The 72,089-nt window shown below is 39.6% G+C and overlaps 1 long non-coding RNA gene across 1 annotated transcript; it reads right to left on the reverse strand.

Annotated features, from left to right (window-relative positions):
• Nucleotides 1–51,933: 51,933 nt before the first annotated feature.
• Nucleotides 51,934–56,480, reverse strand: LOC122457730. The gene is made up of 4 exons (XR_006277405.1): nucleotides 56,318–56,480; nucleotides 55,619–55,760; nucleotides 54,430–54,434; nucleotides 51,934–53,872 (listed from the first exon to the last, which is right to left on the reverse strand). It is a non-coding gene; the product is annotated as an uncharacterized LOC122457730 (long non-coding RNA).
• Nucleotides 56,481–72,089: the final 15,609 nt, after the last annotated feature.

Below are 72,089 nucleotides of genomic sequence, written 5' to 3' on the forward strand. Positions count from 1 at the left end.
TGGTCAGAGGACTGGGTGGTTCAACATATTACAAAAAAGATGATCTTTGATTTTTCCCCCAGCCGAATAGTGGTGGCAGTCAGGTGGTTTTGTATTGTTTATTTTCTGTTCAGTACATGTTCCAGGAGTAGATAACAGGATTCCCAATGCGGTCTTGATTTCAGGACAGCACATTTTGGGAGTTCATCCTCTTGCCAGGAAAGATCCACCGCTGATGCCCAACCAACTGCAGAGCCTTGGCTCCTGACAGCTGGCTGACTAAAATCGAGAAGATGTACCCCAAGGACACTCAGAACATATATAGACTGTGTTGTACAGAATTCATAAAATGTAGAGCTGATGAAGGGCTCCAGCATTTGTGGCCCATTCCTAACATCAAATGGAGAGAATTAAGTGTCACTGATGCACTGCAGACTAGCTCCCTCCACTATGTCAAGTCAACACCCTGCTCTGTACCTCTTGGTGTAAGCTAGCCTGTTTCCCAGACCCACATGGAGAATTCATAGTATGGAAACTCATGGAGTGGAGTGACGCTCCAGAGGTGACAACACAATAGGCACCCTATAACCATAGAAATACTTATAGGGTTATTAAATGCTCTATCCCGGATATGCAGTTGTGGGATGGTGGCCATTTTATCTAAGGCAGCATTTGTTGTGTTCTCCTTTGGTGCCTGTCAGGTAAGTGAACTGGTGACTCAGGCAACTGCAGACTGTTCCAGATGAACAATTGAATTATCAGACATCATTTTCACGCAGTACAATGTGACTGCACTTAAGGTACTCAAAACAGACCAGACTGGGAGAGGTTCATCAGAGGTGTTATGGGAATGTGTTGATGAATGTCTGTGCTCCTTAAAGGGCACTCAAAGCTTTGAGCCATATGGAACCAGGAGCCAGGCACTCTGATTATACAGAGGGAAGACAGCTTCCTGACAAGATACCAGTTTGCTTGAATAACGGGAAAAAAAAGTTTTACTGCTGTCTCAACCTGGTTCACTTTGGCACACATTTTTTCAGGATTGGGGCAGGAACAGCAACAGTGGTGGAGGGTTTCGATTTTAAAGGTTGAGGCTAGAAGGCACTGGAAATCAAAGTGTTCCAGGATTCACGTCCGCCCCAGGGAAAAGTTTGCTCGCACTGGCAACAAGTACAACTAACCCTGTCTGTTTCTAATTCCAGTGTATATCCAAAGCATAGCAGATGTTTGTATATGTGGGGAAACCATAGTGCATTTGGTCCATAAAAAGATGGCCAGGTCAGTAGGTGGATCACAGCTGGGATTCAAGGCCAAAGCTGTACACATTCAATGGTTCAGCAGGAGAGGCATGCTGTGGGATCAGCTCGTGCCTCTTCTTGCTCGTGGACAAAACACCACACCCACCTCAAGTCACCTTGGGAAAAGCGATCTTGGGGCTTGGAGTGGATTAAGTTTAAGATTTAGAATACAGAATGATGTGGAATTGATCGCACAGTTGTGGCTGACCCTCAGTTGTTTGGTCAGAGACACTTACAGGATGAGTTTGGCAGCAGACCATAGAGCCAGCTCTCATCAACAAGGAAAGCAAAGAAGTGTCAACTGTGGGTTTTGAGAATTTGGGGGTGAGTAGAGAAGATAATACTCAACAACATGTGATACAATGGCTCTTTAGGGAGGATGAAGTTCATCTGCCAGATGCTGGGGTTATTTGGCATTGTGACATTAGGAATTAGATCATGTAGGAGATGGGTGCCAGTCATAGTGTGTAGATGGCAGATGGGGTGGGGTGAGAGGGTGTCCATTCTAATTCCTGTGCTCCCAGTGGCCTGTATCCAGTGAGCATAAAGGCTAAAAGAGCCAACTGCTAGAGGTAAATGTGGGACAGGGTTGCACAGTTGGACCTTGCACTCTTGGGGAGAAGGAGCTTGATATGTCTTTGTTCACTGAAGTTCCCCTTACCCAGCCTTGTGGCCTCTGTCATTCCACCTCCATTTATAGGGGGTGGTGGAAAGGGCAGTCAGGCAGGGTCTGCTGGGAGTTATTTGATTCTAGTCAAAGCCCGTAACTCACACTGGAACCAATTAAATGTCTGTGTGAGTAATTTGATGAGGTTCAACAAGAACAAATGCAGAGTCCTGCACTTAGGAAGGAAGAATCCCATGCACCGCTACAGGATGGGGACCTACTGGCTAAGCAGCAGTTCTGCAGAAAAGGACCTGGGGATTACAGTGAATGAGAAGCTGGATGAAAGTCTGCAATGTGCCCTTCTTGCCAAGAAGTCCCATGGCATATTGGTTGGTATAAGTAGGAGCATTGCCAGCAGATCGAGGGACGTGATCATTCCCCTCTATTTGGCATTGGTGAGGCCTCATCTGGAGTACTGTGCCCAGTTTTGGGCCTCACAATACAAGAAGGATTTGAAAAAAAAATGGAAAGAGTCCAGCAGATGGCAACAAAAATTATTAGGGGGCTGGAGCACACGACTTATGAGGAGAGGCTGAGGGAACTGGGATTCTTTAGTCTGCAGAAGAGAAGAATGAGGGGGGATTTGATAGCTGCTTTCAACAACTTGAAAGGGGGTTCCAAAGAGGATGGATCTAGACTGTTCTCAGTGGTAGCAGATGACAGAACAAGAAGCAATGGTCTCAAGTTGCAGTGGGGGAGGTTTAGGTTGGATATTAGGAAAAACTATTTCACTAGGAAGGTGGTGAAGCACTGGAAGGGTTACCTAAGGAGATGGTGGAATCTCCTTCTTTAGATTTTTTAAGGTCAGGTTTGACAAAGCCCTGGCTGGGATGACTTAGTTGGAGATTGGTCCTGCTTTGAGCTGGGGATTGACTAGATGACCTCCTGAGGTCCCTTCCAACCCTGATATTCTGTGATTCTATGATAGTCTGTGTGTACTAGCAGTTGGGTATAGCATGATATGCATTTGACATGTTGCAGAAGGAATTAGTTACTTTTACATCAGGTTGAATATTTCTTGTTGCCTGAGCTTTCTCACTAAACCTGTGATCACTCACATTCACTTCAGTGGGACTAAACACTGGTCACTGAGTAGGACAAGCAGTGAATGATTGGCAGGCACAGTGGATGGATTTAAAGGGTAGACTTCAACTTTATTTATTATATCTTGAGGAGGAGCACTATCCTGACCCCCCACCCCTCCAATTTGTCTAGGTTCCTCTGTAGCCTATCCCTACCCTCAAGCATATCTACCACTCCTCCCAGTTTAGTCTCATCTTCAAACTTGCTGAGGGTGCAATCCATGTAATCCTCCAGATCATTAATGAAGAATTTGAACAAAATCTGCCCCAGGACTTACCCTTGGGGCACTCCACTTGATATCACCTGCCAACTAGACATGGAGCCACTACCTGTTGAGTCCGATGATCTAGCCAGCTTTCTATCCACCTTATAATCCATTCATCCAGCCCACACTTCGACAACTTGCTGGCTGAGCTGACCCTTATTACTCAGTCCATTTGCACTATATTGGAAATGCCATCCCATTAGAAGAGGAAAGAGATTTATCTCAATCCTTTTAACAAAATATAATCACGTCATTTTTGATCATGTGAAGAATGGAATTATTGTCTAGGATAGAAATAAGAAAATGTTTTGATTGTAACAAGTTGCTGGGGATATTCAGAGCTGTAAGCCACTGAGTTACCTCCCTACCTCAGCAAGAGTGAGTTTTGCTGACGTTTAGACTGTGGCTCAGCTCCCTGCCACACCAATTTACCTTTCTCACCAGAAAACTCCTCAGGACGCTTCCTGCCCAAACCTCACCTCGAAGGTAACAATCAGTGAACTCCAGCCCCCAAGCTCCGTAGAGATATTTGTCTAAAATGCACAGTTTCTATGACTGTGAGCTCACTTGAGATATCAAGTTCACTGTTCAGTTAAAGAGTCACAGCTTATCAGTTTAGCTGGGGTAAATATACCCTTCCCTTCCAACGCAGCACTGAATTGATCTATAGTAAAAGTAAAACTATATTATATAGGAAAGCACGGATTAAGTGATAATCAAGTAGAGATGGTTACAAGCAAATAAAGTGAAAGCACACATCTGAAAGACAAACTTAATCTAGCAAGGTACAGTTTTTGTTCAAGATGTTTTTTCTTATCCACAGTCTTCCTTCCAGACTTTTACTGGCCAAGACCCATCACAGAAATCAAGACACTTGGTTTTTTTCGTCTCTTAGGGTGAAGGATATAAGGTCTGTTCCTTATATTCAAAAATGGACGTCTGCCTTCCAACTCAGGAAAATCCCCTTGGGATTCAGCCTCCTGTGTCTCTCGGAGGTGCATGAGCCATGTGAATTCTCTATCTTCCAAGTACAGGCTTAGAATAACCCCTGCTGGTTTAGCTTAATAGCTTTGTTTACAATGAATATGTGAACTGAGGTAAAACCATGTTCTTTTGTCTGGGACAGACCTGTTTATCACCTATAACTAAAGTAGGCTGTCTGGTCTTAACATGTTTTAGAAACACTAGACAGAGAATTTATAGCTTCACATAACATTTTTACAATGATATTAATAGTCAGTGTGTTGCTATCTTTCATATTATGCTTCAAAAGACATGTTATGTATAAATATTATTGCAGTGGGATGTGAATATGGAGGTGCCGGGTCATATGGACAAAACAAAAATCTTAAGAACATTTGCCCAAATACTGAACCAAACTGGAATGAAATCTTTTGATTTTGAAACAAGTTTGGTTATTCCCCTCCCCCATGCTTCTGTACAGTTTATTTTTTTTTCTCATCCCCATCACCACAAACAGATATGGTATTTTTAGTAGAACAACTACCCTCTGGTATTTGCAGCCTAACTGGAATAATGAAATAAACAAAATTAAATGTATGGTTTCATAGGTTTTCCAAACAGATTTTTAAATCAAATATGTTCATCCAGGATGCATATCTGAAATCTAGGGTAGCTCCTTTGATTCAATGGAGTTACCTCTGGGATTAAATTTGGTCCCTTAGAAGTGACCAGAAAAGGAAGTTAGGCTTGATATCTTCTTTAGATATCAGGAACTCCAGTTTCCCAAAAAAACTTGTTTGCTTTTTTCACTGCAGAAGTAGAAAATTAGTATTTATTTTTCTTCTGAGGACTCATTGAAGTCTCAGATGAGTACAGTGAGCTCTCTCAGTTCTTAATTGCTTAGGAAGATGTGCGTCTTCAGCAAACAGATATTTCCTTCCAACTGTTATCAGACATTGGAGTTAAATGAGAATTTAAAAAGTTTTAAGCAGTCTGAATAAAAATCAGTTCCCTTTTCAAATAATCAAATGTCACTTAGGATTGTGAGATTACAGATACAAGTTATTATTTCTCTAGTCATCCCTAGTCTTTCATGAAAAGTAATTTTCATTAATTTTCTGAATTTCTAGTGCTGACAGAAGTAAAAGTAGTGAGACCCATCTTAAGACCTTCTTTGTGCATCATAAAGCAGCAATAAAGGGGGCAATCCCATTTTTCTTTTCCTTGAAGGTCACTAATAAATTAAGGAAACTTCTCCAAGCTTCTGAATTTCACTGTCACTGTTATTTTGGTTTGTGATGTGCCAAAGGCAGCTAATGCCTCAGTTTCTTTCCTGGTACATTATCCAGTATGATAATGCTACACATCAGTAAAAATAGAGAGGTATGCTATTAATAATCCAGCAGGAGATAAGCATCTCTCTTTTGTTTGAATCATTTTTTATGAAGTAAAAAAAAAAACTAGCCTACAATGTACTGTTAATAATGGAGTAGCATAAAATGGATATGTGGACTGAAAACAGAGTCAGATCTACTTTACCTTCTTCCACAGAGACTGAATATTTAATTAGCAACTTTAAAAAAAAAGTCAGCAATTTTCACCTACATTAAAAGACAGATAGAAGACCAGAAATAGGGAGAAGGAAAAATCCCCTTTAAGAACAGGTACTTTGAAGGCTGTTGCCAAAAAGCTCTAGGTTTTCTCTCTTTTTAATTTTGTATACATTTAAATAGCTTGTAGGTCATTGCATTAACTGCTCGTGTTGGGCTGGAGTACAGGATTCATGTGGCCTGTGAGTTTTCACCATGGTTACACAGTGGGGCACTAAATAGATACAAGGGCCTTTGACAACACTAACCCTAGATCCGGCAGTCCCCTATGGGCCTTAACAGTCCCGAGCGTCTGTGTTGGAGGGATTCAAGAGAGGCTCCAGCATATTGGCACAGAGGATCTCTGGGCATTGAAGAGAGCCAATATATTTATGGAGTAGGTAGATGGGGGGGCACGGGTTTCATGCAATAGTGTGCCACTTGTGCAACATGAATGCAATCCATTAGGCCCAAGACAGGTGGAATGGTGCTATATTTTAGAACTCCTGCCTGAGGTGCTGCTGAAGGCCGAGCATTGTTTCTTGGTCCACAAACCACTCCTCTCCAATCTTTTGACTTTTAATGCATGACCCAGCAATCAATGGTGGGCTGCATGGAGACCATCTCCTCCCATGTCCATTGGGCTTACACCTACTTGTGCCATAACTAGCTTGTCAGGGAGTAGGCACCTATGACAGATCATACAATTAGGAAAATAATTTGCTGGCAAATCCCCAAACCAAATCTACCTGCAAGTTTCTATACTTCTGCTTGATCATGCTCTGCTTATACCCAACCGCCCTCTTTAAAAGTCCCATTTCATGCTCATTTACCTCTTGCACCTCACAATAAGCACCATTATGTAGGGGGGGTTACATGTGTGAAAGCCTCCCAAATTTTGGTCCTTAAGTTCTCAGTGCTTCAGTTTGCCCACCTATTATCAATGTAGTGACAACTTACCTACCTTACCTGGGTATTGTGAGCCTTGATATTTGGAAAGCAGTTAGATCTTCTGGTTACTACATCAGCTCAAATACACTCATTATACAATACAGAACACGTTGCCAGTATGAAATTCCAGAATGGACCAGATTCACCAGCTTTACCACACACTGCTCTGCCCATGGAAAACAGCTGTAAACCCATCTTAACTGAATTGTTAAGATGACTACATGGTTGTTTTGTGCTTCCTGAGCACCACAAAACAGCTGGAAACTACTGACAAATCTGGTCCTATGTTTATTTATTCAGGTGGTGTAGGAGTAATTTTCAGAGCATATGCAATTGCTTACTGGTGGAGGAGGGGGGAGTGTTTTATACTTTCCACTTAGATTTTATGCAGCATAACATTTTAAGAAAGTATAATAGTACTAGCAGAAAGTGTTTCAAATTAGACACATGCAGCGAACTAAGCCAAACACTTTTCTTTTTTAATTTAAAATTGTTTTCTCATAGAGTAAGTAATATTTTTATCCTTGAAGAGCTTTTCTTTCTTTCATTTGTGGGCGGACCAGATGGGTCTCACAGGTCATTCACAGTTATAAAAGACTCGCACAGAAGAGGACCCTCTTCAGAGGTGAGATATCCTTTATTCTTCACTAGAAAACAAAAATTATTTGCTTGAATGGAAACCTTTTGTATTCTGGTGTAATTGCTGATATCAGTGGGATGTCCTGGAAAATGAGATGCTCTGTCTCAAGGAGTTGCAACTTACTCTGTGCATAAAATCTAAAATAAATTGGAGCAGACCTCACAGTATCATGCAGAGAAGAGATGCAAGGAATACAGCTGAGAAATCACAAAAAAAAAGTCAAGTGATAACAAGTGGACAAGATAAGCCTAATCCCACTGCAAAGTAACTTTGTCTGGTTATGTAAGGTTTTATTTTATTTTTAAAGATTTTTCCTTGGCCATTATATTTTTATAACGCTTCTCAGGACTAGTTGCTGCTGGAACACCAGCAATTAGGAAAGTTGATCAAAGATTTTTTCCCCTTCTGTAACAACATTTTTCTTAATTAGCTTTATAGAATCAAGTAAAGTTTTACTATCATCTGCTATTTTAGTCAGAATGAAATTGGGCAGAGGGCAAGCACAAGGACTATGTACTGAATAAAATTCTTTTAAGATCTTTTGTGAGAATACAGGCATTGTGCTGGCTGTCTGTAAAGGAGAGAATTTCTTCCCAAATATGGAGGAATCAGCCAAGGGACCAGAGAAACAAGACTGGTACAATAAAAAACAAAAACAAACAAAAAACCCCACCAACCACCACCAAACCTGAGATGAATAGGATCCATGAAAAGTTATAGCAAAGTTAAGCAACATACCATATTGTTAGAACCAAACCCTCCAGTTAGTCCTTACTCTGCCAAAACTTCCATTTGGTGAAAGAACATGTGATAAATGAAGTTATCAAAACACGGGAATACCAAGGAAATCCATGGTCTCCAGCTCACCAGGATGAAAAGCCACCCCTTCCCTATCAGTCATACAGGTCCTTTCGGAATTACGTTACTATTGACCTCAGTCCCTGCACATGTACAAATTCCCCCCACTCAGAGATGTTCAAAAAAAGTATGCTGCTCGCAGCAGCTCTTTCTCTAATATGCAGGGGCCCGTCCTGCTTCTTCCGAGATTTGCTACTTGCCAATGCACACCACAGCTGTAGTGTATTGACCACATACTTCTCATGCACTATGGCTTCTCTTGTCATTAGAACTGGAAGGTGCATTCTACATACAGAAGCACCACTGTCCATCTCCATTTGGTTGGGGGAATGTCTGTGCAACTTCCATTATTTTGGAAGTGTCATTGTGTTATAGTAGACTTTGGTTAGGATACTATTGCTATAAACTTTTCACTTCCATTTAGTTCTCAACATTTTCATAAAGAAACAAGCAATCTCTGGGTAAGATCCAAACCCCACTGAAGTCCAAGGAAGTCTTACCATAAACTGCAGTGAACTTTGGATCAGGCCATGCGTGCATGGAACTAGTTTAAAGTATCATTTGCAATATAAATCAAGAGTAATTTGGAAGCACAATTAATAGATTTTTAGGCCAGAAGCAACCACGGCAAATGTCTGACTTTTTGGTGTCGAACTATACCCAGTAATTCTGGCATCAAGCCCAATGGTTGAACTAGAGCAGGGATCAGCAACCTTTGGCCCACAGCCCACCAGGGTAAGCCCCCTGGCAGGTTGGGCCGGTTTGTTTACCTGCCATGTCCGCAGGCTTGGCCGATCGCATCTCCCACTGGAATTGGTTCACTGCTCCAGGCCAATGGGGGCTGCTTGAAGCAGTGCAGGCTGAGGGATGTGCTGGCCACTGCTTCCCACAGCCCCCATTGGTCCGGAACGGGGGATCACAGCCAGTAGGGGCAGCGATCGGCCGAACCTGCAGACGCGGCAGGTAAACAAACCAGCCCAGCCACCCAGGGGGCTTACCCTGGTGGGCCATGTGCCAAAGGTTGCCAATACCTGAACTAGAGCATATATTTTTGAAAAGAGGTCCTGTTTAGATTTAAAGATTTCATACGATAGAGAACCCACCACATGAATTGATAAATTATTCTCACTGCTAACAAAATTGCACCTTATTTCTAGCTTTAATTTGTCTAGCTTCAACTTTGAACCACTGGAATTTGTTATGCCTTTGTTGCTAAATTAAAGAGCCCTCTACTCTCAAACACCTTTATTCTGTGAAGGTATTTAAAAAAGCATGACTGAGTCACCTTTTAATTTTCTTATTTATAAACATAAATGGATTACAGGGGAAAATGGGTCATCCTTGTACAAGGAACAAGAGGCACTTTTTCAAATATATTCCTCCAGCAGTTCTGATGGAAGTCTTATTGTCTTATCCTCCCATTAAAACACAGCACACAAACTCCTCTGAATGATCCTGGAACCACGTAGACCAGACAGAGGAGAATTCGGACATGAAGTTTTGTTAATTTTTCTGATTAATCAGACTATCTGCCATGAGAAACTATTTTAGTTTTCAGAGTAGCAGCCGTGTTAGTCTATGTTCTCAAAAAGAAAAGGAGTACTTGTGGCACCTTAGAGACTAACAAATTTATTTGAGCATAAGCTTTCGAGAGCTACAGCTCACTTCATCGGATGCGTTGCATCTGATGAAGTGAGCTGTAGCTCATGAAAGCTTATGCTCAAATAAATTTGTTAGTCTCTAAGGTGCCACAAGTACTCCTTTTCTTTTAGTTTTAACACTTGTTGGTTGAGTATATTGAAAATAACATTTTTACATAAATCCATAGTCTGGTAGTACAGTAACTCCTCACTTAAAGTCATTCCGGTTAACGTTGTTACATTGCCTATCAATTAGGGAACATGCTCGTTTAAAGTTGGACAATGCTCCCTTATAACATTGTTTGACAGCCGCCAGCTTTGTCCACTGCTTGCAGGAAGAGCAGCCTGTTGGAACTAATGGTGGGGGCTTGGAACCAGGGTGGACCAGCAGCCCCCACCCCCCATCAGCTTCCCACTCCCCTAAGTTCCCTGTGCGGCAGCCGCCCAGCCGGCTACCAATTGCCAGCAGTTCAGCTGTCCCTCCCACCACTGCCATGTGTTGCTCCTGCCCTCTGCCTTGGAACTGCTCCCCAGAACCTCCTGCTTGCTGTGCAAGGAGTGGGGAGGGAGGGGTGCTAATGTCAAGGTGTCTCCCTTCCCTCCCCTTTACCTCATCCACAAAGCCGGGGGGGGGGGGGCACAACAGGGCTCAGGATGGAGGGAGCTTGCTGGCAGCAGCAGCAGCTGTCTCAACTCGCTCATCTACTTTAACAGGCAGTGTACTTAAAGGGGCGTCAGCATTCTTAAAGGGGCAATGAGTCTCTCTCTCTCTCTCTCTCACACACACACACACACACACAAACACACAGGGTGTGCATCTCTCTGCCATGCTGTCTCCCCTCCCTCCATTGTTGCTGCCTTGTAGAGCATGAGACTACATTAACAACAATGTGTTAACCCTTGAGGGCTCAGCCAAGTGCTAGATCATCATTTAGCAGTAAGGCATTCCCTAGGAAATATCCTACCCTCTTACTCCACCACTTCAACCAAGCTTCACAATCATCATTGCTGGTGTGTATAGTATTAAACTGTTTAAAACATATATTTGTGTGTGTGTGTGTGTGTGTGTGTGTGTGTGTGTGTGTGTGTGTGTGTGTGTGTGTACACACACCCACACCCTTGTCTGGTGAAAAAAATTTCCCTGGAACCTAACCCCTGCCCCATTTACATTAATTTTATGGAAAAATTGGATTCGCTTATCATTTCGCTTAAAGTAGCATTTTTCAGGAACATAACTATAACGTTAAGCGAGCAGTTACTGTACTCAAAAAATCAAGCGTATAGCAGATGGGACATCGTCATAAGTCAGTTCAGCATTTCAGTACGAAAATGGTTCTTAAACATGAAGGAAATTGAAAGTCAGCTTCAACATAAATATTGTGTCAAAGAACCCTTCCTTGGAATGTAACATGATTATTAATTCAGACAGAAATAGTGCAGCTGGAACACACTGTGTCACAGAATTTTTCATTCAGCTGGAAAAGCACATTTTTGAAATTAGGTATATAGAGTCACTTAGGATATTTAAATTCCATGGTAATTAAAACTGCAGTTAATGCAATTAATACATTAGATGACAAGAAAAAAAATGTTCAGCTGAAGAGTTGTTTGTAGTTTAGATTCAGATCTTGAATATAAAGCAAGCTTTTCCAGCAGAGATAAGAACTTTTTTGTTTCTGATGAGAAACAATGTTTCTGATGAGAATGTATTCCAAGAAGTACAATACAATAAAGTCAAGTTAATACCATTGTTATTTTATGTTAGTGTTATGCAAAATTGATGCCAATTAGTCTTATTTTAAATGCCAATATAGATTTGCAAAGTGGTAGCTACTGTGATAACATTTTTTAATGTAACAATCATATTTATTCAGAACCAAGAATTATTGCAATAAATATTATTAACCACTGTGACAGAGTTCCTCCTCTGCCTTGATTGGGTCCTACACTTATTGGCAGATTTGCTTGCCTCAGAGATTCACAGAAACCCTCAGTTTGGCCATTTTTGCTAGTGGCTCAAACCTGTTGTTTACTCAGCTAACCTCATCACTGGTCAGCATGGGGAAAGGGAGGAGAACAATCCCCACAGTCTCTGCTGATCCACTTTGTGGGTCAGGGGATAGGCCAGGGACCTTCCCCTCTGGTGGGACCCATAGTCCAGGTTACCTCCTCTGTCTCAAATAGGGAGTTGAGGGGAAACGGGGGGAACCCGGGCCTGCCCTCTACTCTAGGTTCCAGCCCAGGGCCTGTGGATTGCAACTGTCTACAGTGTCTCTTGTAACAGCTGTATGACAGCTACAACTCCCTGGGCTACTTCCCCATGGCCTCCTCCCAACACCTTCTTTATCCTCACCACAGGATCTTCCTCCTTATGTCTGGTAATGCTTGTACTTCTCAGTCCTCCAGCAGTATGCCTTCTCACTCTCAGCTTCTTGCGCCTCTTGCTCCCCGCTCCTCAGACGTGTCTCACTAACTGAAGTGAGGTCCTTTTTAAAACTAGGTGCCCTGATTAGCCTGCCTGTCCTAATTGATTCTGGTAGCCTCCTAAATTACTCCAGATGTCCTAATTAGCCTGCCTTAACTGGTTCCAGCAACTTCCTGATTGTTCAGGAACAGCCCATGATCTTACTCAGGGAAAAGGAACCTGCTTAATCTGGGGCTAATATATCTATCTTCCATCATGCTCCTGTAGCGATCTGGTCTGACCCTGTCACACCACATACAAATACCATCTATATTTCAAAAGAAAACCAACCACTTAATCATAGAACAGCTAACAGGGTATTTTGAACATTATGTATTATTTGTGATAGCATAAATTTACCCAAAGGATTTATGACGGTGTTATAGAATTTCTGGTAGTATTTATTATGAGGAATATGAAAAATATTTTTAAGCTGAATGTTAAGACTTGAAGGTGTTTTTCAGATTCTGGTAAATTAGTAATTTGTTGTACAGTTATAATATGCAAAATAAATATGAAGGTTTAAAAAAAAAATGAACAACTTACGGTCCTGAAAGAGCTTTCCAGTATTATAGTTATCCAGTTTTTTTTAATCCAAATGAAACATGATGCTTTACAAATAGACTTTAGCCAGAGGCTAGGGTTACCTTGCTAGAAAGTCAGGTACAGGATAGATGAACTTGCAGCAACAAAGTTTTTTGTGGCTGCATTTTCCCGAGTAGATAGGCAGGGATACTCTCCAAAGGGCTTAGAGGAATGTGTGCATATCAACATGTACCAGAAATGGCATCCAAATATATTGTGATAATGAGAACTGTGGATATTCAAAGTCAAGACATTTTATTTATGCGCCTACCATTAAGAAGTCAAGTGTGAAATTTTTGGCCATATCCTTAGTGTATTACCAAAAATTTCAATTGAACAACATTGCCACATATTGCACTTTTGTTTGGCTGTAGTGAAAAGTAACATCAAAATGTTCACCATTGTTCTTTAAAAGACAAAAGTAAAATAACTGTCTATTTAAAAAAAATAGACAAAGCAATTTTCTAGATCTCTGGCCCAACTGACCAGCTTTACTGGAATACTGTAGTGGCCCATCAGGATCTCACTATTTTGTTACTTGAAACACCTCTAAATTAGATGTCATTTTATCAAATTGTAAACACAGTTAGGATTATAGATTTAACATGGGATGAAGCTGCTCTTAAACGTAACAAATATAAGGACTCAAAGGTTGTAAATCCACAGGCAAGGAGAACACTGTACTACCAGATACAATTGCTGAAACTTTCTTTGTAAGTAAGAAGAGACAGCTGCAATATGAAGAAGTTTCCATTCCTTGTTATTAACAAAAGGGAAAGTGATATGTTTGAGAAAAGCAAATGATAAGCCCTCACTCTTCGTAGAGACTCTTTGTTGTTTGTGTTTGTACAATGGTTAACTCTATGGGGTTCTGGTTCATGACTGGGTTCAGGACTGGTTCATGTATTAGGCACAACCACAATAAATTACCATCATCTAGTCTTTATTAGAACCTAGCACCAAATGGATAACAGTCATTGTCACCTTAATTCACCCTGGGTGAAGTGTGCCCATGGGCAGAGATGTCTTACCCAAGTCCCACTTATGCCCTCTTTAGAAGGCTTAAGAGGTGCATAGTTTTCATGCACAGGTTGAATTTCACCTTCAGTGGTTACATACCTTACAATTGTTATGTTGTACTGCCCTTCTGCCTTTTAGCTTGTATTGTATTCAGTGTTGCTAACCATGCACAGAGATAAAAAGGAACTTAGAGGCAGAGGGCTTTTATATTTTACATCCTGCTGTTTTGAATCTTTATATATCAGGAGTAGATGTCCTTGGCTGGGTAATTCAAATGTGCAGTGCTAGCAGCAACAATTTGGTCTGTGGGATAGCTGGGTTGGGGTCAATCCACATGATGGGAAACAAGGGAGGAAGACACTGAAATAAATCAGATTTGCCCCAAAGATAATATGCCTCCCCTTTGTGTAGGGTAATGGCTGAATACCTGGTCTGAATGTACCAGTGAGTCTCTTCATCCACTGTTTGCCTTAATCTGATGCAATTTAGTTATGAACTTGTTCCCCCACTTTTCAATCAAGTAAAGCTGGGGAGTAGTTATGCTAGGTATTGATACAAAATGTTGACTCACTCATTACAGCATCTAACTTGCCTTGTGTTATCCAAAATTCACATTTCTCTCTGTAGCAAAATGTTTTCATTCAGTTCAACAGATCATAATAATATTTTGAACTGGGTTGCACCAACCTGAAACAAAATATTTCATTTCAATTCCCCCCCCCCAGAGGAAAAAAAAGATTGGAAGCACATAGGGGAACTAGTATTTAAAACACACACACACACACACACACACACACACACACTTTTCCCATAGAAAATTTCTATTGTGCAGAAACTACAACATCTATCAAAAATCATGTTGATGAAAAATTCCCCACCAGTTATATTAGTCACTTTTAAAAACATGGTTTATGCTTCTGCCAGAAATAATTTATCATGAGTCAAAAGCAGACCAGAAATATTTATGAAGAGAAAATATGAGCATTCAAACATTTACACATTTCTTTCCATATTTGGATTTTCTACAGTGATCCGTATATACTTGAGTTACGGTAACTCACTTTTACATTTTGCCATTACTATTGACTTCCCATTTGACAATCTCTAATGGACAATCAAGATAAACTAAAGGATATTCAGTTGATTTGCATTAAATTAATTCACTCAATATTCTTTCAAAATCATTCTCCAGGAGCACAAGACAGAGGAAATATTATTTTCCTTAAAATATTGCCTGCACAAAATATAGAGATCACATACTATTCCTTGTCAGTCAGGGTGGTAGGTATGGTGTATTTGCTAGGCAAATGGTTTTCTGCCCACAGGGGAACAAAATAAAAATCTTTGGGTAGTGATAAAGGGAGACAGCTTATCAGAACAGTGGAATTTAACTCATGAGGCCAAGTCTTCAGCTAGTGTAAATCAGTACAACTGTATTGATTTCAGTGGAACTAGAGAGTGTCGCATCATTTGAGTGTCTGGTCCATGAAGCATCCAAAGCATTTCCAATGGGGGTGGGGTAGGGTGTAGGATTGAAACCTGAAAAAGGGAGCCTTGAAATTTGATTTGCAGATCCACCCAAGATCTAAAAACCACACATCCCAGAGACACAGGACAGCTGCAAAGGGTAGGAAGGACACAATATTGTCTTGACCAGCATTCACTCCAGAGCAGAAGTATGCCATGGGCAGAAGTTGTACCAAGGTCCATCACCCCAGTTCTCAGCTTTGCAGCTTCTGCAAACCTTCTTGATGAGGTGGTGCTCATTTTTCTTCCTGCCTCAACAGAACTGCTATCTGTGTCTCCTCCACACCATCCCCCAAACACAGGCATACATTGTCTTCTAGCTCTAAAATTCTTGAAAAATACTATACCCTCAGAACACTGATATGTGCCTGACACAGTAATGTCAGTATTTTGTGCATGTGTGCAGGGTTTTCCTTCATTTTAAGTGGTTCTAACTACAGACTTTGGAGCTGAGGGGAGTTAGAGAAGCATCCCCTCTTTCCTTCTGACTTCCTGAGATCTGCAGTAAGGGGAACCTCATTAAGATCTTTAAGAGGAAGTCCATCTCTTTCAAACCAGAGCTATAGGAGTATAGCTTTGCCTTGAAAAGTGAATGAATTCCTTGGTGACACTCATTACCCTCCACCAACACTCTGAAAGCTCTTAGCATTGCAGATGGAGGACAAAAACCAGAAACCACAAGTTTTTTTTAGTGGTTGAGTATGAAGGTGTTTTTTCATAGCTGGAGACCAAATCTTGACCTGCAATAAAACTGTCAGTTGGGAAGGAATCTCTTTCCTATTCTAAATACTATATTTGGGATTTCTCCCCCTTTCTAAAAATCTTCTACTCCTTACTAAGGGATTTAAAAAAACTAGCACCTGTTAGAATCATAGTTTCTGTAAGATCTATAAGTAGAGCTGGTTGGAAAATAGGTTTTTTACATCTGTGGACAGTGCAAAAACAAAGTGGAGTTACTCTTATTTGAACCCCATAAAAAGTGTGAGGGTGGAAAAGATTAGCAGTTGCTAAAGAGAAAAACAAAACCCCAAGTTCCCTCCTTTCAAGATGTCACAGGTCCAGTTGAGTGCCCCCTCAGACTGCTGTGAGGTAACCCAGCCACTAGATACTGTATGTTTTAAGCCTATGGAGTCTGAACAGAGCCTAGGCATGGTCCCTGTCTTGGGATCCCTAAGAACACTCTTTGGGTGCAGCTCTTCTATCTAGCATAGTCTGCCGAGAGGTTAGACCATACTGCCCAGCAGTCTAGCACTCAGAACCATTGATGACTCCCCCATGGATTCCCCAGCATCTCCTAGAATCCCACCAAGCTTGGCTACTCTGACTTTGGCCAATCTATCTCCTTCCCCTTTCCAGCCTAAAGATTCCTGTGCATTTCTGTGAGCAATCCCCGGTTTATATTGCCCCATTTCAACACCTGGCTGCTTTGTTTGGTCTTTGGTAACTTTTCACTGCTCCAAAACCCCTCCCTAAAGACCAGTTTGGCTGAGCTGATTTTCCAGTTTGGACACCCTTCTTGGCTCATTTACTGAGTGGTCAGTGCCCAGTCTTATTGACCCTGGTTTGGGGAAGACTTGACACAGCCCTCCCTCGGCCATGGTGGATTCCACATTTACATAGGGGCAATCACTGATACAGTAGTTCTCTTATCAACCAGAGTTCATATTATGAAGCTGTTAAATGTCACACACACATTCCCCAAACCACAAACATAATATTAAAAAAAATAATAATCAAGAACTATTTAAAAGAGCACATAAGAGGGTCCCTTTAAAATCTGTCTCCTAATAAAACCCCTCACTCTCTCATATCCTGAGGGACTGCCTTCAAACCACAGAGCACTTTTGGTAGGTGTTGTTCATGATTATAGCAAAAAAGAAGAATGAAAAAAGTCTTGTTTATTAAAATAAAAAGAGAGGAAGTAATGTGGAACGGAGAGATGCCCTACATAACACACAACTGGTACTGTTTGATAGCACAAGTTTTAAAAAAATGTTTTCAAGTTTGCTTCCCCAAGAGATGTCCTTGATATTGAGACGGTAGTAATTACTAAAGATGTGCTAGTCACAAGACACCTGCAATTTGAATCTTTTAGTAAGAGACTTGCAATGAAGAGGCCATTACCCACTTCTCTTTTTGAAAGAAAAGGAAAGGGAAGTTGTATCTTCTTGTAAGGTTTTAATAAGTGTCAAACCACCACCATTTAGCTTTACAAATATTCATTAGTATTAGATGTAGTCCAGTTTCCTGTCTGGGGATGAAGGCCAGCATCAGATAAAGGCACAAGAAGCCTGCAGTAGGCACATGTAGGGTAATTTGCTGTCTCATCCTACTCTATAACAGAAAACAATAACTGGATGGTGTTTATGCTCCAACTCCTCAAGAACTGGCACACGCTGCAAATGAATTTTAGTAGAACCTGAGAATTTGCATCAGTAGCCTTGGTACCCATGTGACTTGACATACAAAATAAAGAAAAAAATCCAACGATGTGGTCTTGGAAAAAATCTCTAATTTCAACATTTTGAATGAATCTCTATTTTCACCACAAAAACAGTTTCCTTTGTCAAAAAGCAAAATTAGTTTATGAAAATGGCAAAATTTCCAGCAGGAACAGATTCACACAAGTCGTCATAATGTTTACTAGGGTCACCATTTCCAAGCCCCTTCCATTCCCTTCAAAATATTGCATTTACTAGCAAGGCTGATGAAATTTTACCTTTGTTCAAGTTTCTGAAAGCATTTTTTGATGCTTGTGAAAAGTTTGTATTCATTTTCTCATGGGACACATGTAATTTCTCATAGATCTACTGAGAGGATTCATTTTCATTGCAGCAGGTTAAAAGTATGGTCATTTATACTGCATTATCAGAAGCTGAAATAGAGTTGATATGACAGTGATTGATACATGGATTCATATTGTGCTGTAGCTGATGTTATGAATAGAACTATGCAAGTAAAGGATCTTTTCATTTGCTGGAAATTCTGAAAAAAAAATTGTTTCAGGTTGGACAAAATATTTCATTTTTAGCATTTCTTCATATTTTTATATTTTGTAAAAATAAATGTGAGGAACTTTAGAAGCAAGTAGTTGTTTTGAATAAAATTCAAGATTCCCCTCCCAGAAAATGTCAAATGAAATATTTAAAAATTCTGAAAAAAATTGGACGGTAACTCCCCACTGAAACAGTTTAGTGAAATCAATATGAATTTGCAGACTGTTTCAGTGATAGAAAAATCTGCATTTTTTTGGTGAAAATTTGGTAATTTTTTTTTTCCAACTGTAGTTATGAAACATTTTATGATGGGGTGGAAGAGAGAGGTGCCAGAACCAGTATCGAAAAATCTGGCCCAAAGATACTGAGAGAAATAGAGGATAAGTGACCTGTAAAAAAAATGATGCAGTAAGTCAGTGTCAAAGTTGGGAACAAGAACCCAGTTTGGTGGACTCCCATTTCCTTGCTTTAAACACATTCTGCCTTTTCAAGTCAGTGAGTGAGTTTCTAAGTATACTCTCTCTCTGCTTCTACATCTAGCGATAAATATTCTAAGAAGTTTAGGGAGTCAGAGTGTTCATCTAGCTAGAAAATATCTTAATTACTATCTCTTCTCTGGAAACCATTAAAAACTTTATGTGAAACAGTCTTTCCATTAGTGTCCTTGGGAATTCAGATAAGCAAATCAAGAACAATCAGTGATGATCCCATATAAAGCCTCAGAGTTTCTAGAAGTCCTAGCACATTTGAACATCCAGATTCAGCACTTGACTTACTTGCATTTTTCCAAAATGGGGTTCCTCTTTAAGACTAGTTTTAATAGCTAGTGTATTGTAACATATGACACATAAACGGAGCAGAACTGCTTTCAGAGGCTTAGTTGCTAAACTACTAGCACCTCTGTATGACAAATCAGAATTTAGTGTAGGCAAACAGAAAAATATAAACTAAAAGAGGTTAACTTATCCTTTTGTCGATCTTTCTGTTTTAGATTTTGGATATTTACAATCTCCATAACCATATGATTAACACCAGTCTTAGAAGGTTACCAGGGATGTATTATACAATAATGTAATCTTGGATGAAAGCCTGTTTGAAAATGAACATGTTAGGACTCTTAGCTGTGAGAAAAGCTTTTCAGGCAAATCCATTGCAGGGCTAGAATGTGTAAGTTTTGTCAGACAACAGAAAAGTGGTGCCATCTCTGAACAAGAAAGAAGGTCTAAAACATCTTTCAAAGTCACAGTGTCTTACAGTAAACATTTTAACATCTCCTCTCCAATCCCACCTCTGATCTTCAGGCTGCAAGGACTCAATTACTGAACTACAGCTATCTTTGTTGTACATTTCCTTTTGCACCACCACCAAATTTAATGTTTATTCCAGTTCCCTTATTCTCTTGTGTTTATGGGGTTGTGGAAGAGATTTGGGAAAGTTTGCTAGCAATGAAGTCATTTGGCATTCTAAGATATAGGAAGAGATGTTGGTTAGAGACTTTTACTATTAATATAAGGATTTTTTTTTAAGAAATTTCTCTAAACCAAATAACCATATATGTTCCAAACAGCTTCTGCTGTAGTTATCACTATACCCACATATCACCCTTATGCCAGCTGCTTGAGAGTATTTCTCTATCTGCATATGTTGCTGCTACTTCACGGACACTAGTTCAACTTTCCATCCTGATGACTACTGGCTGTGGAGCAGTGGCCTTTAAGATCTAATTAAAGTATGTCAAATGAAATGTGATTGGAATATCCCCTCCACCCCACAATCTATCAACATGACACCTGACTTTAAACAGTAACGTCATAGAATCTGTTATAACAGCAACACATACTATGATGACAGAAGTAGCACACACAGGTTTAAAGTAGCTAAGCATTTCATGATATTGTTGCATTCATTGTGCTCTGAAAGACTCTTACAACTCTTCTTAACTGTGCTTATATTTGAATGCCTGGGGGTGGCATTTGGTGCTTGCTCCGAGGAGAGGCTTCGGTATACAATTTTACTCAAGAAGTGGGAATCTATTCAATGTGTCAGTCTTTAATACTAGGTCTACACTCCGGGACAATTGTCAAGGGGAACTTAAAAATAAATGAAGACTGACTGCACTTCACATCCCGAGGGGCAGATCCTCAGCTAGGGTACATTTTTACAGTTCAAGTAAATAATCATAGATCCATTGACTTCATATCAGCTGAGGATCGGCCCTTGAAAATTTTCAGGTGTCCTCCCCAAAGCCTAGACTGCCGGCTAGTTATTTATATATATTTGAATGGATCAGTGATCGATAGTCTGTTTTGAAAATATGCAGTATGAGATGTCCATTAGATTAGAGTTGTAAATGCTGTTTATGGGACTAGCATATTTGAAGGCAGAATTGTGACCTTCAAGGAAGATTCGTCTGAGTTAAGAAATAATTTTAAAACTTCCGAGATTTCCGAGTTGATGCTCAATGTTGTAAACATCACATTTCAAGTGTAGGGAAATGGACAGTGGTTTAGTATAACCTAACCAGGCAGTCATTCCCCAGCTCTGCTGCTAATTCTCCACACTTAGATGCATGGAGATGCAATAGACCAGAGTTCCATAACACACTTAAGGGTGCACTTCCTGTGTAGGTTCTCTAAATCCTGGCCCATCCATAGGAGAACTTCAGCTGAGACCCTCTGTGGCCACAGAGAAGAGGACATCTCTTTCCCAGAGTATGTGAACTTCCTGTCATTTGGCCATCTCTAAAAATTTTAACCAAGTCCAGTCATTGCATGAGGAAGAACTGAAAGCAGCTCCTTGTACCCACATATGGATATGAAAAGCAAGAGGTATGCAATCTGCAACACTCCCAAGAGGAATGAAGATATATTGATAGTATAGTGGTAATAGGATTTTAATCAAATAATTAAAATATGGGTCCAGGAGCTACTCAGTTTATTTACCTTTACTTCTAAATATGTTGTTTTTCCACATAGAGTGTTTCCTCTCTCAAAACCTCAAATATCAAATCCAATTAGTTTTAAACAGTCCTAAGGCCTGCTTCTATCTCCTATCCTTTTTAAAACAGGAAGTTTCTGTTCCAAGTCATGCCTGCTCAGAGAGACAGCATCCGGAGGGAACTTTTTCCGATTTGCTTCCTGCATACTAGTTTATTGAACTTTTATACGTTCTTTTTCTTTTACAGTAAAAAGAAACAAGTCACAAATAAATTTTTAAATAGTCTGTCTCAAAAAAACCCACAAGAAATGAGCTCCTTCCCCACTCACCAAGAAGTAGTGGTAACAGGATTTTAATCAAGAAGCTATTTACCTTTACCTCTAAATAGTTTAGTTTCCCACACTGAACATTTGAGAGAGGGACCACTCAACTATGCATTTATTAAAAGAATAAGCCAGCAAGTATAAGTTTAAGCAAAATGTGTCACTAATTTACTTCCAATTTCCATAACTAATGAAATGTAACCATGCAATGGTCAAATCAAGGTTACAATTTAACTCAAAAATCAATGGCTCAGTTTACCTAAGTGAGTACTTGAATCAACGTATAAGGTTAACAAGAATTACTTCAATACTTTTCCAGAAAGTTAAGGAAGAAAGCCTCTTTTTAAAAATAATTGACCTAAGAGTCTGCTAAGGACAGAAGCTAACTCTTGCCTTTATTTTAAGGAAGTAGAACTCTGAGAAGGATCTCTTCATGGCTTATTACACTGGTGTTCCACTAAAGTTTTTCTGAATATACAAATTGTTATACTATTTATTAATGTGGGAAGAGTAATAAGCAAAGTACAACATCTATGTTTTCTTGGCAGTTTAAAAACAAATGCAGAAATGCTTATTAAAATCAGGCATTTACTAGCTTTGGAATAACAGGTTTTTAACCGAAACTAATCTTACACCAATGAAATAGAGACTTGTGGTTTTTTAGCATTTACTTGGGGAAACTGTTACGCGCACGCACATGCACGCAGACTCTCTATATTGGAAAACTCAGACATCCCTGAAGTATATACAAAAGCATTCAGGTTTTCTTCTTCTTAGACCTAAGTTTTAAATGATGTAGCTAGGTATCCCTACTCTACACTCAGGAGCGTGAAAAATTCACACCCCTGAAAAATAGTTAAACCGACCTAAGCGCCAGTGCAGATGCCACTACCTCTATAGAAGAATCCTTCTGTCAACCCAGCTACAGCCTCTTGGGATGGATTTACTAAATCAATGGAAAAAACAATAACACCTTTCATCATTCTAGCAAGCATCTACACTATAGTAGTGGTACTGCAGCTACACCGCTGCTGCTCCAGCACTTTAGTATACTCATACCCTTAGAGTCTCTACCTCATCTGACTGGCTTTAGTTAAGAACTAATTCTACTGTTGCAAATAACCTGAGCTAATTTCTCTCTCAGTTGTAGCTGCAGGCTTGTCAGAGAGTCTTTCACTTCTTTGGAGGTTGGGTCCAGGGAAGGAAGTAACATAACTTCAGGTATTGTCATTGACGTGTGTGTGTGGGTGGGTGTGTGTGAGACCAACCAACCTTTTTTTCCTGCATGGTTAAAGTCTTTTTGTGGGGTTCAGAGTCCCCTTGCTCCACCTTGGGGACCACCCTTGTCCAATCAGAGATTCCAGGTTGTTGGCTATAGCTCATCATGGATCAATAATTTCATATCTCGACCTGAGGTTATTGCAGAAGATTCCAGTCTGAAGTGGAGATCTTTTGGAAACCTGTTGGTGACTACAACAGATGTCCTTTTTGTAACCAGGACATGCAAGATTCCCATGTAAGGAGAAGTTGGTAAGAAATTTCCACTTAGGACTGATACGAGTACCTTAATTGTTTAAATACAATTAATGGCTAGTTAGCATTATACATTTGCTTATTTCCTAGGGTGTGTGAGAGGCCTTACTCAAATAACCTTTTGCTTACATACCAAAAAAGCATGACTAAGAAATGCTTGAAGCAGCTAACAAACAAACACTTTGCCAACCAAAGTCATTCAGGCCTAAACTTGACTATGGTCTAGGTTTCTTACAGAAGAATCCTTGAGTATTTCCTCCCTGCCCAAGGCGTATTAAAAATGGTGTTAAAATTGTGAGAGAGTTTTCCTGGTCTTACTTGCAGCTAAGTGGCTCTATAGGAAAGCATGCCATCTGGGTCGAGCAGCAGGTCAGTCTACAAAATGCCAGCCTAAAGCAAGATGGAGTGAATTGTGCATCTCTGCCTTAGGGAGAAGTCCTCTCTGTTTTTTGGTTCTTATGTTGATAAGATTATGGATTCTAAGCAATAAAGTGCAACTTTCCATGAAGATTAAAACCATAAAATACTCTAATTTCTCTATTTATATGCCATGAACATAACATCCCCTGAAAGCATTTTACAGAAGTCATGTATTAGGATGTGGAGGGCATAACCTGAATATGGAGTTATCTGTCAATTTAAAGTAATATGGAGACAGCAGGCAGTGGTGAATGTTCATCTTTATCTCTATTTTTAAAATTCTACAAGTACAAAGTGATGAGAACATTGGGTATATGCTGGCATTCTAGAACAACGAGAGGCACAAATGTAGACCTTGCCATTGGCATGTAAAGATCCTGCAAATAGACTATTCATGCTCCCTTTCTATTCTTGATCTAGGAATTCCTGGAGTTTCCACTATTTTTTTTTCTGAAAGTCTTCTGGGACCCAAATTGGGGAAACTTATTTGAGAACACTTTTTCCTGCTGTGATTTTGGAGAGATTTAATTGGAAGTTCTCTGTAATGACGTGAGACATACAAAGTGAGTGAGATAATCTCTTTTATTGGGCCAACTAAAAGAAGTTGGTAAAAAAAAAACAACAAAAACCACACATTACCTCACCCACCTTATCTCTCTAATAATTTGGGATTGAAATAGCTACAACAACAGTACACACTGTAATAGCATTTTAAACACTAGCTTTCCCAAAAAGAAAACAAAGTTAAAGTAGACTGAGCTGACTTGCATCTTCAGCAATAGGTTTATTTTTTAATGGTGCTGAAGCTAGCAGAGCTTAGTAGCACTGAAGATGCTGTTGCACTAATAGTCCCCCCACACACACACCCCAATTGCATATGCTCAGCTAATTTAGTGCCCAAACTCCAATATTTTGGAGCCTACAGCAGGCACTGCAATGTGTTCTGCTGAGACTATGATATCAGATAAACAACACAATTTGAAAAGGCTTTTGGACTGTAGGCTTGTGGGGAAATAAGTCTAATTTCCTACTTGTTCTTCACCATACTGGTGGAAATATTAAGGGTCAGAGCACATAGAATCATAGGACTGGAAGGGACCTCGAGGTCATCTAGTCCAGTCCCCTGCACTCATGGCAGGACTAAGTATTACCTAGGCCATTCCTGACAGGTGTTTGTCTAACCTGCTCTTAAAAATCTTAAACGATGGTGATTCCACAGCCTCCCTGGGCAATTTATTTGAGTGCTTAACCACCCTGACAGTTAGGAAGTTTTTCCTAATGTCCAACCTAAACCGCCCTTGCTGCAATTTAAGCCCATTGCTTCTTGTCCTATCCTCAGAGGTTAAGAAAAACAATTCTTCTCCCTCCTCCTTGTAATAACCTTTTATGTCCTCTCTCAGTCTTTTCTTTTCTAGACTAAACAAACCCAATTTTTTCAATCTTCCTTCATAGGTCATGTTTTCTAGACCTTTAATAATTTTTGGTGCTCTTCTCTGGACCCTCTCCAATTTGTCCACATCTTTCCTGAAATGTGGTGCCCAGAACTGGACATAATACTCCAGTTGAGGCCTAATCAGCATGGAGTAGAGTGGAAGGATTACTTCTTGTGTCTTGCTTACAACAGTCCTGCTAATACATCACAGAATGATATTACCTTTTTTTGCAACAGTGTTACACTGTTGACTCATATTTATCTTGTGGTCCACTATGACCCCCAGATCCCTTTCCCTTTACACATATTTAGAAACTATAAGATAGTGTCTAGAGCCCAGTGAGAAAAAGGGGAATAGAGTGATTATTGATGGTAGAGAGGGGCATGACACCTAGATGTAAAACTATTGTTAGATGCTGATTAGAAGGGAGAGGTGAGTTGGTTTTTGAAGGGTAGTGGAGACTTGGTTTCCTAAAAATGTAGAAACATTTAGGAGGTGGGTAGGACATCTGATAATATGGTTCTATATAAAAATCTGGCTACCTCCAGTACTTTTTCAGTCTTTAGTATTGAATTCACTAGCATGTGTGTCTTGTCTTCACCGAAGTAAACATGAAAGCTACAGATCAATACCGCAAATGACATGATTACCATTTAATGATTACTGAACAATGAGAGAGTTTATCTGACTCAACATGCCTAAAATTGAAGGACATAACAAGAAACAAGTCATCAGATTGGCAGAAGTAATGAAAACAGATACTTCTAAAATAAAATGTAAACCTTGGCAAGAATTGCTAAGTAGCAAGACAGAAAGAATTTTTATTCTTCTCACAGAATGCAGAAAGTTGAGCCCCTTGGGTCTGTCCCTGTAAGGATGCTTTCCAATCCTTTAATCATTCTCATGGCTCTTCTTCAAACCCACTCCAATTTATAAACATCCTTTTTGAGCTCCTTGGGGCTACCAAGTCAATCTATTTAGCTTAACAAAGAGAAGCTTAAAGGGTGACTTGCTTACAGTCTAAGGGCTTGGCTACACTTGCAAGTTAGAGCACATTAAAGCAGCCTCGGGCGCCCTAACTCCTGAGGTGTCTACACTGGCAAGGTACGTAGAGCGTCTGGACTCTGCAACTGGAGCGGTCCTGGTAATCCACCTCCACGAGAAGCATAAAGCTTCGCTGCGCCCCGGCTGAAAAGCCCAGGCATCAGTGTGGACGAGGTGTTGCATTACTGCTCTGTGATTGTCCTCCAGAAATGTCCCATAATCCCCTGAAGTCAAATGGCCACTCTTCTCATTGTTTTGAAAGCTGCTGCAGGCATGCGGATATCCCCTTTCAAGGCTCTGTTTCTGACATCCGACATGCTTATCTGCTCCAGGACAAAGCAAACCATTAGTGTGGAATGCTGCTGTTGTGAGTGTGTGAGAGACGAGGGGGGGTGAGGGGGTCTGTTGCTGTCTGAACTTACAAGACAGCATGCTGACAGACTCTCAGCCCGCCAAAACACACCATCTCTCCCCCCACATACATACTCCATGTCACACTCCCCCCACATTTGAAAAGCACGTTGCAGCCACTTGCACACTGGGATAGCTATTACAATGCACTGGTCTTTGTGGCGTTGCAAGAGTTGCTAATGTGGCCATGTCAGTGCACTTGCAGCTGACAGTGTAAACACACGGCAGCGTTTTCCCTGCTGCAGTCTCCAAAGGCTGGTTTAACTCCCAGCACTCTACATCTGTAAGCGTAGCCATGCCCTAAATAATATACATTGCAAAGAAAGGTACAACATGACTCAGTGGCTGAAAGTTGAAGCTAGACAAATTCAGGTTGAAAGTAACGTAAATTAAAACAACAACACAAAGTAATTAAACCACTGGAATGATTACAGGTTGTGCTGGATTCTTCATCACTATGTTTAAAAATCAAGATAGTTTAGAAAACTATATGCTCTAGGAATTATTTTGGAGAAGTTCTATGCCCTGTGTTATACAGCTGGTCAGACTAGATTACCACAATGGTACCATCTGGTCTTAGAATCTATGAACTACTGCAGATAGCAGAATCTAGCCCTATATTATCTCAAGTCACTTTAAAGGTCTCTTTCAGGGACCGGAACAAACAAACAATACTCTATCATTTAATCTAGTGCTAAAGTATTTCACCTCATACCCACTGAACACATGCTTATCCTGTTTATATATTGCCCTAGTTCTTAAGAATGAAATCCTCTTGTGAACAACCTTCTATTTCTCTATATTGTATGAAAAGATTAAAAGGAGACAAAAATAAATAAGTTCAGTAGTGCAACAAGCATAACTACTTGATCATATAGCAAATAAAAGTGGGAGGGATTCCTTTTCCATAAGAGGATCGCTTTTCATTTAGCATCAAATCTCTTCATTTTGGTTGCAATGCTACTTTGTTCTTTCCACTCTCCCTCTGTAGTTGTGCATGTCACTCTGCTGTTTGGTTACATGTGCTTACCGCCCTCCAAATTTTGATGTCATCAACAAATCTGATCACAGTTAAAACTAACACCAAAGAAAGATCCCTGGTAAAGGAAGTACTTTAAGCAACTGCAGAGAAAGTTAGATATTTTAATAGACTCTTTTGACAGGATAAACTTTGAAAAACTCTAAGAGATAGTTCATCAGCTGGTATAAATTGATCTAAATCCATTAATGCAAATGGAACTGTGTTGACCTACATCTGCTGAGGATCTGACCTGAAGAGTCATAGACCAGGCTACAAGGAGTAGGAAGTATCACTGCTTGATAACTGACAGAACCAGTCATGAGCATTATCTAGAACTGCTTCCCAAACTTTGGTTTAAGAACTCTGAAAATTTCAGAATTTGCTCTGAGCCAACATTATTCTGTTTTTTTTTAAACTGATCATGTATTGCACTACTATTCTTATGATTATGAAGGTACATAGTATTTAGTTAAAACAATTACAAGTTATCAGGTGCTACCACTCAAATTTTCTTACACTTATGTAGCACGCTGCACATACGTCTCTCTGAGCACGCGATTAAAAAATATGAAAAAACAAAAAGAGACTAAGAAAAAAAATGTACTAATTTTAGATTTAAACCTAGCCTGAGACAGCAACTGAAGTGTCAGGGGAATTACTTCAATGAATGCACAGGGGCACTAAGATAGTACAGAATATACATGGAGCAATATCAGTAAACATTTCTGAGCTTCAAGAAAGGTTACAGCTCAGCCAATCCTACAGGTAAAGTACAAAAGCAAGAACATGCCCAGTTCTAGGCTCTGGTAATCTTTATGACTTCTGCCCAATCTGCATGGGTTGGGGTGGGGGATGGCAGACATGGGCCTGAACTAAAACCCCAGATCAAAACCACAACCACCCTAAACCAGGCGAAGTTTTCATCCTGATCCAAGCTCCACAGCTTAGGCCCATCTTTAATAAGAAACCTGAATACATATTTCATCCTCCATAGACTACAACCTAAAATTATCCTTGGGCTAGTGGTATGAAAGATTTCCAGTCTGATTAGTATGAATCTAAAGAGAGATCAGCACCAACCAAAATACCAAGCTCATGGCCCTGAGGAGCACTGAAGAAAGAAAGAAAACAATCAGGAAAGAAGGCCAAACAAATTCTGATTGAAACCACCCAACAACAAAAGCCCAGATTTATTTATACTGATCTAAGAAAAAAAATCACTGTTGAAATCATTCAGTCTTGCATAGAGCAGGGAAAGTCATGCAGCCCAGCACAAGGTCTCAGGGGGCTAGCTGAGAGCAAGGTGCAATCTTTTTCTTTCACTGGAAACTTCTTGTGAAGAATGAGTAGTATTGGAAAGCTAAGCAGCAGAACTGTGCTTTAATGAATGATGCTTTGCAGACACTAGTTTATTGCATCATGTATTAAACCCTTTTCAAGGCACACAGAGGTTAACACTTAAAAAAAAAGAGAGAGAGAATCTGCTGATTGGAGTCCCTCAATTTTTGGGTGCCCAACTTCAAACAGCTCATCTCTGACTTTCAGCAGTATTAAGCAGCTGCAGCGCCCATTGGCTTCCAGTGGAGTTGTGAACTTTTAGCACCTGAGCAAGTCAGGCACTAAGCATATCAACTTGGGGACCTATATATAGAAACAATTACACAGAATTAATAGACACTTCAAAAGTTACATGTTAGGGACTTCTCCAGTCAGTGGTAAAAGCTAGAAAAGAAGCCAGGAATCCTGACACCTGAGCCTATGCTCTGATCATTAGACCACATGCTAACCTCTAACATCCATGTCAGAAAGGTAGCCCACATAATCAGCATTGGAGTATTCATGAGTCTATGGTCTTGAACATCTGCAGGGCAGGATTTTCTTGTAGGGCAGGGCAAGAGGAAAGACAAATAGTGGAATTTGCAGGAGAGCTCAGCTTTGGCCTATCTTTACTCTCACTGAAGTCAGCAGTTCAACTCCTTGAACTTCAATGGAAAGTTAGGTGAAGGCTAAATACTACTCCACCCTAAGCATCTAGTCCAGGGATCAGCAACCTCTGGCACGCGGCCCACCAGGGAAATCCGCTGGCAGGCCGGGACAGTTTGTTTACCTGTAGCCCACAGGTTCGGACGATTGCAGCTCCCACTGGCCGTGGTTTGCTGTTCCAGGCCAATGGGGGCTGCAGGAAGCGGCGGCCAGCACATCCTTCAGCCCACGTGGCTTCTCACAGCCCCCATTGGCCTGGAACGGCGAACAGCAGCCAGTGGGAGCTGCAATAGTCTGAACCTGCAGACTCTGCAGGTAAACAAACCATCCTGGCCTGCCAGCGGATTTCCCTGATGGGTCACATGCCAAAGGTTGCCGATCCCTGATCTAGTCACTATTAGCCGAAGTAAGTTTTATGGAATCAATTTAAAAATACCCACTGGTATAGCATTATATCATGATTGTTTCAAATACATCCACATAAACTATGTTATTTGTTGTTAGTTTGTTTTTGGTAACAATGAAGCAGATTACAAATGGTGAAATCAAACAACTACTAATGATTACAATAGCAATGGTAATCAATAGCGACCATCTCATGCAAACTATGTTAGAATAAAAAAAGGTACAATTATGCAATGGCCTTATAGACTAAACGTTCTATAATGTGTACTGGGTCATCAGGTACACGTTAAATAATTAGCACCTTTCCAGATACAATAAATTGCATTTTCAATAAAAAAAGAGGAAGTAGGAGTTATTCAAGAATAAATAAAAATGCAAGCATTTCCATGATTAAAAAACTAGAATGACTTGATTTAACTGGGGGAAGAAGGGAGTCACAAAAGCTCTGCTATATACAGACATAGCTAGAGCACTACAAAATGGAAATTAAAATACGTCTTATTTCACTCCTTATACAGTTAACTGCAATGGCATTTGTTGCCATGAATGACAAATACTGTAAACATGCCATTTTATCTGAGATTTATTATGGGGGAAATAACTTAAGTAATTTATTTAATTTGATCGTCATGATAGCCAACAACATTTCAACAGGAAAGCCACTCTTCGAACTAATTCAAAATAAAGATTTTGAGACCTTAGAGCTGTCATTTCCCTCCTGTTGTGCCTTCCAGGAAAGAGCGAAAGAACCTTTCACAGGTTGTTTACTAAAGGCGTAATTTGATATTTAATAATGTGAAAGAATAAACTTCTGAGAGTTCAGCCCTTGGTTACTGGACCATATAAAAGCCACCCTGGTAGAGGTCCCAATGCCACCTTTGTGTCCCGAGATGCACTAGGAACCTACTGTTATTACTCTTCTGCCATCTTTGATGATCTCTCAGATGATACCAAATTCCCTTGTTTTAAGCCATTAGACAGCTGGTCTTTTGGTTGTCAGGTGTATTTTCAGCGTATGTAAAGAAGAACACAGTATTTTCTTTAGATTCATTTTAAATATGGATGTCTGTGGCTTCCATATAAAATAGAAGCCTTCTAAAGAGACTTAGCAAGCTAATTACACTAGGTTCACTTAAAGTTTGTTCTAGCTTTAGAGATATTTTTACTTCCAGCAATATTATCTTGAGGCAAAGTGGGGAATTCTGCTAGAACAAGCATTAACTCTAGAACCAAAATGAACTTATCAAGTGTGTCTCCTATAATCTATGGCTAATTTAAAAAAAACTAAAAAGAACAAAGAACTAAAGACCGAATGGTTTTGTGACAATTCTTTAATTCCTGGAGTGCTCTGCTCCCATCTATGACATCCATATTTTTTCTTTGGTTATATGCTTAGTGCATTGCCTTTTCTTTATCTTGTATTTTAACTGTGCACCAGAATTACCACATTTATATTGGGAGGGAAATAGGGAGAAGGATAGAGTTTAAGAATGTCAAGAAAATAAGATGGAGAAGATTTTTTTCCCCAGTTCCACTACAATCATGGGGAGAGTTTTCTTATATCATAAATATTCCCTAGCCCCAAAATGAGCTCATTTCTCCTCTCATACGAAAAAAAGAGAGGTAAACAAAAGACTTGTATCCAGTTTTGCCTACCATACTCAACATAATTAGCCTTTTTGAAGGGGAAAAACATTTTTATCCAGAGCCATCTGCTTGATTATATACCAGAGTAATAGATTGCAGAAACAGAAATATTTTTCAAATTCTGTCCCTTGTTCTTGGTCACCTCAAAAGGATGAAAGAGCAGTTATATTTCAGCTGGTATTAAGTTTCCATATTATTTTTTCCTTCTCCATTATGAAAAATAAAATTTCCCAGTGGAAATATTTTAGAACTGATCAGAAATTTTCAAACAAACCTGGAAGTATTTTTTTTTTTTAAATTATTTTTTTTTAAAGAAACAGGGGTTTTGTAATGACACACTTTCCTTTCCTCTCCTTAAAATTTAATATTTTCCCAATGAACCCTTAACATTTAGAAGTAGTAGTGAGAAAAGTTAATGGGAAAAAAAAATCAAGGTAAGCTATGGGGGCTGGAGTGGCCTACCTAGTGGGCGGAGCAGGACTTTGGTGATTTCAGTGGCAGTTTGGAGCAATGGGGAACGTAGATCCAGGAGTCAGATACTGGGGTGAGCATGAAGCCAGAATGAGGGATGAGGCGCCAAGCCAAGGGTCAGCAGCAGAGTCAGGATTGGGAGCAGGGCATGCAAATGCTGGAATGGACAAGGTCAAGACTTGAACAGGGACTGGAAGCAGGAGCAGAGGAAGCCAGCTGCTGGCATAGTTCTCCCTGAGCAGCTGCTGTGCTGTAAGGTACAAAGAGCAGGCTGCATGCTCTCCTCCTGCCCAATCAGGAAGCGCAGCCTTTTGGCCAAGGCTCATTGTGCCCAGCTGAGCTGGCTTGGTTGCCTAGTGACCTAGGCTGGGAGCCAGCTGTGCTCCTGACAATCAGTTTCCGGGAGGGGAAAGAGTGAAATACTTTTGGTTTTGTTTCCTTTTTCAGAAGCAAAATGGAAGGGAAAAGTTGGGGATAGGAGAAGAAGGAAAAGAAAAAACAACTGAGAATCTGAAGATTTTCATGACCAGTTTTGACTAAAGTAATTCTGTGCCGAAGCATTCAGAATGAAAATTCTCATTGTTTGCTAAGTCTCTTTATCAGTTTGATTAGTTCTAATATTTGATATTATTTATTGTTTGTATTGCAGTAAAGCCTTCCGCCCCAGTCAGAGGTCAGGTTCCACTTTGGTAGGCACTGTACACCTTTATAATAGAGATGGTCCCTGCCTCAGAAAACTCCACAGTTAAATACATGAGATAACTTGTTCTTCTGTCTATCAAACAGTGAGATAGTTAGGATAAGTAATAAATAGTGGTTATTTTTTCCCCTTTAGGCTACTCTTAATAAAAACCTTCTTTCTACTTGAAGAATGAAAGGAAAAAAAGTTTTTTTTTTAAAATAACATTTTCTTTCACAATATTTTCCCCTGCCCCCATTTCTTGTTTTGAGTAAGATATTTAAGTGAAGGGTTGGTTTATTCCCCCCTTCCTCCCCTACTTTTTTTCCACTTCCTTTACTCCCCACTAAGGTGGGGGAATGAGGTAAGGCAGGAGAGGGAAATAAATTCCATCAGAAAAAAAATTCTCTTTTTAAAACCAAAACCTTATTGATAAAACAAATGTTCACTTCAGGAGTTTCAACCAGCTCTATGGACTATATCAAAGTTCTCCAAGGTTTCCAGCTAATTCTTTTTTAATTGGAAACAGGTATGTGTTTAACTGAAACACTTACAAGATTAGCAATCCACATGTATATGTATATATATTTAATTTGCACTGACAAATTTGCATTATATGGACCAACTAATGATCTCATCTTTCCAAAAGTAGCTTGCAAGTTCTCCAATTCTATTTTAAGTGGCTGGTTTAAGAAATAATGGAGCGCTGGCCCAGTGTGACTGTCCAAAAATAAATAAAACAAAATCTGAACAAAAGGAAAAGATTTGTGACAACATTGGGAAAAGTATGCTATTCCCAGGTTTGTTTGGTTTCATGTTAATGTTCCTTGGAATACAAAGTAATGTATTTCTGTGTTGCTGTAGATGCTTTTATGGATTGGTTACAAAAATAACTAGTTAGAAAACATTCTATTCCCCCAATCCTATCTGATAACAGCAGGAAAATGTGTTTTTATATTGCTCCCAATTTGCTAGTGTTTCAGCTCTTCCAACCTATGATGACAGTATTGTGCTGTGATATACTGGCTGCTGCCTATTTGCTGCTACTACTGCTCACAGATGTAGAGAACTTAGATGGTTAGGTCACAGTCTGTTTCAATGAACCTGTGGGTGGGAGAAATGCATGCCTGGAGCATAACTGAAGAACTAGTGATGAACTGCCTATAACTTCCATGAAAGTGTTCCTGTTAGCCTGTGATAAACCCAAGCCTTAGGTCTGCAAGTGCTTGCAGAGGGAAGGGCAAGACACTGGGGAATCTGTTTGTTTTCACATTTATATAAAAATGCTTTATTATAACTATTACCAAGGAAGAAGGCAATATCACTTGGCAAGCCAGTTTATACTGCATGCTATCTGTTGTGTTTATACTTTATTCCTGAAAAGTACACTGTGCTGTGTGTAATTTGAAATGAGGAGAACAAATGAATACTTCACTGGATGCTGTCATGGGTATGCTCCATAGAGGGCACTGTATGTACATAATGCATCATACAAGGTGCTAATCATCTTCTGGGAGTGATGAAGCATATATTTGGATTGTATGGGATTCTGCCCCACCCAGGACAACAACATGTACATTGTTATGATAAATAACTGACCTACAAAATACTTCCGGTCTCTTGGAATAGCTACAACATCATCACTGAAATTCTACACGTTTGGTTTTCAAGAACTGCTATGACATACCAGATCATAAGTAATCAGAATCCTCAGTTAATGTAATGAATTCTTGTGATTCTGACAACAAACAGACCCAATCCCATCCTTCCTCCAAATACTTAGTTGAATAGTTTGTTGAAATATTAAGAAGGGTTAGTCAGTGAAGTCTGGAAAGGGCACTTGGAGGGGGAAAAAGGCCACCTGCTTAATTACATACAGAAATGGTCCCCCAAAGCTGCAGTGACCAAACATCATCTGTTTTATTCCTTTGGGGAAAAAAACGGTCTCAGCTGGATCTCTTGAAACCAAGCCATTGAGGTTGCATAAATGTAAGTAAAACAAGCTGTAAGTAAACACCATGTCATCTGATGTATACTGTACAAGGGACAAACTGTGGGGAAGAGACATTCATGGAAACCAAAACTGAATGTTATCCAGGACTTGTTGAGTCGATTATTGTACACAGAAAAAGTTTGAAATCTGGCACTGACACAGGGCAGTTAGTGATTCAGAATATCTTCAGAACATATAACGAGCCACTATCACAGGCTTATGGAGGAAGAAACATACAGTTGCCAAACCCAAATAAGCCTGTTGGTTACACGGTTGGTAAATGAGGGGGCTGCAGTGCAGAGACCCAGGCAAAGAGGGCATCAAAAGCACAGCTCTATCTGTAACCAGTACTAATCACTTTCATGCTCTAAATGTTCATTAACATTCTACCAAATAAATTAGCTGACAAGCATATTTCATGAAACAGAAATCTGAGTTGCAAAATATTCACAAAGACTAAATTTCAGATTTGTGATTACAAGTATCATCACTGGAAACCAGATACTAGAGAGATATGCTTGTGCAGTCAGGGAACAGCAACATATTATGGGACCCGTGTTTCCATTTAAAATAAGCTGAGAGTGAATTACAAATACTGGCTATATGAAACATTGCACAGAGCAGCCCATAGGCTGAAATATGTTCACAAACATTTGTCAAATCATTTTGAATAAACAAATCCATACAAGACAGTGGTCAAAGTAATTCCCAGAAAGGAAAAAAAATAATAAAAAAGAAAACCCCAACATAGCCCTACGTTCGTCGAATACATTAAATATTCAGTTCTAGTGAGAACTTATGATATTTTTGGTGTTATTATAATAGACAGCACGATAGATTATAATGTGAGAATTGAAAGACCATTCCAGTGCTTGGGGAATGATGACTTTAGCAGTTCAAGTCGCTGAGTAAATAATAAGCTCTGGCCAGTTAAGTTTGTTCACCATGGGTGTAATCTTCCCCAATAGAGAGGGCCCACAAAAGACACTGTGTGTAACTTAAGACCTACTTATGTCCCACTGAGTTTTGTCACATATAAACCCTATACTCTCAGTAAATCTGATCCATGATAAAAGGGATGGGGGAGCCCTTTCACATACAAGTAAAGACTACTCAGCTCTTGAGCTGTCAGGTCCAACTCTTAGGTTTAAGGAAAAGAATATCTATAGAAAGTATTCTCTTACCTCTCAGTTTCAGCAGTACAGCTACTACAGAAAAAGACAGTATCTTCCACCTTCTTGCTTTCCCCATCATCCCATTCTATCTGGCTCAGAATATCCAGTCACTAAATTGCCAATAATTAGTCTCTAATTACTATCAGATTTTCACTTGTTCCATTTGCAACTCCCTGGAATATTTACCTTGTTCAATTAGCATGATCTAATCCATACCCTACTAGCAAAGTAGCATCAGTCCTTCCTCTATAGAATGAGCCTTTTACCCGACAGTATCTCTAGTTTTGCCTCAACTGGTGAGAAAGCAGCACTAAAAAAATGTATGTACTTAAAATAAACAGGCAGAATGAGTATTGTATTTCCTTGTTGAGGCATATACATTATTTTTATTGTCTCCTTGGCAAGTTTTAGTTTTCATTTGTTTGCAATACACTGTCACATCAGTCTTATAATTTCATATTAAGTTTGGGGAGAGGAGGATAATTCTTTTGTAAGGTAATTGTGCTATCCCATTGTTAAAGATGGTTAACGGGGGTAAAACTTCCAAGCACACCCAAATTATGTAGTAGTCTAAGTCACTTGGACACGGGATAATTTTAGTCCTAGTCTCCATGATTTGAATAAGTGATGTTTAAAATGTAGTGAAGTTTTTATATCATATAGTAAATTTTGCAAATTTCATATTTAAAACATGAAGAAAATAACATCTAAATTGATTTTAAACAAGTTGAATTATATAAAGTCAGGCAGTAAGTATATGAGTTTAGAGGTCTACTCAAATGCCTCTACATTTTCTTTGTTTTAGTGTTATATATTATTACTGAGAGTGGGAAACTCTGGATTCTTGGTAAAGCTTCCTAAGAGGAGCATTGTCAGTTTGAAGATTGCATCCAGCTGGGAAACACCACCTGTTCTTTAATCAGGTATCAGAGCTAGCTTTAAAAAAGGCACCTGAAAGTTTGCAGTACACCTGTATCTCCTACTTCAATGGTGAAGATTACTACTCAAAATATGGCTACCCTGCCAGGAAACAAGGGGATGACATGCCTGTGAAGAATATATTCTATCATAGTCCTATTCTTCAGAGCTGGATAGGAAATTGTTTTCCTGGCTTGTGAAATTCAGGTTCAACACGCTGATCTAAATCAGGGACTTGAACCCAGGTCTCTCACATCCCAGGTGAATGCCCCAACACCAGGCTTTAAAGTCCCTTTCTCAAGCTCTCCTGTTAGAGCTGTTCTACTTAGTATAAATAATTAAATATTTATGGGAGTAAGGCTAAAGAGAGATTCTATAACCCAGTCATCAGAGCACTCATGTTAGATGTGCGCAATCCAGGTTGAAGTGTTTATTCCAATATTTAATTTATGTCAAATAGAACAGCTCTGAGAGAGGAGATTGAGGGACCCACCTCAGACAGGCCAAGGGCCTGGTGGTTAGGGCACTTAGCTGAAATGTGGGTTCTTGGGTTCAAGTCTTTGTGCTAAAGGAAGGATTTGAAGGTGGGTGTCCTGTCTCCTAGGTAAATGCACTAATGACCAGGCTATTCAGAGCACAGCTTACTTCTGCTCCCCTTACACCCACCCTCCTCTTTCTGGATCTCTGACAAAGCATTTCAACAAAAAAAAATAACTTTCCCTGTTAAAACTGGTTTCACAAATTGGAATTTTCAAGCGAAAAGCAAGTTCCTCAAAAAATTGCTAACTAGCACTACTGTTCTTCTAAAAAGGCTCTGCTCTGCTTGTTGCCAGCATATGATTGTTTCAAACACAGCAAGATGTCTTACAAAAGTAGTGAGCCTTTCTCCTAAAACAAGGAAGAGGGTGGTCAGAGGATCACACTGGTGATGAGGGGAAGAAAGGAGAGGGGGTCAGTGTAACAAGAGCTTAGTGCTGCGGGGGTGAGGACCCCAGAGAACTGGTTCTGGATGGGCTGGGGGGAGGGAGCTCAACTGTAAGAAGGAAACTGCAAGAGCATTGAAAAGAATTGACTGCCCTCTCAGTTGTCCTAAGCAAAAAACATGTTCTACCTTGGTAGTAGGGCTGGTTTGAGATATTTCGCTGTGGGCACAAAGATTTAACATAACTGATTAATGATAGTACCATTTTAAAAAGAGGCAAGGGAAGCAATTGCCTATGAATTAGGGACAGTTTGGTGACTAAACAAGATCAGTTCAGGATATTGCCCTGGAATTCACAACAATCATGAAAAATACAGACCAGTCATCAACTCTATTTAAGACCCAATGAAATCACTATATAGCCAGTCAGAAAAAAAGTTGCCAACAACACGTTTCAGCAAAAAATAGAACATTTTGCTGTTTTTCCCCCCTCCTCATTTTCTAGGCATGCAGTCACAGAGGGATATATAGATATAGATATAGATATAGATATAGATATATAGATAGATGAATGTATGTATGTATTTTTAAATCACAGAAAGAATGGATGAAGATTCCATGTAATGCCTTAGCTGAAAACCATTAATAAAATTCAACCTTCCCAAGATTGTGATTAAAACAGAATCTGTGTTTCCAAGAAACGGGTTACTCCAAGCTCACCTTTTACAGCCTGATCCATCAGCCATTGATGTCATAGGAATAACTCCCATTGACTTCAATGAACATTGGATTGCACAGGTCTTTAAAGACAGAAAGGAGCCTGGCATTAAAATTACCAAAGTGGTGTAAGAGAGTTGTTTTTTTCCTTGATAACCCTGTGTTTCCTTTAGCCTTGGGGGTGGGGAAAAACAGTTTTATTAAGTGATTCACTTACAATTAAGTCCCTCCTTTTAAATTTCTGTTTCACACTGAGTGCATAGGTTTGGATTGTTGATTTACCACCACTATAAGCATTTGCCAAGTACAGCTACTAGATTATTTGACTTTTATTGTGTTCTTTTAGTGCTACACTGATAAGCAATTGAACCCAGTGAAGCTGTCAGAGGAATGAAAGTCTTAAAGGCATACATTTTCTGTTTAGTGAACTGTAAAATACACAAAAATTAAACAGACTCCTCATCATAGAATATTAAAAATATATTCTGTGCATTGGAAAGTAAGAATAAACACAAAATAACAACTTTGAAATATAATATCAATACAGTTTTTGGAGGGAAAAATCGTTGTTAATACTAGGTTGGGGGAAAAATATAAAACAAAGCAATGAAACTCTTAAATAACTAATAAAAGCTGTTACAAGAATAAATCTCAGATGCTCTCTGGGACCACATTTTACAGTTTTTCATTGTATTGTAGTGCTGTGTATACACAATACTTTTGATAGGTCATCCCATAGACAGGCAAATCATAAAATATATGCAATTTACCAAGCAGAGTACAACAGAATGGTTGGCAATAAAATGCTAAAACCCAATTAGAAACAACATCTTTCAGAGAAGAGTTGGGGGAGGAGGAAAAGCAGGAGAAGAAAATAAAGAACTTTTCCAACAGAAATCCTTGAAATCTGCTCAGTAATAGTTTTCAGAAAGAACAAGCAATGACATTCACTGTAGAGATTTACTGTGACATTACTTTTATTCTGAAACTGAATCTTGAAAAAATATCAAATTTGAATTCCATGTACAGCAAGTCTCTGTTAAGAATTTAATATATTATAAGTAGCCATAGCTTTAAGCTCCTCTGACCCTTTTTGATTTGAAGTTTCTTTTGCTATAATCTATTATATCATCTGGGTTGGAAAATGCCCTCGCGTAGGAGGTAGGCAGAATGCTGATGATGTAATTCATGATTATGTAGAAGGAGGTTATAATTGCTGATGTTTAAAAATAGCACCAGCTAATTCCTTCATGACCTCTTACAGCCAGTGGAAACTGCTGAAGAAGATGTAGAGCTTTAAGTCTTCACTGTGCTCATAGTTAGGATAATTAGGAAGCGTGGGGACCTGAATCCTCAGGAGGGTTATTTTATATTGCTCTATTTATACTGCAAATTTTAATGCAACTAATCATTTCTTTTTTATGAAGTATTATGGATTGTACTAAATCCATTGTACTAGCTACTAAAGGGTTGCCTCTAGAGAGTGGAAAAGTAAAGAAAAGCACAGTGAAGCAGAAGACACAAACCCCTTGGGGATAATCAGATTTAGGATTTGTCTACATTGGCCGTTAGTCAGCATTAGAGGGGCATAAATTTTTGTGTGTTGTATCTGGCCCAGGTGGATCCTTCTGGTGTGCACTAAAAGTTTCCGTGCGTGTAGAGGCAGTCCTGTTTCAAACAGTGCTATGTTGACGTGTGCTGGGGAACTTTTAGTACATTCTAGTAGGGTCTGCTTGCATCACACACTAAGGCACATTAAAATTTATGCCCCTCTAGTGCGAACTTACACACCATGTAGATAAGCTTTAAATCTTTTGCTGTTATGGCCAGGGCAAAGGGTTTTAGTAAGTTATCTTTGGAATTCCAGACTTTTGGCATCAAAAGACTAATAAAATGCTATGCAACTGTTTTTAAGATATTTAACGCTATCTATAAATCACATACGAAAAAAAACTTCTGTGCAAAGAAAAGAAAAGTTTGATATGGGTGAAAATGTAATTGCAGGAAGAAGTAAAAGTGAGCCCTTGACTTTTGTCGGGCGAGGATATGACCCTATATCTTTATAGAAGTGCTTTCTGATGTGGCTTCTCTTCAGTTATTGCAGTTCATACCACAGTATTTGTGTTTCTTAGTGGAGTTATCAGTTATGGATAAACAGAATAGCCCAGCAGGAATTTGAGGGTTACTCAGACACTATAGGTACATTTAGATCTGAGTAAAAACCACTGGTCAAATTCATCCTTCATGTAACTTAATTGGAGTAAATATCGGTCAGACTTTGGCCCATTTTCTGTTTTTTTAAACTTCTTCTCTCTGCTCTCAAGAAATGCATTTTCTTAAGAGTATATTTTCAGTTGCTGCCTGTCAAGATACCATATGAGGCTATTTCAGATTCATGAGACTCTTTATCATTCAACATTGGTAATAGGAGATTACTAATACAGCCCAAGAAGAACCCTGAAATTATGGCTAGAGCAAATTCAATCCTGCTATTCGACATGTGTGATACTATGGCTCTGCAAAGTAGCACTCAAGGTCTCATGAATCCCTGCAAACCCGAGTGCAATGATTTAATGCTTTTGATTTGATACCATTACAGCCAAGACTACAGCATTTGGATTATTCTGAGAAACAAGAACAAAATCATCAACTGTTGTAGTTCCATAGAAGTCAATGGAGTTTGCCAATATATGCCACTCATCTGGCCTTTTATATTTATCCACTAGCCATGAAGAGCAGAGTATGGTCCCTGTAGCATATTTACAATTCAGGCTACAAAAAGAACAGTGCTTGAAGTATTGCAGCAGAATCTAATCATCAGGCTATTTTTGCTCATTACTGATCATGCTCTTGGCAGTTTCTGATGATATAGATCAGAGGTCCTGTCCGGCCCCTGAGCTCCTGGCCCAGGAGGCTGTTGTCCCCCTGGCAGCCACGCTGCCGCGCGGTGCAATACAGCCTGACCCGGTGCAGCCGCGTGGCCAGCTACCGGTGCTCCAGGCAACACGGTAAGGAGGCAGGGAGTGCGGGGGGTTGGATAGAGGTCAGGGGAGTTTGGGGGATGGGCAGGGGTGTGGATGGGGTCGGGGCGGTCAGAGGGCAGGAAACGGGGATTGAATGGGGGTAGGGGTCCTGGGGGAGCAGTCAGGAAGGAGAGGAGGGGTTGGATGGGCTGGTGGGGGGAAGTTAGGGGCAGGGGACAGGGGTGAGGAGTCCAGGGGAGGTTAGGGAGAAGGGATGGTTGGATGGGGCAGGGGTCCTGGGGGGCAGTCTGGAAGGAGGGGGGTTGGATGGGGTGATGGGGGACTGTCGGGGGAGGATGGAGCAGGGGTCCCCAGGGGGCTGTCAAGGAAAGGGGGCGTTGGATGGGGCAGGAGTCCTGTGGGGCCATCAGGGGGCGAGAAGCAGATGGGGGCGGGGGGCGGGCCATGCCTGGCTGTTTAGGGAGGCACAGACTCCCTTAACCGTCCCTCCATACAATTTCAGAAACCCGATGAGGCCCTCAGGCCAAAAAGTTTTACATTTGATCTGATATATCAGAGTGACCACTGTAAGTGACATTAAATGAGAATCAGTGTCACTGATGGCTGACAAAAGAAAACCAAAAAGATTCTGTGATAGAATGCACATTTGTGAGGATGGTGGCTGGACGTTTGGGTGCATGATTGGATTTTCTAGCAAGATTCTTAAAAAAGCCCTAAGGGTCAGCTATATCTGGTGGCCCAGTTTTCAAATGTGTACACCAAATAGGACCAACTAATACTACATTGATAGCCTGATTCATCTTCAAGGACAAGCTGCAGCATGCCAATCCAGCAATGTAAAGCAGTTGTGAATTTGGCTTAATTGACTAGATGAAGCAGGGTTTTGACTATTTTGTATCCCCCATACAGCACAAAGCAGTCAAAGTATACCAGTGAACCTGGCCACAAGTTTTAGTGGCAGATTTTCAATGTCACTAATGGCAGTTAGGCACACAAAACAGTCATTTATGATGTATGCTAAGTACTGAATGCGAGGTGAGATTTACAAAGGCATAAATGGCTTTTACAAAGGCATAAATAAATTTTCCCATTGAAAGTTAATGAAAGTTAGGTACCAAACTGTTATTTCTACCTTTGTAAGTCTCCCCTTCATTCAATACTTAGGTGCACACAGTCATTGACTGTACATGTTAAGTGCCTGTCTGAGGAGTCAGATGAGGGATATGGACATTCGGTTTAGTCACCCATGTTTGAAAATTGTCCTCTTTCAAGGAAAAAAAATTGTTTTTACATTCCCCGTGGATATGAAGTTACCTAAAGCCATACAAAACTTTCATTTAATTTCCACTTACTTTGCTAGCATATGGCACAGTGCAGTAGAAGAGAAAAGGCTGACTTAGAAAACCCTTTTACCTCTATTGATCATCTTTCCAGGACAGGGCTAAGATAGTGATGGGGCAGAGTAGAAAGATTTCACAACTATGGCCCAGGTTGCATATGGACCTAGATAAAGATGGCTGTCAACCCGGTATCGTTCACTGGAAGATGAGGGGAAAGGCAAAATGCATTGTTAACATTTCTGATTCATCACACTATTACTTTCATTGATCCTGTCATGAATTATGATACAGATAAGCTCTCCAGTGATATATCTCATTCATTATACCACCATCCCCTGCCAATTCCACAATTATATCGTACTTTTCCTGATAAGAGGAAGTTTAAAAAGACAGGATTGGGAGATTGCTAGTGCTCTCAGAACTTCACTGAGTTCTCGTTCCCCTCTAAAACTCCTTCTAAAGAACACTGGAAAACATGTCAGCCCATCCTGTTCTCAGTCCCACACCACCTTTTACTGATGTCCTCCCCAACTTCTGACCAATCTCAAACCTTTTCCTCATTTTTAAGATTATTGAGAATATGCAAATAGACACCAGCAACACCTAAGTGCCGCAAAAATCCTGACTCCCTCTTAGTCTGGCTTCAGGCTTTTCTTTACTGCTCTGAAAGTGTTCAAGCTATGTTGATGGACAGCCTCCTCCTGGTGGTGGATAGAGGTGAGGCAACAATTACGATAGTATTTCACTGGTTGGCCATATTTTCCACTGTTAAACATGAAGTGCTTCAGATCTACCATTGTGCTCTGACTGGCTTTAGTCATTCTTTCCCAAATAGCTTCCCCCAGCCCCAGCAAAAAAGCAATGCTAGACACATGCTCTCTTTCCCCCACACTTCCCCCCTTCACTCAAAAGCTCTGACATATGGACTCCCTCAGGCCTTCAATCCTATCACCATTCCTATTGCAGATGTAAGTTTAATGTTTATTGGGATAAACCAAGATGGCCTGGGCAACAATATAACAATGTATCCTTTATGTTCACTGTTTACACCACTGAAAAGAGTTGCTGGGGGAGAATGTGATACAAGAAATTTTTTGGTTGCTCTATTCCAGAAGTTCTCAAACTGGGGGTCAGGACCCCTCAGGGGGACATGAGGTTATTACAATGGAAGTCGTGAGCTGTCAGCCTCCACCCCAAACCCCACTTTTCCTCCAGCATTTATAATGGTGTTAAATATATACAAATGTGTTTTTAATTTATAAGGGGGTGGGGGTGGGGGTTGCATTCAGAGGCGTTCTATGTGAAAGGGGTCACCAGTACAAAAGTTTGAGAATCACTGCTCTATTTTGTGTGGAAATACACCATAAATGCTGTCCAGCATTAAAAGAGCTAAAACTGCTGTCCACCACTAAAAGTGCTAACCTCTCACCATTAGCTGAAGCAGGGAGAGATTGAGGTTGGGCTTGTTTGAATTAGTAAAAACTGGAGTGGTGATATTGAAACTATGTTAAGGCACCTACAGATGTATAATTTATTTGATAATTATAAGGATTTAAATAGTTAATAAAGATGGTTTTAAGCAGTTGTGTCTGGGGAAAAAGAGATGGTTTCCGCAAGTCAAAGCAGAGAAAACCAAAATGGAGGCTTGGAATGATCTGACCAATGGCAAGCAGGCAGGATGGGATGAAATAAAGGTCACTCCAAAAACCTGAAGGAAGGGGTCAGTTATGTAGAACACAGGTCTTCAAAGAGGTCCAGCATAGCATATGTTTTCAATAAGGTCCAGCTTTCATTGACAGGTAAAGGTCTTGAATCTTATTGGCTGATAATGATAGGGATTGAAAAAACAACCAATCAGAGTAGGCTAAAATCTGCATATAAAGCTGAGAGCTGATAGACTTTAGTTAGTTTCTCAGTCTGTGTGCGCGGAAGGTACAAGTGTATGTGAGGACAACAGAGAAGACCAAGAAGAAGCCAACTAAAAGAGTGGAATGAAATCACTGAAGAAGGAAACCAAACATGACGCAGCAGAGTAGATAGAGCAGAAGGACATATCAGAGGGACAGAGAGAAGACAGAGAAGTAAACACAGTGATTTTAATAATAAGAGTTGGAAATTAGAATGAGTGATTGTGTATGTATGAGATAATAAAGTTGTATGATAGTGTATGTTTGTTTTGTTATGTTAATGTTTAATAACTTGTTGTCAGCTTCCTATATGTCACTGGCCATCAAATGTAATCACTTTAAGCTATTTTCCAATTGTAGGATATTGCATTTTTGGGGTACTTTAATGTGCATCTGTGCTAACAGAATGTTATGCCTTTGCTAAGAAAATGTGTGGTTTATTTCTTTAGTATATGTTTTAGATTGCTTGTTTTTCATAATATTATGTGTTTTTGATTTATTGTGTCAGGAAATAGTGTGTTAAATAAAGGTTATTTTTGTTTTCTGCCTGAGTGTCAATCCTTTGAGCAGAAGGCTGTATTTGTGTCCTTCCAAGGGTTAATGGCATTAGTCTGTTTTGGGGAGTTCTTCACAGATTGGAGGGAAAAAACCCTGACAATTCCTCTAGAGTGGGCCACCTCTGCTTACCTACTAAAGCTGACAATTGGTTTACTGATATAGGCAGCCCATTATAGGGGTGCCTTAGGTCCAATTTTGGGGTAACAAATCGAGCATTGAAAAAAGGCAGTGGTCTTAAATTGAATCCAGGAAAGACAGAAGTAGTGCTAATAGGGAGTAGTAGTAGTTTTGCAAAGTTGGACAAGATGACCATCTCTCCCACAGTCAAATATATACACTCTCTCTTAGTAAGAATAATAAGCAGTCTGGCAGGGCTGCTGCACTCTTCACTGAACCTTGAGAAGAATGCAGTAGGAACTACAATTATCTTGTTGCACCTTTAACTAGCAAAAAGGCTCCACCTAATCTCATAAGAAGGGATGACCCTTGAACAATGACTCATTTATTTACTTCCAGGTTGCTACAGAATTTGCCTCTTCCTTAGCCTTGACAAGAAATTCCCAAACTATCTGCAGCTGGTACACAATTCAGTGGCTATTTCACTGAAAGTGATCAAAATATTTCATTTTTTAAAAGTTGCTTCTGTTTAGCAAGGTTTTTAATAGAGCTGTCTTTTGTTTCAGAGTTTTCACTAAATTTAATCAGTGTTCATTTACTAAAAAAAACAGTTTTTGTCAAGATTTTCATTTATGATAAAAAGCCATTTTTCAACAAAACTCTTTTGTTCTGAAAAGTTATGACTATGTCTACAGAATTAAGCAGAAGATGGCATATTACACTAGTACTCTATAACATATACTGGTTTCTAGTGCCCCTTTAATGGAGGTTGGCAGCCATGTTAACCCAGAGAAAGCCTCTCCAAGTTATTAGATATGCAATGTGATCAGGCACTCAAATATAGGTTCAAGGAAGCTTCTCAACAAGATGTCCAAGATTCTGAAACACCACCCCAGAGCATGTCCTGAAGAGTCATACATCTTTTGGACATGGTGGGAATGACAGCTTTTCATGACAGCATTCACTAAAAAAACAGAACAAGAGAAAATGCAACATTACTCTCAAAGTAGCAGTCCAAGATTAAAACTAGAGCAGAACAGAGAACTGACATCATGCTCCCAGTGTGGGTCCTGATCATATCAAAAGAAGAATGACGATCCAGCTGTTCCCAGGCTGATCTGACTGTATTTTTAATCCATGTGTAGTACCTAGGTAATATAGTGATAAGTGACTCATAAATGCCATATAGACAAATGATGACAGAACTGTAGTCAAAATGATATTGCATATTAAAAGAATATACTTCCTCTTCCTATGTCCATTTCCAACTAAAGTATCTTTATAGGAAATGAGTATCTATCAGAGTCAGTTAAAAAAAAGTGATACCAAGAAGATCCTTTGAACTAACAAGATACCCTTATTCACCCCTGGTAGATCTTTGTAGTGTGGTGTTTCTTTTGTAACCTGTTGGAGCCTTCAAAGAGTCCTAAGATCCCCTCCCCACCTGTGGGTTCAAAGTAAAAAAAAGTCTTTCATTGCAATAAGTCCCTTCAAAAAAAAAAAAAACCTCCCTGTGATTCTCACAACTGTCATAAGCTAGCAGCTGAGAGAGAGAGACAAAGACAGATACAGACGTCGGATAAAACAACACCATCACTGTCAGTTACAGACATAGCATAAGTGTGAGGCAAGATATAACACTCCTTTAACTATTAATGCAAAAAAAGTGGAATTAACTTTTTCTTAACATCCTAACTTTTTCCTAACTCCTAACATGAGTGGATTTTCTCTTGAAAAGTGTCCTCTACTGCCTTATGTTTTGTTTTCCCTTGACACTGCACCACAATATTGCTTCAGAGCAGTAGACAAAGTGAAACAGATGTGTTGAATGCAATGTGTTGTGCAATCACCAAGGGAATTGTTTCCCAAGAAACAGTGGCCATGCATAGCTTTCAGGACTTTCTCCATCATTTACCATATGGAGATGTTAATAATTTGCATAACAAGGAGTGGGGAAAAATTTAACACAGATTACTGCACCTACCCAATCACATTTGAGGGGGGGACATGAGAGATAAAATAGCCACATTATTTGTGAATCAGCAGCTCTGCTCCTTACTACAAGTGATCAGACCAGGGAGTTCAACACCTTTCTGTGCAGCACTCAGAAGAAAATGAATTATTATAAATGGTAAAGATGACCATCTGCTTTTTCCATTATTTTTCATGCTTCATCTGCAAAGTTTTTTTGTTTGTTTTTTAATGAGAAAATGTCAAAACTTATAAATAAAATATTTTTGTTAAGCAGAACATCATTTCATGTTTATTTACATTCCAAAAGCTCTCTCTACTGCCCTTGTTTTCTTTACATGAAAAGTTTGAGCATAATACTTATTTCCAATATAATCAAATATGTGGTCATTATCTGTTGGGTAATGAATGAGGAGGAATGGATTATCATGTTCTTAATCATTTCAGGGGTGCAGATGTTATCATTAACCACAAGAGCCAAGCGCAAGTGGTTTTGTAATAAAATCTGAACTGCGGTATTGATTTGCAACATGGTCATCTATTTACAGCTTTGCTCATTGTGATTTATAGGGCAAAATAAATTATGGTTGTTGTTTTTTCTTCAAACATATTTCTTCTGAGCATCAAACCTATAATAAAAGTTGATAGCAGTGGAGTAGCATAGTTATTTTGTGCTGACATTGTGACTATAACATTGACTTCCTTTCATTGTGATGTAGGAGTGTTATTTTATACAACTGATTAGCAGGGGGGCTTTTAATACAATTTTTACTAGTTTGATACTTCTCTCTGTAATATGCAGTACCAAGAAGGCCATGTGTTTTGAGACCCTGGATTCTAATTCAGACTCACAATATGACCTCCGATATAGTCACTTATCTTCTTATGCCTCCATTTCTCAGATGAATAGAAAGCCAGATTTCGAAGAAGAAATATTATAGCTGACCTGTGATTGAATGACTGTGCTACAAAAAAGGCTTCTCAGATTTTTTTCAGGGTAGGCCACATCTTATAAAGAATGTTTTGTGAACAACCTCTCCTGACATTCATTATCATAGATGACTTTCCCTTGCATTCATGATAGCATAACATCCCTGAGGCAACTACAGCAATTGCTTAAACTACTAATATTAGAGAAGTACTCAGTGTGGTGCTCTTTAATGTAATTCAGCAAGTGGAAAACAAACAAGAACCATGGGACTAGTCCACTTTCTGCAAGTACTCCATGGACCACAGCTTGAGAACTGCTGTGCTATATAATTAATTATTCATGGAGTGTTCCAAAGTATGGTAGGCAAATGAACAGACTTGATCTCTGCCTCAAAGGACTCTACATTTAAAAGTTTAAACCTAGCACAAAGAGAGAGTGAAGAGAAGCAATGAGAAGGTATTAAGCGGAAGAGAAGACAAGTTACAAAATTGAGTGACACACCTAAGCTACTGAGATGTCTAAAGGGGGTGTAGATATACCTAAACAGTCTCTTAAGATAAATAGTTATATACACAGTTTCTAGGCTAAGGACAACAAAAAGGGGAGAGGGGTAAACTCACGGAATGATGAAGGCAAAGAAAGAGCAGTAGACAATGAAGAGAAGAGGTGGGAAGGTGAGGCTAAAAGGAGTTAATGGAATGGGAATGATGTATGAAAAGAAGGAAGGAGAAGTATTGGGTAAGGACCAACATGAAGATGTAGCATCTTGGGACTATTACCTAAAGGTGGTGGTAGTGAGCCAATAATTCAGAGTCATACAGATGTTCTGTGAAGTCTGGTGCTCTGCTAAGCCAGCTGTGTGTCACCAGGAGATTTCTCTATGCAAGAGAAATCTTCATCTATCCCTTTAGAGCAGTTTTCTGGCTTCTATGTACTGCTGGAAGACTGCGGGGAGGGGATATTAACAGTCCCAAGGAATGCTACAATGTATTACACTGGGTCCCATTGTCATACTGGTTTCTGCTTGAAGACAATTAGAGCTGGTCAAAAGTTTTCTGAGAAAGTTTTTCCATGTCAGAAAATACCCTTTCATTTAAATTGAAGCTTTCTGCAGGAATATGCTGATTTTGATCAACTTTTGCTTTGAAAATAATTTTGATTCACAGCAACTTTTCATTTAAGAAATTATATTTTTTCTAAAAGGCAAAATCAGAGCAAAACATTTCAGTTTTATCAAAATTAAATGTTTTGATTGAACTGAAAAGGAAAAAAAAATCATTTGAAGGGAAATGTTCCCATTTGGAACAAACACAAATTTCAAAATTGTAGAATTTTGCACAAAATGAAAATATGGGTTCCTGCATAGCTTTGCAGACAATGAAAATAAAAACTGCCTCACTTCAATGTGATCAAGAAATAGGTAAGTAGTCCTATAATAAATCTGCACACTTTGCTTCAAAAGAGGGATAAAGAACACAACCCCTCTCCAAATGAGCGCTCTGTACAGTTCTGTAGCCCTTGGGCCTGATACTCAGCTGGTATAAGTCAGCAAAGCTCCATTCTGACGCTTTACTTATTGTGAGAGCAGTGGACAGTGGATACAAGCTGTTCCATGTGATTTGCTGATGATCTTGAATTTTAGGTTCTTCCGTTGCATACGGAGGTTGGGCAGGAGTTCTTTGTACATTTTTTATATTAACCATTCAATCAACGCACTTGCTATTGCTACTGCATGGAAACAGGCTTTGCCTGAGAATCCATTACATGGACTGTGTGACAGGATAAGTTAGAAGATCCAATTCTGTAATTTTACCTACAACTTTAAAAGGAGGTGGGGGGGAAGATACCTATCCCAGTGAATTCCTACTCTTGGGTCCATGCTTCTAGCATATGAACAGGCTAGATACACCATGACCCTTTGTGGCTTAGAATCTATGAATAGTTTCAGAATTTTGACACAATGACAGCTGTAGAGTCAAATTATGAACCCTCAGTCAGTACTTTAGGTCCTCCCATATGTTGTAGGGCATCTCCTTTCAGACTCTGGACAGCAGAGCTTCTGGGCCTCTTGCTGATGGATAATGCAAGGTGAGTCAATCTGAAGTGTTGTAGGCTTTCATTACTCTCAGATATTTCTGTGTCAGATCACTAACAAACACACCACCTAATCTTTATCTCATCAATCAACACTTAAGAGAAACAAAGGTCTTTCTTGTAATTAAGGCCCTCTACTCAGGAGATCAGAGTTCAGTTCCCAGCTCTGCCCCAGGTTTCCTGAGTGACCTTGGGCAAGTCACTTCATCCTCCTAGGCCTCCGCCCCCCTCTGTAAAATGGGGATAATGCTTTCTTTCTCCTACCTTTTGCCATTTTAGGTCCTGATTCTGCAACGCATAGCATGGGGGTAGACTACAATGTCTGCATGGAGCCCATAGTAGTCAGTAGGACTGTACAGGGACACAGCTGGCTTCCCACAGACTGTTTAAGATCAGGGTCTCTCTCACGGTGTGTGTTTGTGCAGAGCCTCGTATGATGGATACCCAATCTTGGCTGGAGCCTCTAGATGTTTTTGTACCACCCATAAAAATGATAAATAACAGTTCCTACTTCTATCAGTTGCCAGGTTCATTGTAGCTCTTGTACGCTGAAGGTATATGTCCTAGTCGATGACAACTGAATAACTCTTACTCTCAGCGTTTAGAATTTTCTGTAACTCGTGTATGTTTCCCTTCTACTTCTAATTGCTTTTGGGCAGGGGGAAGGGAGTATCTTCTCCTGCCTCTGGAATGAGCTGACCATATAATGTAGGGGACAACCCTCAATCTTGTCTGAGTGGTGTGTGAGAAAATGCTATACATAACTCAGTAGCTCAGAAATTTGAGTTTACAGGTGTTCCTGTCTAGTCACAAGCTAGCTGCACAGGTCTAATCGGCCAGGATATATATCTTCAGAGAAAAATTACTGTTTTGCAGTTTTCTTGTAGAAAAGTGGCCTGCACAACTCTGGTTTCTATTGACATCCATGGGATTTGTGGATGCACACCATCTCTGGAAATCAAGCCAAAAGTCTGCAGCACTATGAGAGAGGTAAAATAGTCTTAGTTTACATGGAATAACCCATTCACTAAACAATTTTAATCTGCTAGAAGCAAAACGCATTATGAGTAGCATACTGGAATTTTATTCTGCTTCTAGTAACACCCCTGATTAAATGTAGGCTGCAGTTCACGCCTACATTGCAGTCTGGAGAACAACAGTGGATTAAGTATAGGTCAGCATAGGATGCTGTTAGCTGACAAGTGTGGCAAATGAATGCCAGTTGTTGAAATTCACTACATGGGGTCTGTAAAGTGCCCAGCAAGAGAGCTTCTACAATAGTGACATTCATTAACACAAATTACTTTGTGATAGATCACAAGATTCTGTAGCAGCATGCCATCTAATAATGGTACTGTATACCACGTTAGAGGTTCTGCAATACCTCACAGGGTTCTGCCAACTGCACAGTGGAGCGCTAACACTTTGTATGTGACAGCAGTACATGAGGCCTATTAGGGAGCAAGGCTCTTCAGTGCACCTTAAACAGCCAGGAGAAAAAATTGACACCATGAGCTACTACACAAATATTTGACACCTTCTTTTGTTTCTCAGTTTATTATCCAAAACAACAGAAGTTTCTCAGTAACTCTGGTGTTATAAGACCAAAAAAGATACAAGTGGCCCAGCAAGTTTAGTTTGGGGTTCCAATGGGGTTCTTTGTAATAATGCTCAAGAAAAGATAATTTTATGGATAGGGATTTAAGCGTAGTTGTTGGAAACAGTTAAAAAGGGGCTTGAAAGTCACTCTAATCAGTGCTTCTAACTAACACGCTTCACTGTGTATTCCAAATTAGGGACTTAATTGCCTGTTGGTAAACTTGTGCAAATCAAATTCATGTAATTGTAACCTGTCTAGATATGACCCATATCACAATATAGAGTCTTGAGTCCTCTTCCTACAACTGGCTCCTTGAGGATGGAAGTCCACTGAAAACAGGGGAGCAGTATGAGTGCTGGAGTCTGCCCACCTGGCGCCAATCAGGTTTTGAGCATTAATAAGAATTTCCCAGGCACATAAATGAAAGAATAATCTGCGAATCAGTGGTTATTTGGGATAAGAAAGGTACACGATTAAAAGAGTGTGTCAATTGTACCACTATACCATGCCTGATCAAAACAACAAGTAAAAAATAGAAAGGGGCTTTATTACTATTAGCAGCAATTGATTAGCCCCTCAAAAAACAACTAAACTATACATACACAAGTAATACCAGGTCTTGTTAAAATACTACATTGTATTGTCTGAAGCAACGTTAGTGTGGAGTCTATTGTATCAGTAATATTCCTGCACATTACAATTTAAGAATGAGAAAGTAATAATAATATTCCCTGGGCACTAGATTCAGCCCAGCCAGCTCATGTGGGTCCAAATTGCACCTCCACTCACCAGAGGGGCCCACCATAGCCCAACCCACAGCAAGAAAAGCCTAGTGGTGTTTTAGGTTCTGCCAGAAGCTCAAGAAGAGCCTTGTAGGCATGGGCTGGAATAGGGACACTCTAAACCAGTGTATCCCTCTGCCCCACCTTACTGTATCTCCTGCCAGAGAGGGCTGCACAGTTTGGGGCCTTGCTTACCACAGAATGGAAAGCTTACAGCCACTTTCAACACTGGACCTATGTGCACACTGTAGCCCACCCACTTAGCACTTCCAGAAGTTTAGAGACAGGGAATGACACAGGCTCTGCCTATGGCCCCAATCCAACAAAGCACTAGACAGGAAGTGTTGACAGACGCTGAAGTGTTCTGTTGAATAGGGGCCACAGAGACAGTCCAGTGTGGATATGAGCAATGTTGTCCACAAAGTAAATTGAACATTGTACCTGGGACAAACACTTGCCTTTGAAAACAAGTGGCAAGAACCCAAATTCATAAGGATGTTCACCAGCTTGAGCAGTTACTCCAACTTTGCAGAAGTTATGATGGAGGGAGAGAAATATATCCTTGTCTCCTGCACAGCTAAGTCATAGTATTTCAAAATTTTGTTTGTGTCTCTTTTAAAAATTCATTTGTCTTCCTTTTGCTTCATTTGTTGCAGGTCATCTATACCCCATGGTGAGGTATAAAGATGATATAGGAACACAGAGGCATATGGAAACTGTTACATCAGTAGTCAAGGACAAAAGATGGATAACATCATACCAGGCCATTCATAAAGTATTTGACAACTTCAGAAAAATTTTCCGTGGCAACATCTGAAATCAAACTGGGTCGGTTAGCTTCTAAGAGAGTACCAATACAAATAGACCTTCTGGAGAAAGGTATACCAAGTCAGAATGGAGGCAGTGTTCCCATGAAAAAGATGCAACTCCTCTCTCTTTCCTTCCATTCCAATCCCAGAGCAAAAATAGAGGTGGGAGTGCTTAGCCAGAAGTCACTTGAAACAGTTCATGATTGTCATGACGACAAGGATCTCTTCCTTTAACAACATACATATATATATCAAAATTAATAAATACTTTTAAAAAAAGATAACATAAGCAGCAATACTGTCTGTAGAGAATTGGGGCCTGTCTGATAGCCCCATTTTCTAGCTAGACCCAGGCTTGCTCTTGCTGAGCCAGTGCCCTCCCTGGAACCTTCTCACAGATCCTGGGAAAAGTAGTTTCCAGCAGGGTCTGTTGTTATGTTTTCTATTTTTTTATTTCAAGTCTCCTCAACAAAAGATCAAAACTTTCCCAGTCTGTCCCTCATCCTGTATGTGTCTCCAGCTGTTAGTTCAGAGCCTTTATGATAATATGACTTTCCACAGTCTCCCTTCTGCCCATTTTGTTTTTACGAACAGTTCCTCCCAGCAGTAGCTCTAGCCTCTGGCAGGTATTGCAGCTTTCTCTCTTATTTCCTGCTCCTCTTTTTATGAGGACCAGCCTGTTAAGCTGAAGATCTTTTCCCAGGTGCAGTGGGTGGGGCTAATCAGCCAGCCAGCTGCTGGCCTTTGCCCCAGGGGAATGGTACCCTTTATACCTTCACACCATCTAATTTGCAGAACAAGTTCATATTCAATACCATCATCAGAAATACGTTTTTATTGCATTTAGAACAAAACACAATGCCCAGGCAAGTCTACAATTCTGCAGTGTGAGTTCACATATATATGTATGCAATATTTCATAATATGCAGAAGCAGATAGGAAAAAAGCAAGGACAGACAGATGTTGGGGGATAGTAATGGAAATACCAATAAGCCACTCCCTGTAGCAATTGCATGAAACACTGTTATAACTGATAGACCGCTATCAGTTGTAGAAACATTTAGGCTGTCATTTCTAAGGGACACGATCAACAAGTATAAAGCTAGTGAAGCACAATCATAGCATTCTTTGGTGATTTGCAGAGTTGAGAGAAATGATCATTTTTGCAAAAGCAATGTGATATTCCCCTATATAAGCATGCTCCACTAATTCAAGTATTTCTATATGGGTCTCTTTGACTAGTAAAGAGGTTTTTTTAAAAAAAATCCATATTAATTAAATGCCAATAAAGAGAAATAGCAGCAAGAAGGATAAGAACTGCTCTTTGAGGGATTTGTTTTTAGGAGAAGGAAAGGGAAGGATGAGGTTGTGAATGGATTTCTTGAGCTCAGTTTGGGTTTGAACTCATGCCCATTGTGGTCAATGGCAAAGCTCCCATGGATTTCAGTAAGGCAGGATCAGATAGTTCGAAGCCAACGGGGGTGAAAGTAAGGGAACCAGAATTTGATCCCTTGAAACTGAAGTGATACTAGGAGCAAAATTATCTGAGTAAAACCCAACAGATTTCCCCAAGTTATTATATACAACCTATTAGTCTCTCACCCTCTATTTAATTAGGAATCTTTATGGATAATCCAGAGCCAGGAAATTGTGTTGATATACTTAAATCTTTATTTTACTATGGAGCTCAAAAACTACAATGATGCACTCAAGCAAACTCCATTCTGAGCCTGTCCATAGCAAGTGAACTATTAATTATGGTGAGTGGCTTAAGGGAAAAGAAAATTTCTATTCTAAAGCAACCAAATATTTTCTGTGAACTCAAAAAAACCTCTTCCTTTCTGTCACATGTCAGGTAGAAATTTCAATATTTTTAGGGAATCTGCTAAGATAGAACAGCAAAATGAAGAAAACATAGTATGACTATAAATTAGTATACAATTTGTCATATGCAAAGGTTGACTCACCGCTGGTGCCTCTTTGTTGTGGGGCATAGCATAGTTGCTCTTGCCTCACTGGCTGTCTCTAGCCAACAGCTGCTCCGCTTCTACAGTGACCTGCCTCTTCCTGTGACTTGGCCCTCCAGCCAAGTCCCTTTAAAGTTTCTCCCTTTCCAGGGTAGGCCATGACAAAAAAGCAAGGGGAATTAATGCAAATAAACTGAGCTCATAATAAAGCTCCTGCTTTCATTCAGCCCTTTCCACAGGATTTGAAAGTCTGTTCTCTTCCATGGTCTGCTCACAAGTGAGCTGCTCTGCTCCTCCTCCATCCTGTGTATGCCCTGCAGGTGTGGTGAGGCTGCCTGAGTCCGGAGCAGCTCCTTAATCCCTTGTTATCCAGTGTGGCATTTGTAAACCCCCTCACAGTTATCTATTAGCAGGATTAGAGCAAAGTTCTAATCTGTGTAGCTTTACATCTGATTTTACACAAATTATATTGGTAAAACAAATAATTATTATAATAGCTTTTACTATCCTGGATACCACTCCTGCTTCCTGAGGAGTCAGCAGTAGAAGACCTACTGACAACAATGGGAGCAGGATCAAGCCCTTATATACAATAGCAAATACATATCTTTTGTTAATAATGTGCTATGGAAACCGTGTTCACATAATTAACTTTTTTTTGTGTACACTCAGATCCCAAACCTGCAAAGATTTACATACCTGCTTAGCCTTATGCTCTGTGAGTAGTCCGAATGAAGCCATCAGAGACTTACGATCTCTGAAACCTGTCAGATTTTCAGTAAAGCATTGTGCATCACATTTCTGGCAGCAGCTTATCTCACTGACAAATGCGTCACCTTTGATATGTTGCCATCAACTGAGGTAAAGCCACAGGTCAAACAGGGATAGGGCCCAGTTCTTAAAAACAGCTCAGAACTCAGTTTCCCCTTCTCCCCCATGCCCATCTTTTGAAGCATTTGCATGCAAATTTTGCCAGATGAGCCTCATTGACCAAGTGGCTAAAATCCCTGTTGAACTTCTCAAATTTAGATCTCATAAGGCAACACTGTGGAATTTGTATTTAGTGGAGGAAGTGATGGTAATAATTTAATGCTAAACGTTTCTCACAGCCTGACCAAAGTAGCTCTACAAACTAAAAATAAAATAATTATAAAAATATAGCACAGTAAGAAGTACTCATTAGGACATACAAAAAGCAAGAAACATTATAGGCACTCTATTGAGGGTCATTTTTGTCCCTCGTATAACTGTGAAACATTGACTATTAATTAAATAAAATCTTACTCTGCATGCATACAGACCCACGCAGATAGGCATTTGGAGCACCGCTGTACACACATGATAGTCTTTTATGGGAAAAGCACTTGAGCAAAATAAAGGACAAAACTCACAGCATTTGTCTGGTAGCCCTCTCTTATTGCTGCTGGTCAAACTTCAGTATGCTTATCCAGGCTATGCTGATTACAGATGAGCCAAGACTAAAGTTCCCAACTCACCTGGATAGCAACAACAAAATATATGAAAATAAAATAATAACCCCCCATAAATGAATAAGTCCATGAGCCTTGTACCTGAAAGAGTCAGCTAGCTTCACCAGCTTCCTAGGTTTGGACCAATATATGTTTAATCAGGATTCAGCAACAGTGCCATGGCTTTAATGAGAACACCACCTACTCAGAGTCATGAGCAAAGGAGACAAAGAAGTGCACCTGGAAGAAAATATGCTGTTTCTTAACTAACTGAAAAAGAAAGCTGTTTCATATCCTGCAGATTTCTGTGTATGAGATCATTTTTCCTGTGTATTAAAGTAGTGTTTCTCAAATTTTCCAGACTACTGTATCCCTTTCAGGAGTCTGATTTGTCTTGAAAACCCCAAGTTTCACCTCACTTAAGAACTACTTGCTTACAAAATCAGACATAAAAATACAAAAGTGTCACAGCACACTATTACTGAAAAAATTGTTTACTTTCTCATTTTTACCATATAATTATAAAATAAATCAATTGGAATATAAATATTGTACTTACATTTCAGTGTATAGAGCAGTATAAATGAGTCATTGTCAGTATGACATTTTAATTTGTACCGACTTCACTCGTGATTTTTACATTGCCAGTTGTAAAACTAGGCAAATATCTAGATGAGTTGATGTACCCCGAGGGGTATGTGTACTACTGGTTCAGAACCACTGCTCTTGGGGACTAATCTTGCAGAATTTACCTGTGCAGAAATCCCGCTGAAATAAAAAGAATCATGGAAAGAATAAGATCTACAAAATGACACCCTCTAGGCCTAATTCTTTACTGCCTTTCATCTTGTATAGTCATTTACACCTGTGCAAAGAAAGTAACAAATAGCAGCCAATCAGAATGCTCCACTCAGTTACAATTACAATGGTGATAGCATTTTACACTCATTTTGTATTGAGGTAAATGACCATTGACAGTGTGGGACAGGGAAGAATCTTTTGACCCTTATGATTATACTGGGCACATGGAAAGCGGAATGAAACTTCTGGGTATCTTTCCATGAAATGTTTGAAAAGATTGTAATAGCATTTTTCTTATTAAGTGTGAAAAAAGCCAACATTAAATCACTGCCCTGTGCTTTAGTCTACTAAATCACACACTGAGACCCTGAGCCATCTTTAGCTGAATCATTTACCACTGATCAATGTAACTATGGTACCACTGTAAAAATATATAACTTTTCATATTGGCAAATCAAAAAAGGAGGATTTTGGACTAATGAGTGGGTGAAAGAATAATCCCCAAGAACACTGCAGCATAAGGAGCCTCTCTTAAGAGATGTGTTCATGGTTGTTTTTATACTGATAAAGAAAAACCTTTCCCCAACAGCTGCACTTGACATTAATATAGAGGGAAACTTGTGGAAAGAAAGTCTACACAGAGGCCCATTGTGCATAAGAGTGATGATTAGCTGATTGATGATGATAGCTGATTAGCAGGACAACACTATTTTTCTTCCAAGATAAAAAAAAGTTAAAAATAAATACAAAGTTAATGCAAGAGCAACAAAGGAAGCAGTCAAGTAGACCAGTCAATGTTATAGAAGTGAGTATAACAGTAATCATAACAAAGAAAGTTAAAAAATAGGGAAAGAAATAGGAAATGCAAATTTCTTTTTGAAAATGGGTTAGATTTCAAGTACTTATGAAGGAGATGGTCTTTAAACATGAGCTAAAGTCTTATGTAAACTTTTCCACTCACCTTTCACAACACACAGCATATCATTCTTGCCCTACAGCAAGTGTAAGGCTTACCTTGAGCAGAGGGTATGGTTTTTGATATAGACCACTCAGCACTTAATAGTAACCAGGTTGAGACCATCAAACTCATTTCACTAGTGACCAAGGTAAGTTCTAAAAGTGAATTAAGTGAAGCTTGTTGGCATGTCTCCAAATGTGAACATGCTGTACTTGTGTGTGAAAGACCAAAAACAAGGTGAATAGAGAGGAGCACCTGTATGTTTCCTATATACATATACATTTGGGAATTTTGAATTTCAGAGTTCCATACATGTAATCTTTTAAATTAAGACTTTCCATTTACACTGTGTTAGTAGCTGGCACTATAAGGGAAAGTATTGCAGCATACTTACCCTAAATAAAAGAGCAGTACAAACAGTATAGCAGTAGTATGGGAACTTTTATAAAGTTAAATCATTGGAAATTTTTGTGTGAGAAAAAATATTCTCCCGAGTTAAGTTTGCAGGAATTGGCCTTTTATTTTAGCTCAAAAAATTGGGTCCAGAGCATATCAAGGAGCTGGACCCGAGGTGGCTCTTTCCAGCTGAGAATTCTTCTAGCTTGGATGTGTCTATAGCTGGTTCTTCTGCCACCACCTTCCCAACTTCAGCATATGGGGGAGACTAGCACTCTAGTTTTTCTCAGATTGCAGCAGAGAATGTAGGAGATTGGTTTTTAGGTGTGTTAGATTTAAAGTATATAACACCCAGTTTCCACCTTTTTGTAGATATGGAAACAAATCAGAACCTCAGATGTGAACATCCTCCATACTGAGATTTAAAATCTGAACCCAGTTCCAGAATCAGATTTTGCCAGTGGTTCCTATTTTTATAACTGTCCAACCAAGCACCTCTATATTCAAACAGTGCTGCACTTTTCAGGGTGTCAATAGGCCTGGGTTATCTAATCATCTGTAGGTACTATCCTTTTCCTATACTTATGGATTAGTTGATAAGTCAGGCAATTAGATTCTAGCTCAGCTTTGTTATATACTCATTATTTAAAAGTGGAATGTTGCTATACTTCCCTTCCATCCTGCATTCCACCTTATTCCGCTCCCTGTCTTTTTTTTTTTTTGCTTCTCAGAAATAAATGTAACATTTGACAGATTTAAGGTAAAGTACCTAAATGACACTGCTGATCTTTCCTCTCTAACTGAGTCATATGTGTTCATGATAAAGAAGAGAATTAACATATCGTTCAATTGCATTTAATACATGATACATTAAACTCACTAATAACAGTTCTACTGAACAGAAAGGGGCTAGAGAAGAAAGCTGGTGATATACGGTAGCTGTTGAATAATATGTTCAAATGTAACCAGATTATTTAGGGTTACTTAAGGAGGTATTTATATATCCATGGGAGTGATTATATATAATGCATGTATCATGTATGTCTGAGAGTATTTTTACCCCTCCAATAATTTATTCTGATTTTAAAGACAATAGCTCTTCCTTGGATATTTCCCCTTTTTCAAAATTTACCCCCTCTCCCATTTTCTTTATGTTATCATTGCTCAGTGTTATAATAGGCTGTAACAAGTAGATGGCAATTACATGATTTTATGATGTTTTGTTAAGGCTTAACAACGATACAGCTCTTCACTCAAAGGTTTCTCACATTATTGTGCAATTATCTATCAAACTTTAATTGAAATATGGGGCAACGATTCATTAAGACACGTTGAGGGATATCTTAACTTCAGGAAATTTATTCTCAGATAGTGGGAGCACTGCACAATAAGTAAGACTAGATGAGTAGCTCCAGTATCAAACTCATACACAGTTCCCAAAGACAATTTTATTTTCATTCTGATAATTTGAAGTTTTATAAATTAATCACCTTCTGATTAGTTTACCAAAATTCAAAGCAAATAACTTGGCAAGATAGAAAAAAAAGACCATGGTACCACTGAACAATAAAGTAGCAGCATTTACATTACCTAGAATAACAATTAGAGCATATTAATGTTAAGGGGCCTGACTGCATGAGGGCTATTCACCTGAGTAAGGGACGGAAAGCTCAATCTCCAAGCTTTAAGGCATAATATGATCACTAGCTATAATCAGGAAGAATACTCTCTCTCTCTCTCTGTCACCGCCCTCCCCCCCACCCCCCCCCCGGGATAGTACTGTACAAACTTGTATGAGCATTATAGAAAATGCCTATTATTTTTGTTTTCCTAACATTTGTTACAGGCTGCAGCTTGAAGTAGTTCACCAGGGCCCCAATTCAGCAGTCCACTCATACTCATCAAAGCACTTAAGTACATGATTGACTTCAATGGGACTTAAGCACATGCTCAAAAATTGTGATGAATAAGGATGAATTTAATCACCTTGCTTTCCTGATTTGAGGTCCAGATTAAACATTAGGGACAAAATTGCATGAGTTAAATTAGCAGTCCTTAGCTCTGTCTGATCCGCTATAAAAACAATTCTTACAGCCCTTTGTGAGAGAGAAACAGAATCACATCTCACTATCTGCTAATGAATAAGTGGTATGTGTTTGGTGAAGATTAATCAAACTTTGCTACAGATTTCTTTTATTGTCTATAACCTCAATCTAAATAATATGCAATTTGATAAATAATCAAGATCCACCTTGAGTAATGTGACCTCTGGATCAGCATGTTTTTGTGCAGATAACTTATTCCTAATTTAATAGAAAACACACCCGAAACTGAATAAAAAATAACCCCTGATTAAACAATGTGCAGTACTTTCTTAGTTATCATGCATATACCTTACTGTACCAAAATAAATTACTTTTATATTTTAAGATATAGACTGTGTTAAAAGGTTCCACACCTTGTTTTTTTACAGCATATTTGTCACGTTTGTTATAGACTCCTTTACATCTTGGCAAAAGACAATTTTTAGATAGCTTAGCGTCATTGTCCTGCAGCATTATCACCATTTCTTCCTTTCATAGAATTCCGCTAATCCTTCCTGTCTATTTATCCAAGCTGCTGCTTCTGACAGATCTAATGAATGTCTTATCTTGTAGCATGTCAACTGGGTAAAATATTAAAAAACAAAACAAAAGCAAGATTAACTAGGGGTCAGTAAAAATAAATAGCTTATCTAGGCTCTGCATCACTTTTCCCCTTATATATTTTCCTTCTCAAAGAAATCAGTAATGTTCCATTTTCTGAGTCACCATTTAGAATGGTTGAGGATTTAAATGTCATACTTCATTATTGTTTGATGTGATAAAGGTTTCATGCCATGGACCATCTTAGTAATGGTAACTGTTTATCCAATTCTTTTTAGGAAATGCATTAATTTTGTTTCTAAAACCGGTTCTTTATCACAAAGTCTTTTGTTCTCCACTTGATACACTATTAAGTAGATCTTAGTTAAAGTTCATCTAGAAATGTATTTTATGAAATATTTTATATGTTTCACATTTAAATTCCACCAGGTAAAGGCTCAATAGCTTTTCCCAATAGAAGAGATGGAGGTTAGGTGACACAGTGAATTAACTTTAAAACATTTAGAGCCATATGCTCCCACAGTCTGCATGTCAAAGAGTGTAGTAAATCACTACAAAAACCTGCCTCCCCAAACCTACCTCCAAATTCAATGCACAAGTTACAAATCCCTACTTGATATTCTACCAGGCCAGAAAACAACCTACGTTTTCAGAAGTAAGGAATGGATTTTGGATTCCCAACTTCAGATGCCTTAAAGGGTCTTGATTTTCTGATGATCAGAGCTCTGCACTTTCTGAGAATCAAGCATCTGTATGGTATCTTAATTTAGCCACCCAAAAATGGAGGGACCCAATATCACTGGCCACTTAAATGTAGGACAACAGCATGACAGCTGCCAATTCCAGAAAGGGGATGCAGATAGAAGAAATACAGGAAGAATCAAATCTAAACCAAAATCCTATGTGTTTGATTCTTTTCTTTATACTTTTTAATTTATACTGGTATATATATATATATATATATATATATAATTTAAATCAGGAATATTTCCAATGAAGCCAATTGAGTTACAATGATGTAAGATTTTTGTAAGCAAGAAGAAATTCACATGCTTTCCTACCTCATAAATGAAAGCATTGTATATACCTGCCTAAATCTGTCAGGAATTTAATATTACTCCAATCAGTATTATATTGATAGAGGCAAAAGTTTTCACCGTACATTAGCAGAGTATAAATATTTAAGTGGACACTGATGGAAATCAGGTCACCTGCAAATGGTGAAGATATTAGCTTTGTTATGGATTGCAAGTGATTTGTAAAAGTTGTCTACATATTTCCACATACCATGGCCCCTTACTACAGAGCTCATATCATACAATGTCTCATATACTCCATACTTGTTTCTGTATTAAAGGGGAAAAGTTCTTCCATCATGTTTCAGGTCATCAGGTCATTTCTCCACACCCTCACTGTTTCCTGCATCTCAATTCTCCTTTTATTCCACCTTGCTAGTCAGTCTTCTTGTCCCAACCCACTCTTGTACTAACCCAGAGAGGTGCTGCTGGTCTGGCAGGAGACAGCCACAATAAACAACCCCCCACCATGGTACATCTTATGTTAGCTTTCCTTTTGAACAAAGTACATGGCTGAAGGCTGGTTTTAAACATGCTTCCATGACAAGAATATCACTGTACTCTACATAAACACTAAAGCTGAAAATGTGGCTTTCTTCTTCCACAGTTTTACACCTGGGCTATTGTCCCATCAACTTTGGAGTAATTTATATATGTAGGGCTCAATCTTACATGATTTGCTGGTTAAGTATTCCTATTGATGTCAACAGGAGTTACTGATATTCCAAGAATGAGGGATGAGACCCATACTAAAACTCTCCTATTAACTGTATAGAGGAAACACAAAATCCCCAAATTTCTAAATGCCATTTCTGATAGCTTTTTCTAGGTTACTTTAGAGCAATGGTTCTCAATCAGTGGCCCGCAGGCCGCTTGCTGCCAAATCAACACATAGCTGTGGCCTATGTGACATCTCAGGGCCATATAGGTAGCATCTATATTGCATGGATGTGGCCCACATAACCCAGAGAGAGTTGCTTATGCTGCCCACAATGGTAAATACGTTGATAATCACTACATTGGAGTGTTATTTACAGAGGGGTTCTTCCCTCTAAAGTTATTTGTTTTCTTTGCATTGAAAAATTTATTCAATACTGAGGCCAGGATTTTATCTTACTCTTTGCTTTCATGTTCGTAATCAACAGTGGAATGACACTGTAGCTCTTACTGTCCATGCTTTACAGCATTAATTATTACTAATTTAACTCCCCTTTTTCTTACTAACTTACCTTCCTAAGAAAAAAGAAAAAACAATAATATTCCCCAATTCTTTATGGAATTCTAAGGTAATACCATTCTTACCTGGGGACCTAAATTTTCAGAATGCTTTTCAATGTTTTACATAGCTTTTCTGGAATAATTGGCTCCTCTAGCTTAGTCTTTCCTGACTTCATTCAGTTTAAGTTCTCCAAACAGGATCCTCTGCCTTTTCAGTGTTCCTAGACCTTGAGATGTGTATTCTCTCTTAGAATTCTCCCATTTCTGACTTGCTACCTTTTGGGGTTTTTTTTAACTATTCTTTGTAATCCATTTTGAACTCTTAAGAATATGATTACAGCTGAAGCAGCATTTTGCTTTAACCAATATGCAATACTGTAATTTGCTACCTTTTTTTCCCCTGCATATATTTATAGTTCTCACAACTTAAAAAACAATTGAATAATTTCTTTGATTTTTGCATTAATAAGTAAGGACATTTACATATGTATTCTAGTAAATTCCTCCTGTAAAAGTGTTGGCAGTTTGCATTAATTGCCCTTCATATTATGCTTCCTTTGTTTATAGGAGATTAGAAAGAGCCTCCAACAGAGGTCCTTCCCAGCTCTCAGCATTGTTCAAGATACTTTCTAAGCAGCATTATTCGCCTTATGAAGTCTTCCATTTCTGCACTTCTATTTCTATGAAATTTTCATAATTAGGTGTGTGTAATTAAGATTTTCATTAGATACTCTTAATTCCCCTTGTCCCAGTAAAAATGACAGACAAATACCTTGAGACTTTTGAATGCCTTAATTGTTCCCCAAGAGTTACATTACAGAGTTAGGACCTGATTCATACACATTTTATGCACCATTTCCCCAGTAATCCTTTTTTTTTAACATTTTGTTCAGAAATTTGATTTTGCTGAGGAAAGTACAAATACTTCTGATTTACTTTAATCCCTTGAGATGAGTTACCATTTCTTCACTCTGCACCTCATTATGCATTATATGAACTCCAAAGAAGAGGAAAGAATCAGCTAATAATAGCACATGCCATGGCCCAATTAATCAGATATATACAGGGCTTGTTGTGATTGTTTATTTTAAACTTACGGCTAAATTCTGTTCTTGGTTACAACAGTGCACATATGATATGTTGCAGTGAAAGTTATTCTGATTCATGGCAGTGTAACTGAGAACAGATTTTGATTTTGAAACACAAAACGCCATGGCAAGTGATGATCAGGCATCTTCAGACACAGATTTGTCAATCTAGAGATTGAGCTTTAAACTAGGCTCCAAGGGGACAAGTGAAAAAAAGCTCACAGGTAAGTAGAAAAAAAGATGACCTGGCCAGAGGGCTGGAAGTTTTGGCTTGGGAGGGAATGGAAAATTACAACAGGGTCATAAAATCAACAAGATGGAAATAGTGGGGGAAACTGTGCACAGGGCTGGCTCTAGGTTTTTTGCCACCCCAAGCAAAAAATTGCCACCCCAAGCTCTGAGAATGCAACAGCCCAAGGGAGGAAGTGTTGCATTGTACATCAAGAACCTATACACTTGTTCTGAAGTTTAGAAGAAGGTGAAAGGCAGACCAAATCAAAGTTATTTAGTGAAGATAAAAGGGGAAAATAATAGAGCAACATCCTGGTATGGATCTGCTATAAATCAGAAAGATCACTATACATCACTAAATCAGAAAGAAGAGGTGGGTCAGGCATTTCTAGCAAACAAATAATAAAGACACAACAGAAATATCCCAAATAAAAGACCTTGCAATAATGTGGGATTTTTAATGCCCAGACATCTGTTGGGAAAGTAATAGGACAAAACACAAACTCTCCAATAGCCAATATGGACTTAACAGAAACAAATCACCCAAACCTAATGGATAGGCACGAAATAGCAGATGTGATATAGCATGATTTTAGTAAGGATTTTGACACAAGTCCATATCACATTCTCATAAACAACCTAAGTAAATGTGTTCTAGATGAAATTAATATAAGGTGGATGTGATGGGTTGGATCACAGAAACCCCCTTGGGGCTGCCACCTGATGTGCCAAGATCACTTCTGCCCCTGCCTTCGATGCCAGCTTGGGACTCCAGAACCCTGCCTGACTGTGCCAGACATGCTTGCCAGCCACAAACACAGACCCAAGTCTGAACCACATCCCACAAACTGCATGCTTAACTGACAGCAGCTTACAGAAGCGTTCCAGTCTTTAACACTCAGATGCCCAACTCCCAATGGGGTCCAAACCCCAAATAAGTCCATTTTACCTTGTATAAAGCTTATACAGGGTAAAACTCATAAATAGTTCATCCTCTATAACACTGATAGAGAGATATGCACAGCTGTTTCCCCCACCCCGACATATTAATACATACTCTGGGTTAATTAATAAGTAAAAAGTAATTTTATTAAATACAGAAAGTAGGATTTAAGTGGTTCCAAGTAGTAACAGACAGAACAAAGTGAATTGACAAAGGCTTGACAAAGCCCTGGCTGGGATGATTTAACTGGGACTTGGTCCTGCTTTGAGCAGGGGGTTGGACTAGATGACCTTCTGGGGTCCCTTCCAACCCTGATATTCTATGATTCTATGATTCTAATTACCAAGCAAAATAAAATAACACGTAAGTCTAAGTCTAGTACAGTAATAAAACTGAATACAGATAAAATCCTCACCCAGTAAACTTCCTTTTACAGACTAGTCTCGTTCTAGTCTGGGTCCAGCAATCACTCACACCCCCTGTAGTTACTGTCCTTTGTTCCAGTTTCTTTCAGGTATCCGTGGGGGAGGAGAGACTCTCTCTTTAGCCAGCTGAAGACAAAATGGAGGGGTCTTCCACGGGCTTAAATAGACTCTATCTTGTGAGTGGATACCCCTCACTCCCCCTGTGTAGAATCCCAGCTACAATATGGAGTTTTGGAGTCACATGGGCCAGTCACATATCCCTGCATGACTCAGAACTACAAGTAGCAGCCATGTTTCACATACTGCCTGGAACATCCTCAAGTAGACTTCTAATGTGGATTGGAGCATTCCAAGATCCATTGTTCCTTAAGCGCTTCTTGACTGGGCACTTAATTTGCACGTTCCTTTCTTAAGAAACTGACCAAATGCTTTACAAAGGTTATTGAAAAATCAAGCCAATACACAGTCAATATTCATAACTTCGAATACAAAAATGATACATGCATATAAATAGGATTAATAGATTCAGTAGATCATAACCTTTACATAGATAGGTTACGTGGCATATAGCATAAAACATATTCCAGTTCTGTTATATATATTCATAAGCCTATTTCCATAAAACTTTATGGGGGGGCACCATCACAGTGGATACATAACCGGTTGAAATACTATATTCAAAGAGTAGCTATCTATGTTTTGTTGTGAAACTGGGAGGATGTATCGGATGGGGTCCCACAGTAGTGTATCCTGGGTCTGCTACTATTCAATATTTTAATTTTGACTACTTGGATAACGGAGTGGAGAGTGTGCTTATAAAATATGCAAAAGTACCAAGTTGGGAGGGGTTTCAAGCATTTTGGACGGCAGGATTAGAAATCCAAATGACCTTGATAAGTTGGGGAATTGGTCTGAAAGCAACAAGTTAAAATTAAAAAAAAAGATAAAGTGCAAAGTATTGCACTTAAAAAGGAAAAATCTAATGAACAAATACAAAATGGGGAATAACTGGCTAGGCAGTAATACTATAAAAAAAGGATCGGGGGTCAGAGTGGATCACAAATTGAATATGACCCAAGCACGTGATAAAGTTGTGAAATAGGCTAATATCATGTAGGTCTCAGTTTTTGTATCTAGAGGGATTCACATCCCTGCCCTTAGATAGCCTATGATTTCATACATTATTGCAGTAAATTCAACTCTCTCTCTCTCCATAGGTTAAATAAAGCTCTTTCATGTGGCAGATAACTTCAGAAGCTGCTTCTTTAACATTTATGGCTGGGCTTTCACTATGTCCATGCAGCCCTCGGCATTTCATGTGTGTTTATCCAGACTTTTCAGAAGAGATGGAATTCCTACCACCTACTCTTCTAAGAATCTCTTTATTTCTTGGCTGTATTCTCACTGATAAAAGTAGGAGAGGGAGAAAAAGTGTAAGCTGCCTCTTGTGGTGGTGTTCAAGAGGCTGGTATTTAGAATTTGAAGAAATCTACCATTTTCTCCTTCAGTCAGATGCACACTCAGAAGTAAACCATTTGATACATATATGCATATATAAGAGTTTTTGCCACAGCAGTCAGAACTTTTCTACCATATGTCTTGCATAGCATCACTGCTTATGCAGATGTCTCTAATCTATTAGTAAGTGGGGAAAAGAGGGCAGATTAATATTACCTGGGGACAGTTGCAAGTATTTATAATTGTGATTATAACAGTTACATGGGAATCTTCTACAATAATTAACCTACTTCTCAAAATCAGGCAATTAAACCTTCTCTCCCTCCTCTACACACACACACACACACACTACTTGTTTCAAACCAATACTTCACAAAGGTCAACTAAATAATTTATTCAGAGAAACATTACGTTTCCTGTCTTCATTTTCAAAGGGAGGTCGGGAAGTGCTGAACAGGTTGGAGGGGAAGAGCTGAGTCCCTCAGCCACATGAACCCATTGCAAAATCAGGATGAAAAACCTCACCATGATAAAGCAAACTCTTCTATATGGGGATACCTTGGCAGCTACACAGGGTATCTATACTACAATGTAAGCCCAGGGTTCAAATGCCTCTTCAAGCCTAACTCCGCTTCCATCTACACACAAATCATGCTAATCCAGGGCAGGGTCCCAGGACCACATGAATATTGAGGATTTGAGATTGAGTCAATCTGGGACCAGGGTTAAAGCCCTATTGCTTTGTAATGTAGATGCAGTCCCACTGGACTAGTGCTCGAGCACAGTGGTTCTCAAAGCCGGTCCACCGCTTGTTCAGGGAAAGCCCCTGGCGGGCCAGACCGGTTTGTTTACCTGCCGCGTCCACAGGTTCGGCCGATCGCAGCTCCCACTGGACACGATTCGCTGCTCCAGGCCAAAGGGGGCTGTGGGAAGGGCAGCCAGCACGTCCCTTGGCCCACACCGCTTCCCGCAGCCCCCATTGGCCTGGACCGGCGAACTGTGGCCAATGGGAGCCGCAATCGGCCGAACCTGCAGACGCGGCAGGTAAACAAACCGGTCCGGCCCACCAGGGGCTTTCCCTGAACAAGCGGCGGACTGGCTTTGAGAACCACTGCTCTATCAGTCCACCAAAAGTATTTCACAATCTCACAGGCTGACTTTCTTCCTCCTCCAGCTAGTCAAAAGTTTGCTGGATGGTCAAGTTTTCTCACATGGCACCCTGAATAAAGGGCCATACTTTGGGAGGGAGCTAGGAAGTCTGGGATATGGATGCTTAGACTTGGGCCTGTATGACACAGTGTAGATACTGCAGCCCCAGTATTCAACAATTCCTAACCTGGGTTTACAGGTGAGTGTAGATACTCAAGTCCTAGGTTAACAAATCCAGGGTCTGCTAACTTGAGTTCTACTAACTCAATTACTTCAGTTGGATTCTGTGCAGGTACAGAGATCCTTGTGCAGAGTGAGCAACTTGCAAGATCAGGGACTGTGTCTTTTCTTTTTCCCCATCAGTCACCTGTATCTTTCCCTGGTGAGAACTTCTTAATGCAAATCCCATAATATTTTCTTTACTTAAAAAACCTATACTTTTTAACAGCTCTCTTGAAAAATATAACTGTTAGTTTATTTGATTGTGCACATGCCATCAATCTCATCGTGCCACTGATTTTTACATAGGACAACCAATTATCTTAGCTTCCTGTGAATTTAGGCATCAAAACCCATGGTCTTTGAATATATAACCCACATATTCATCTCTCTCTTTTGGTGGTCAAGGCAGAGCCTCTTTACCTCTCCCCCATTTCCCTTTTTATGGTTCTGTGACTCAAGAAGAAAGATAGAACTATAAGGTTTATATTCTAAATTCATAATTAATCCAGAGCCTAATAAAGGGGGAAGGGTTTTTAAACATTTGCTAATATAGTCTCTGTTCATTTTGATGTTGACGTTAAAGTATTGAGACTAGATTTTCAAGGCTGACTAAGATGTCTCCAACTGGGTTCACTGAAATCACTAAAGTAGCCTGATTTTCAGAGAATGGGAGCTCAGCATTTTCTAAAAAACTAGGGTCCCTTTAGGTGTTTCTAATTGGGTGCCTAAAAATGGAGGTACTTTTGAAAATTTAGGCCTTGATTTCTGAAGGCCCCTCTTCCTAAACTAGACGTTATTTTTATGCTTTCTACAGAAATTCAAGATCATGTATTTGTTCTATATTACATTAAAGAGTGTCCAGTATCCTTAAGAAAATTAGTCAGCTTGAATGTGTTAATTAAACAATGGGGTTCACATGGGAAATGATGGGTAGTGAAGTTTTAAAGTAGCTACTTATTCACCATGACTGCAGTAGTCAAATGAGTGTAAGGGAGTTTGACACCCAACTCCCACTGATTCTGAATAGGATTCAGGTGCCCAATTCTTCTAAGTTCCTTTGAAAATTTCAGTCTATATGGCATTTTCCCCTCCAAACTCCCCCAGATTGCTATCTGTGGTTAGAATTAAGCAAGACTTTGATGGTTGGAGAATGTATCTTTTCTGTCCCATTGAATTGAACCATGGGGCCAGATAAACAGTGTCACAATTTTACCCTTTTGCTTGAATGTCCTGTAGTTTTGGATCACTGCCAAAATGTTGGTATTTGTGAGCAACTGCTTCTCTGCCTCATAGACCTTCTCATGGTACATTGGAGCCCAGGACTGGGCCATACACCTTCTATTTTCAACAAGTGCACAACCTGCGGACGTTATTAGCTCTTGGTGGGCAGGCTGGGTCCGTTGCCAATAGTGCGCTCTTCCTTCCACACCCGGCAAGCTGAGGACAACTTTGTCTCTTTGATGTGGATTGTGCCACACTAAAACATGACAGAATCACCTTGAGAATTGATTAATGATACTGTGCTTCACTTCGGGCTACATATTGAGATGATATAGAAACTAAAACTTATCTCATGCTAGCAGCACACTGCACCAGTGCTCCAAAACCAGCATTGATACATTTCTGGATGGAAGTCGAGGTAACTGGTTTTAACCTAAGAGTCCTAAATAGCATGCTACATGATTATCTGAGAAATCACCTCTCCCCCTGCGTCTTGCTGCCTCAGTAGAGATCAGCAGAGGGATTTGGACTGGAGCCTTACTATAGTGAGTTGCTGTAGAGGTCCAACTATTTCCCTAGACATCTAGGGAACAGGTGGGTTCTGAGTTGGAGGAGCTTAATTATTAGAACTGTGTGTGGTGAAAAGTATCTTATTTTCTCAGGTCTGGTGTACATTTAGGCTTGACAGATTTTTAGGTGTTAATTTCAATGATTAATACTGATTTTATTTTTAAGATTTGTCATTTCTAACTATTTTAATTTGCACAGTTGTAAAAAATTACAGGGCATATGGTTGCGGCTAGGGCTGGAGAAGTGATGACAGCAGGGCTGCAGGGGGGTCCCAGCATGAACCAGTAAAACACTCTCTCTGCAGGCGCAAGATGTGGGGAAGGTTGTGATCCAGGTGGGGCAAAACAGACAGCCCCTGCCAAGGCCACAAGGAATAGGTTTAGCCTCTGGCCACGTGGGAGGCCATCCTGCTGCTGGATATCTCCTTTCTGGGGATGGCTCCCCATACTTCCAGCCAGGAGTGAGTAAGTGGGGCTGTGACAGTAGGGCTGCAAGGGGCTCCCTGCACAACTGTGGGGCAGTAACAATGGATCCCTGAAGGCTCAAGGTGTGAGGGGAAAGCAGTGCCTGCTGACTTATCAATGGATATAGAAATATAGCC

This window comes from Dermochelys coriacea, chromosome 1 (assembly GCF_009764565.3).
Source record: "Dermochelys coriacea isolate rDerCor1 chromosome 1, rDerCor1.pri.v4, whole genome shotgun sequence".
NCBI classification, from domain to species: Eukaryota; Metazoa; Chordata; order Testudines; family Dermochelyidae; genus Dermochelys; species Dermochelys coriacea.